At 42.6% G+C, this 71,815-nt stretch overlaps 3 protein-coding genes across 4 annotated transcripts in view; 2 read left to right on the forward strand and 1 right to left on the reverse strand.

Moving 5' to 3' along the window:
• The first annotated feature begins 17,884 nt into the window (after nucleotides 1–17,884).
• On the forward strand, nucleotides 17,885–28,621 carry HEMGN (hemogen). The gene is made up of 4 exons (XM_010847054.1): nucleotides 17,885–18,006; nucleotides 19,821–19,919; nucleotides 25,096–26,157; nucleotides 28,515–28,621. The coding sequence occupies exons 1-4, from the start codon at nucleotides 17,928–17,930 to the stop codon at nucleotides 28,619–28,621; spliced, it is 1,347 nt and encodes a 448-aa protein (XP_010845356.1). The 5' UTR covers nucleotides 17,885–17,927.
• Nucleotides 28,622–31,868: 3,247 nt separating this feature from the next.
• LOC104993695 (chromosome unknown open reading frame, human C9orf156) lies at nucleotides 31,869–42,770 on the forward strand. 2 transcript variants are annotated; one of them, XM_010847056.1, is made up of 5 exons: nucleotides 31,869–31,993; nucleotides 33,999–34,173; nucleotides 35,004–35,161; nucleotides 38,132–38,770; nucleotides 42,167–42,770. In XM_010847056.1, the coding sequence occupies exons 1-5, from the start codon at nucleotides 31,918–31,920 to the stop codon at nucleotides 42,289–42,291; spliced, it is 1,173 nt and encodes a 390-aa protein (XP_010845358.1). In that variant the 5' UTR covers nucleotides 31,869–31,917; the 3' UTR covers nucleotides 42,292–42,770. The 2 variants fall into 2 exon arrangements, with proteins under 2 accessions (XP_010845358.1, XP_010845357.1); XM_010847055.1 differs by having other exon boundaries at nucleotides 42,032–42,749.
• Nucleotides 42,771–68,176: 25,406 nt separating this feature from the next.
• The window catches only part of LOC104993731, a 7,714-nt gene continuing 4,075 nt past the window's right edge, over nucleotides 68,177–71,815 (reverse strand). The window contains 4 exon segments of the mRNA XM_010847109.1: nucleotides 68,177–68,259; nucleotides 68,262–68,527; nucleotides 71,025–71,118; nucleotides 71,225–71,351. Of these exon segments, the coding sequence (XP_010845411.1) occupies nucleotides 68,177–68,259; nucleotides 68,262–68,527; nucleotides 71,025–71,118; nucleotides 71,225–71,351 (570 nt within the window).

Here is a 71,815-nt window from a genome sequence, read left to right on the forward strand (position 1 = left end):
CACACACACACACACACACACACAGATTTTATATAAGTTGAGTCATATAATTTGAAGTCTTTCAATACGGTGAAAAAGCCAACTAACATCTTAATATTATTATGAAAATAATTTTGACCTTATGGACCCCCTGAAAGAGTATCACGATTCCCCAGAGGTCTGCAGAGCAGACTCTCAAAACCGCTGGTCTAGGTCATTCAGGGTGTGGGGTGTCAGCCAGCTCCCCATGACAGTTTCTGTCCCAGCACAAAGTGATGATCATGTTCCCATATCCAACCTGAGGCCTCCCCACCTCAGCTTCACGATGAAAACTTGGCTACTTCCTACAAAGCTGAGATTAGTAATAGCAGTAGATTTATGTTCGAACTGCTTGAAGGAACCAAACCATCAAATGAGGACACATTTTTATGAGTAATAAATCTAAATGTGATTAAAAACAAACTGTACCACAAACTGATTTCCAATAAACTTCTGATCACTTCTTGCAGCTGTCATTACATTTTATAATCACAGTAATTACCTGTTACCTGCGATGAGAGCTGTCATGTACTTTTGAATATCAAGCAGCAGCCATGTTGTAAATTGCTAGCCCCTTTCTCCTCTAATGATCAAAGCTTATTTTATTCTTCAAGTATTCTTCTCAGAGTAATTAGCACGCTTATTATACAGCATATTCAAATGTTAATGTGCACACCAAACTGATGCTATTGTGAGACCCATTTTGCTCAGGAGCTAAAATTATGTTGCCAATTTGCTTGGTGCTAGAGACTCCATGCTTGAAACCTGTTTCCCACATACAAGGAACGAAGGTTATTTACTGAGAATGCTGAGCTAGAATGAGAGGAGTGACACTTAATATAGAACCTGAAAGCTAAATGGGTTAGCACATACACGGCCTACACATTTTGAATTAGTTATCCATCACTGCGGAGACAATCAATATCTGAGCAGACTGGCTCTGGGGCCTGTTTAACATCATTTCTCCAGGGTCTCTAACAAACTTCGCCTCTGCAGAGGATAAACCACCCGAATCACAGTTTTGTCAATTGGAAACATTTTCCTCATTCTGAGCTAGAATCTGCTCGAGTTTTCACTTGTCTGTTTTTGCTCTGCCCTCTGGAGCCATGTAAAACATGTCTGCTTTCTGTCCTGTGACTATCCTGTAGAGATTTAGGACAGTGACATTGTCCCCACGGTCTGCTCTTGTAAGGCTCAATTGTCCCAGGTCCTTATGGGACAGGTTACCAGTCCCTTTACCACTGTGGTGATTCAACTTGTCAGTGTCCCCTCTTGAAATAAAAACAGTGAGGCGTTCAGAACCTGAAGCAACGATCCCGGTGTGGTCTGGTCAGGGTGGAAATCAGTAGGTCTCTGTTGGATGTGAATGCTCTTGTTGGATGTGATTCCATTAGTGCTTTCCCAGAGTATATTGTCTCTCTCATTATCCATCACTGATTCCTGATTAGCTAAAACTACCAAATCTTTTAAGCCATATATTGGTACTTAGGCAATTATCCATTTAGACCCCAAAACAGGACCTGAGATTTATCACCATTACATTACATCTTGTTAAATTTGGCCCAGTGCTTTGGTCTATCAAGAACCTTTTTTGTGTCCTGAATCAATCCTTTCCATCAACAGGTGTAGTAATCAACCTATTGATATTGCTATCTGTTTATAAATCAAAGCTTGAAATGCCTGACAGGAGAGGTCTCAGGATGGAGCTCTTCACCTATTTTCAGAGACCTGAAATCAAAGTATTTATTCAACCAGTTATGTCTCTCTCCTTCCCCATCCAAATATGCACACCTCAATTCAACTCTAACTCAAGCTGGCAGGGAGGGAAAACACCAAAGGATATTCCAGGTTACTAGCTGGCCGATTAAAGCGACCTAGAAAAGAAACAGAAAAAGATGGGAGGGAGTGGATAGGCCTGGTGAAGGGCCCAGCATGGGAAAACAGGTTCTCTGAAGCTATTTTCTCTGGGCCAACACACCAACACAGGCTGAGGGGGTATTAAGGTATGAGTCACATGGAAGATAGTCCAGGGCTCTGCTCTGATGAGAGACAGAGGAAATCAATAACCAGGAAACAGGACCAATGTTGGAAGTTAGGAGTTAGTCAATTAGTACATCAAACTGGAGGGGCTAGGCAGAAGAGAACAGAGATGGGCATAAGGAGTGAAGCAAAGAAAGACCACGTGAAACAGAATCTCAGCTTGCTAAGTGGGCTCCAGAGCTGTGCCGTCCAACTTGATAGCCACTAGCTACAGGTAGCTATTTAAATTAACATTCATAAAAATTAAATTCAAAATATCAGTTCTTTAGTCACATTAGCCATATTTAGAGTGTTCAAAAGCCACATGTGACTCATGGCTACCATATTGGATCATACAGAAGAATATTCCCAACATTGTAGAAATTCCTATTGGACAGTTCTGGTCTAGAACATTCTAGATGTACTTCTTAAAAAGGGCTAGGGACTTCCCTGGTAGTTCAGAGGTTAAGACTCTGTGCTTCTAATGCAGATGGTGCTGGTTCAATCCCTGACTGGAGAACAAAGATCCCACATGCTTCATGATGTGGCCAATAAATAAATAAATAAGGGCCAGGACAGGTAGGATATCATTGTAATGTACTTATACTCTCTTTGTTTTCCCCTTTATGACCCAGCGCAAACATCACTTCTTCTGGGAATTCACCACATGTATGATCTGTGAGTGTATGCTATAGACTGCCAAGCATTCTGAGTTACACAGTTAGTGGTCATGCATGGGTCTAGGCAGTACTTAGTATGGCAATCCTGGCACAGTTATTTGTCAATCCTTAACCAAAATGTGTGGCTTCCCTGGTAGCTCAGCTGGCAAAGAATCCACCTGACATGCAGGAGACCTTGGTTTGATTCCTGGGTTGGGAAGATTCCCTGGAGAAGGGATAGGCTACCCACTCCAGTATTCATGGGCTTCTCTGGTGGCTCAGATGGTAAAGAATCCGCCTGCAATGCGGGAGACCTGGATTCAATCCCTGGGTTGGGAAGATCCCCTGGAGGAGAGCATGGCAACCCACTCCAGTGTTCTTGCTTGGAAAATCCCCATGGACAAAGGAGCCTGGTGGGCTACAGTCCATGGGGTTGCAAAGAGTTGCACATGACTGAAGTGACTAAGCACAGCACAGCACAAACGAAATGTGGCCTTTCTCTATCAGGGGAGGGCATCCTCCTGGATGAAACAATTAGCTTTGGGGCTAAGACTCATGGGACAGGAAGGGAAGGATGAGGAACTCTGGCCTAGCCAGCCAGGACTGCTGACTCCACCACTGTAGCTTTAAAAATAATTTGTGATGAAAGCTTTTGACCTCCTGTCCATAAACATTACATAGGCCATCTCAGCCAGGCAGTCAAGAAATGGAAATCAGGGAGTGTAATTTGCTTGATCCAAGATATGTTGTTATCTTACCTGTGGGCCCTCACAAAATTTTCAGTCTGCCTTCTTTCTCTTTTAATTTCCTGTGCTGTTGCTCTTGGAATTTCTCATAAGATCTATCAATTCTACCTTCTAAATCTGTCTAGAATCTGTCCTTTCCTCTAACACCCTCAGTAAATTTACCTTCTCTGTCTTTTCTCACCCAGCCCCCATAATGCTCTAAGAACTTAAGCTGACCATGACATTCTACTTCCTGGAACCCCACAGTGTCATAAAGGCTCCTCCTTGGGCCCCCAGCTAGCCCTTGGGATTCAGGTCCTTTCAATCTCTGATGTGTAGCTCACATGTCGGCTCCTCTGTTACTGCACCCAGAACCAAGTTGCCCTCTCACATCCCTCTGCCTTTGTATCCTCGCAGCTCTTCCTGTCTGAAATGCTCCCCTACCCCCACCACCTTTAATCCCCCTGGAGAATGTCTACACCCTTATTTAGATTTTAATCTTACAGCCTCTGAGAAGCCCACCCTGCCCTCAGACAGACTCAAGGGATCCATCAGTTGTTCCCAAACACTGTGGGGGCATTGGTCATAACATAGCCTGTACATAGCACTCCTGAGTTGGTTTCTCCCACTAAACTGTGAGGTCTCAAGGGCGGGCAGCATGTCTGACTCATCTTTTACCCCTGGCGGCAAGCACAGGACCTGACTCATAACAAACACTTACTAAATGCCTGTTAGAAAGAACACCCATCTGTGCCATTATGAGGTTCTGCTAGGAGGGTCCTCTGTGTGGTTGCTGCCTCGCTCCTCAGGGTTCACCCACACTCACAGAGGCTGAGGGCCAAGAGGCACTGGTCAGAGGATGGGTGGAAAAGCAGGAGGCCTGCAGTTGCTCCCACTGAAAGCCTCCCTGTACGCATGCAACTTGTTCCCTCGCAGACTCTGTGACTTGCACAAATCCAATCATTGTCTTTCACGAAAAAGACACAGGGCCCCTTGGAGAATGTTTGTGAAGGGACACATCTGTGGGTAAACTCTATGGGGAAGAATTATGGGCAAGGGGGAGAAACATCTTAATAGAATGGAGAGGGATGACACATTGCTACTCTTGCTTAGCAAGGGGAGGTCACTGGCAGGGGAATGAAGGTGTTGGTAGCAAGGCTTCTTATGTTTTAGAAAATACAGCCTATCCAGTGGTTACCAAGACTTTGCACTTCTATCATCTTCTTGAGCCCGTTATCCACCCTGAGGGGCAGGCAAGACAACTGGGTTGTTGTTTATAGATAAGGAAACTAATATCCAGAGAGGTGAAGTGACTTGCCCAAGGGCATGTTTTGAGCAAAGACCAGCAAAAATGAAGCGACTTTCCCAGGGTTGGTTGTGAAGTAATAATCAGAACTATAATTCATGGGGTTATTTGTAAAAGTCTCTGTGGAGTTTTCTTTGAGAAAACTTTTGAAATGAGAAACATTTTCTAGTAAATTGAGTCTGTACAGGGTTTTCAGGCATCTCTTGGGAAATTTGGCTAGATGACATGAAAGATTTCTTCCAGCTCTGAAATTCTATGAACTGTTTTTCACTCTGTCCCAGGTTCACATAACTCCATATAGTACAATTAGAAGTTTGCAAGTAATTTCCAAAACAAATAGCTCTCCTGCCCATTTAAGCATCCCTGTCTGACTTACCAAAAAGTCTCAAGCCCATTTCTTACTTAGTGTATCACCTAGTCATCAATCTATTCTTTCCACTCTAACTCCCTGCTCTGTGGCAACTCTATTACTTGACCAGTTGTTCACTTCCTCTGTCAGAGATAACTAGAATATAGAGCTAAAGGTATAATTTCTATGAAAGACTAGAAAGCAGAACTGTCACCATGTGTTTTTGAGATCTTAATTTCCACTAAAGGGGAATTGAATTGACTGGATTAGTGAAGGTTCATGGTACTCATTGGCTTCCCTAGTGGCTCAGATGGTAAAGCATCTGCCTGCAATGCAGGAAACCCGGGTTCGACCCCTGGGTTGGGAAGATCCCCTGAAGAAGGAAATGGCACCCCACTCCAGTACCCTTGTCTGGAAAATCCCATGGACAGAGGAGCCTGGTAGGCTACAGTCCATGGGGTCGCCAAGAGTCGGACATGACTGGGCGACTTCACTTTCTTTCACTTTCTGTGGTACTCATTCCTCCTCAGAGAGGTGTCTGAATCCTTGTGCGTGCCATATTTGGTAGTGGGATACAGGATTGGAGTTTTACATAGATCAGGGTAGGAGTAGGCTTTTTCTAGAAAGGAAAGTCTGTCTTGGTTGGATGAACCAAGTTATTTAAATTCTGCCTGATAATTCTGTCCAGTCTCCTTGCTTGAGAACAAAGTATTGTACACCCATCTGAACTGGATAAAAACAGAAGTTAATAGCAGCTCTGTGGAAATAGATACCCTGCTTATCTTCTAATCCAAGAGTCCAGGCTCTATCTGCTGCACCACATACTCTTCAGGGTGATAATTACTCCCATTAGTTAGTGTTTCCTGAGAAGTGAAGTATGGTATCCAATTTCAATAATGAAGGCTATAGCAATAATAACATGTAACAGCCTATTTTATTTTCATCAAGAAGACCAAGTCCATCAGATAGAAGAACTATGGGTAATTCTGGGTATATTGCTGGATATCTCTGAAGATGGTTATCCTGTAGGGGTTTGTTTTAATTTCTCTTTTGACTACCAAGAACATTCTGACACTTAAAAATAAGATGTTCTTGTTGCTGATGGGGAGGGGAGAGCTCATCACAAAGCACTGGGCCAGGACTTCCCTGGTGGCACAATGGATAAGAATCTGCCTGCCAACGTAGGGGAGATGGGTTCCATTCGGAAAGATTCCACATGCCTTGGAGCAACTAAGCCCACGCGCCACAACTACTGAGCTCTCGTGCCGCAACCACTGAAGCCCGGGCACCTAGAGTCCATGCTTCGTAGCAAGAGAAGCCACCTCAGTGAAAGGCCCTTGCACCACAGCAAAGACTAGCCCCCTCTCACCACAACTAGAGAAAGCCTGCTCACAGTAACAAAGACCCAGTGCAACCATATATAAAAAATAAATATGAAAACTTAAAATTAGTAATAGTAAAAAAGCCACAACTGCTTGCTTTTTTCTTCCAGTGGAATATCAGACTTTGCTACACGACTCCCACACTGGTGTCTATCACAGCTGAGAAAGGCTGGCTTTCCTAAAATGAGATGAGAGTATTAACAATAGAGGGTGACAATACAGAACACAAAGAAGCACAAAGGAAGTCTTCATCCTCACATTGAACTTGCCCAGGATACATGCTGATAAAATCAGATCTGATCACATCTTGAGCTCCATCTGTTAAGAGTGTTCACAGCCGCTTAGGAGAATACCAACGAGGAAAGACCTGGAAATATGTTTTCTGCCTGCCCAAGTAATTCCCTCTCTTCCCTCTCCAACCTGGCTAAAAATACAACCAAAGTGTCACTAAAACACACACACACGCACGCACACACACACACACACACACAATACAAAAAAGCCTAACATTTGTTGAACAGATTGTGGCAGAATATCAGTTAGCTTAGTGTTCGGTATGCAAACATCCTTGATGCTAATTCATTCAGAGGAGGACTTGTAGGGAGGAGGAACAGAGAGTGTCAAGAGAATAAGGGAGCAAGGTCGGCTGCCTCCAAGGGGAAATGCCAGAGCCTGGTTGACAGGTGAGAATGGTGCAATTGCCTTTTATGTCCATCTAGTGGCAGCAGTTCTAGCTAGAGTCCCCTCTACCTCAACTGGTTCAGGTGATGACTGTTTACTTGAATGTATACCTTGTGCTGGGCCCTCAGCGGGCACTGGGTCTGAACCATTTGGAAGGTTGCGATTCATCAGCCAAGTTCAAGGACTCGTCTAGGTTACTCTAACTCTAAACATCAAGCCCAGGGGATGTAATCTACTGGAAGCAGGGAGGTGAAGTTTCCCAATAAAGAAGACTAAGTGGGGCTTCCCCGGTGGTCTAGTGGTTAGGAATCTGCCTGCTAATGCAGGGGACATGGGTTTGATCCCACATGTCTCAGGCGGGACAACTAAGGCCACGTACCATAGCTACTGAGACTGCATGCTGCAACTGCTGAAGTGGAGCACCTAGAGCTCGTACTCCATAAGAGAAGCCCATGCACTGCAACTCGAGAACAGCCCCCGCTCGCCTCAAGGGAGACCCAGCACAGCCAAGTTAATTTTTTTTAATTATGAAAAAATATTTTTTAAAAGATGAAACCATCATGTTAGGTACTAGTACATATTCTATGCCAGAGTAGCTAAAATTCCAAGGGATGAAGAAAGCAAAAATGGGAGAGGTTAATGTTCAACTAGAGACCCTGTGGGAAGTAGCTGATATGAATAATACTGGGTCAGTGGCAGGACAGGGAATGATTTTGAGTCTTTTGTTCTGTCCCTTTTGAATTATAAATGAGGTACTGTAAAGGGCAGTTTGGTTTTAGGATAATTTGGACATGATCTAGAAATTCTGTGAAATAAAAAGAATTCAGTGATTAATTGCATAGGTTAGCATTTCTCAAGAGGTGGTATGCATTCATTCCGCTTGGGGTAGTACAGAAAATTTCAGATGAAATATCTTTTACTTTAATAGTTTGGTGTGTATTTAAATATGCCTTAGAAGAATTTGTTATATACCACAAACCTGTGACTTCACAGGTGATATTGTTGGTTTTCCATTGACATTGGTGATATAAAATTTTCATTTTAAACACTTTCAGTAAAAATAAGTTTATTTTAAGAAATCATTAAATAAATAATAATACAGAAGATGTTATGACAAGAATATGGCAAAAATCATGAAGAGAGAATGTAACAATTGGAAAGTTTGGGAAATACTTCATCAAACCAGGGGACAAGGTAGATTGACTTGTAGACAGAAGGGTTCGGAATAGCAGTCAGGTAAAGGGAAAATGGTAGAATTCTCAGAGGATCTGGATTCCGGTTCCAGCTGCCACTAGGCCTGTGTAACATTGACTCCCTCTATAAAATAACTCTCATGCCTCACTTAGCTTTATTATTTAGTGGTTCTATTTCACTTACTGTTATTGAGATTATGAACAATCATAATGACAGCCAGAACAGGAAAGTCTGCTATGTGCCAGATGCTTTCCAACAGTCATCATTCTTTTTATAAAATTATTTATTTGTTTGTTTTTGGCCACACTGCTTGGCATGTGAGATCATAATTCCGCAAGCAGGAATTGAATCTGCACCCCTGTATTGGAAGGTGGAGTCTTAACCACTGAATGGCTGGGGAAGTCCTCAAGAGTCATCATTCTTAATTCTCATAATAATCATGGAAGGTAAGTGTAGTAATACCCATTTCATATATAAGGGAATCGATGCTGGAAGATCTTGGCCACACAGAATCTGATTTGAATGAACTTAGATCTGACTCTGGAGCCTGTGTTTGTTCCTCTGAGCCTGACTGTGTCATAGTAGCAAATTCCTATTCACTCTCAAAGCTAGGCTCGAGATCACATATTCCGGGAAGACTCCTTTGACCTCATCTCTTCATTTTGGTTGGATGTCCCACCTCTGTGTCCTCTTAATTTTCTATGGAGGTTTCTATTTGCATTTGTATTCTCAGCACTGTACATACTTTGGGGGCACAGATTACATAGGCAACAAATTGCAGAAAGAGGGAGAGAATGAGGGAGAGGGAAAAGGGAAAGAAAGAGAGAAGGGACTGAAAAAGAAAATATGTTTCTGCCTTATTCTATTAAATATCAAAGGAGTAGAATTGAGAGGCAGGACAGTAAGGTGGTTAAGCAAATGGCCTCCTAGATCCAAACCACCCAATTTTGCCACTTACTAGATGTGTGACTTAGGGCACAGGTTCAATACCTGTGCTTCGGTTTCTTCATCTACAGAACAGAGTTATCAATAGTACCTGCCTTAAAAGCTGTTGTAAAGACTAAACGAATTATCATATGTAAAGATACCTAGAAGACTGCCTGGAATAAGACAAGCAGGTACTCAATAAGTATTGGCTATTATTATTTCCATAATAAAAGGGGAAAGGGTTCATACTATTTATTGTAAAGTGAAGAAAACATGTAGTACTATTACACACATAGAACCTCATCATTTTCCCAATTCTACTTGTTGACCGATGTAGAGTCATTCCAAAGCAGGTACAATTAAAGAGAAATACGGCTAGAGGATGCACTATTCAGTATCTTTATCTTTCCACTTCTATGACAGCAAAATTAAAGACTCTATCTCTACTCTTGGAACATACTGAAATACTGATATTGAAATTATCACACTGAATTATATTCTAAATTTAGTTACTTGCTGTCTACCACCCTCAACTAGACTAAGTTCCTTGGAGGAAAGGACTCCTGTTTGTCTCTTCTCCAGTTCTTAGTAAAGGGGATGGCATGAAGTAAGTGTTCAATAAATGTTTACTGAATGAATATTATAGAAAAGATATGTGTATGTGAACAGTAAGATGAAAAACATTACATGATATTTATCATAAGGAGGCTCAGATCGAGTGACACTTCAGCTCAGAAAGGAGAAATCACCCCTATATAGGAAAGGTAGTAGAAAAGAATGAATGGTTAAATCAGTGAACTTTGGAGTCAGACTGCTTTGGTCTTGAGGCCTAACTACAGCATTTATGAGCTTATGTGACCTTGGCATGTAATCTAAATTCTTTAAACCATAATTTCCTCATCAGAGAAATGGGGATAATACTCCTTAGAAGAATTAAGTGATCTCAAGCGTTTGTAACATGTTGTAACATGTCACTGCCTATTATGGTTTGTAGAGTAACCAGCATACCATCATCATGATCATCATCAAAGGCTTTGTGATAGAGGCACTCACTATATGGATGGGCAGACACAGGGGAGGAGCACTGAACAGCCAGGAGGTGTGAGTAGAGGTACTGTGGGCGTTAGACAGAGTCAAGGCCAAAATGGGGGGGCAAGTGCCACTATTTGACTGGGTCATTGGGTATTGTCAGGAAGTCATGGGGGAGAGGATTGGGAAATTGACTTTAAATACAAGGCTGACAAGTTTAGTCTTTATTTTACATGAAATACTGAGACTTTTCAGGCTTCTAAGCAGGGTAGTGACCAGTTCAGAGCCAAAGTTTCTTTTTTTTTTTTAATTTTATTTATTTTTGACTGTGCTGGGTCTTCATAGCTCTTGGGCTTTTCTGTAGTTGTTGGTGATCAGGGGCTACTCTTCATCGTCACACACAGGCTTCTCATTGCACTGGCTTCTCTTGTTGCAGAGCATGGGTTTTGGGTGCTCAGCCTTCAGTAGTTGCAGCACATGGGCTCAGTAGTTGCAGTTCTGGGACTCTGCAGCACAGGCTCAATAGTTATGGCACACGGGTTTCATTGCTTCCTGGCATGTGGGATCTTCCTGGATCAGGGATCAAACCCATGTCTCCTGCATTGGCAGGTGGATTCTTCACTACTGAGCCACCCAGGAAGCCCTCAGAGCCAGCTTTATTTTATGGGGAATGTTTTGGCTGTGTGTGCAGGACAATCTGGGGAAGGTGAGGGGAGATAGAAGGAAATTAACTACTTAAGAAGCTTCTCCAATACTTTCAAGGAAAAGTTGAGATCCCCCACTGGGATGATGGCTTGGGGAAAAGCAATGGTATTTTACCATTGGTAAAAAGCAACGGGTATGTGGGACACTGGGAAGAATGAACTCACAGAACTGTGTCCAGCTGGATGTGAAAAGCCAAGTGAAGGGGCAGAGGCAAAGAGAGTTCTGAACTGGATCGCCAGTTAGAACTGGACAGCCAGGAACATGGTGCTGCTCTTTGCTCTTCTACAGCAGAATAGTTAAGAATGGCAGAAATAAAGCACAGGAGAGCCTGGCTTTAGGGGAAAAATATATTTGCTTTTTGATATGCTAATTTTAAGGTGCAGTGAGATATTCAGGTGAAGAATGATATTCAAGAGACACTTGAAAATGTGATCTTAGAACTCAGACCGATAATTATTTAGAAGATATCTGCATAGGGAGAATAGCTAAAGGTATACAGTTGGCTTGACTGCCTAAGTGTGAGAGAGAAGAGACTCAAGGAGTCATCCTTGAGTAGTACTTCTCACAGCCAGAAGAGTGAAAAAGAAGTGTGTGGAGGAAGATGACGGGGAGGAGGGAGGGATGAAGAACATTACCACCAAAACCAAGAAGAGAGTGACAGAAGTGTTCAGAGGAATTGTGAGTTACAGTGAGGTCATAGAGAGAATTGAGAAGGGATCCCCAGAGTTGGCCATTAGGAAGTCATTGCTGACTTATGAGCGAACAATGTGTGGAAGAGAAAACTAGATTGGAGATGCAAAGGAAAGAAGAAGTGATGTGGGGAAAAGGAAGCGGTAGACGTGAGTGTATACTGTTCTGAAAGTTCAGGAATGTAAGGACAGTGATGTGATGGGGGATCAAGGTGGGAGCAGTATTGTTCTTCCTCAGTTAAATGACCACCCATCAGTGTTTATCCAGAGATGCTTACCGTCTATACATTAAGACGTAGAAAGCAATATTGGTGGAGGAGGCCGGAGGAGGGAATTCAAAACAAACTAGATTGAAAGTCAGGTTACAGCCATTCTAAAGTCTGAGACCATGTTATCTGTATGTGTACGGCAGCATCTGTTTCAGCAGAGACAGGGGACTTATTTATCACATATCAACAGGCTATGAGACAAGAGGAAACTGAGAAACTCTCCCTCTCCACTCAGGAAAACAAAGCTTGATCAACTCTTAGAAAAGAATTTAAAAGCTTTGAAAAGGTATTTTAGCAAGGAAAGAACACTAAGGGAAAAAAAGGCATATGATAGCTTCCCTTTCTTTACTTTTTCCACCCAAAAGCACTTCAGGAAAATGCCCAGGTGCATCATAAGAACTCTCTAATAATACTATTAATGCTGCCTGCGTTTATGGCATGTCTGTCTGTGCAGTGCTTTTCATTTTATAGAAAGCTCTCACGATTTCTTTTATCCTCCCAGAATCCCTGGGAGGTATTACTTTTTCTCTGCTTTATAAGGGAAGAAACTGAGGACCAGAAAGAATCGAGCAATTTCCCCTCAAGTTACACAGTCAGGAAATGGTAGAGCCCCAAATCCCTTGCTCTTTTTTCCTTCATGCTCTCAAATCCCGTTCACGTGGTCTTCACAGTATAACCCTCCACGTATGGGATGACAAGCCAATGTGTAGTGAAGTGACCATCCTCATTTCTATCAATGTGACCTAAAGCTACATGAGTTTGGGGGCACTTTTTTTATCAAGTCATGTTTCTCACTGAATAGTAGCCAATGCTCCCATTTCACCCCTGTCATAAAGAGTCCCAGGGCAGAAGTTCTTAGCAGCATGTTTCCCTCTTCCCACATCGGCCCAGTTCAACCAGACCTCTGATGTGCGTGAACAGGGCTTCAATACTTAAGCCTGCTGCGCGTGGGTCAGGAGACAGGAAGGCAGTTCTTTCCCTCAATATCTAGTGTCTGAGTAGGAAGAAGGCCAGACTTGGAGGCTGCAGGCTCAGGTTTCACATGGAGACTGCCCCTCAACACTCTGAGCACCAGTGCCATGCTCTGGAAAACGAGGCTACTAACAGCTCTTTTATAAGTTTGCTGCAAAGATTCAGGCAAGCGCATGTGGAAGTAGGACCCTGTGATGCATTCGAGATTCTGCTGTAGCTGTCTTGACATTTTTAACACTTTTTGAAGGAGGAGGTCTGCATCTTCATTTTGGACTGGGCCCTGTAAATTATGTCACTGGTCCTGCCTGTGTGTCATTGGCCAAGTCACTTAACTTTTCTGGGCTCCAGTCCATAATTAATTAAATTCTTAGGACACTTCTCAATCTTTCTTCTACCTTCCTATTAGCACAATTTGATATGGTTGATCACCCCCTCCTTGAAACAGTTTTTCCATTTGACTTCCAGAACCCTGCACTGCCCTGGTTATTCTCACCCACACTGGCTGCTCCTTTGCTGTTTTCTCCTTAGTCTATCAGCATGTCCCAGACTAAACTCCTGATCATCTCCTGCAAGTCTGTTCCTCCCAGTCTTCCTCATCTGTTAATGGTAACTCCATCCTTCCGGTCAATCAGACCAAAACCTTGTCTTTGCCTCTTTATTGCTCATTCCCTATCCAATTTGTAAGCTACTCCAGAGTCTGACCTCTTCTTCACCATTCCCACTACAGTCCAAGCCTTAGTCGTCTAGATTATGTGTGATCCTTATAATTGGTCTCCCTGCTTCCACCTCCTCACCCTGTCCCCGTGGTCTGTTCTTCACACAGTAGACAGAATAATCCTTTAAAAATATGTCAGGGACTTGCCTGGTTAAAACTCCACACCTCCACAGCAGGGGGCCTGGGTTTCGTCCCTGGTCAGAGAACTAAGATCCCACATGCCGCGTGGCACAGCCAAAAAAAAAAAATCAGATGGCGTCAGTCCTCTGTTCAGAACCATCCCATGATCATCCATCTCTCAGAGTAGAAATCCCTACAAGGGCAATAAGCTCCCTCTCAGAACCTACCTCCTGCCACTCCCTCACCTCGGGCCATTCACCAGTGCCTCTCTGTCGACGTCCTCCAAGAGGGCTGCCTAGCTGGCCCCTCAGTCTCCTCCAGTTCTGCTCAACTGTCACCTTGTTTAAAACAGCAACTACCAGCAGCTTTTCCCCCTCATTCCTTATCCTATCCTCATCCTACCCTCATTCCTATTCCCTGCTTACTTTTCTCCAAAGCTCTCACCACCATCTGATATTAATACATCTTTTTTGTTTATACGCATATTGTTGATTTCTTCCCATTAGCATGCAGGCTCTGTAAGGGCAGAGACATCTTTTAACTGCTATGTCTTCAGCACATGGGTCAGGGCCAGTGAATGACAGTAGAAAGAACTCTGGAACAAATGATGGTGTTACTATAATTAAGTCACAGCAGCGTCAACCCCCCTGAGTGTGTAAAGTACTTGCACAGGCTGCACGCCCGTGAGGCTGGCACTGCATACAGGAGTGAGGGTGTTTATGGGGACTGCTCTGGGCCAAGTCTCCTACTAGATAATACCTTGGGGATAGAAAGGTGAATCGGGAGTGGTCTCCATCCTCAGAGAATTTGTGGCCTAGAGAGAGGTATCTTGTAGATATATAAATAACCCTAGAAAGAGGCAGCATTTGTTAAAAATATTCAGTCTTTAATGCCTAACATTCTGTGATACATTCTGCTAACTACTCTAGACTTCACTGCAGAGGGAAAGGACAATGAACTATGGCTTGTGAACTTACTATATGGCTATTTCTGTTCCAGACAAGTTCACGCTGTGGCCTGCTTATCACACCAGAGACACCTTGCCTGACTTCCAATCTGTTTGCTCCAAACTCCCTCTACCAGCTCCCTCCACCCAATACTGCTGCCTAATTTTACTGTTAACTTGAGACCCCACCTTCACATAGTCCCTCCACATTCTGCTTCGAGATATCAGAACATGAAGCAGGGGTGGAATCAGCCTGGGGAGGCTGCAGCAGGGTGTAGAGAGTCTAAATGTTATTTCCCTCCAATAAAGATGTGCATATCTCCATGGGCCCACAGTACACAGGACCCAGAGACAAACATCTGTTCACCTCTGCAGCCTGACAGCTTGCTTAGTACATGGCACAGAGGAGACATTCAGTAAGGTTTGCTGAATCACTGAACTGGGTCTTAGAAGCTTTAGGGATAACTGTATTTAAGAAGTAATTTTGCATCTTCTGTAAGGTGCCCCAGAAGTATTCTAAAAGCTTATCTTGTTTCATTATCATAAGAAATAACCTAGTCAGTCAGATTTAAAACATCTCAAATAAGGCCACTAGTATTTAAAATGCCTGTTTAAATTATAAAACACTCTTATAATTTTCAAAGTTATTTAAACCTGTATTTGAGTTTTTAAAACCCTGTATCAGAAAATTTAAAAATTACCATGAGATAAATTACAAATCACACTTTGCATTTCCTTTAGGACTTCTTGAAATAGGGACTCCCTGAAGCTGTCTGAGTTTTTAGATAGAGATTTACTTATGAGAAAGTCTGCAGAACCGAGAAACAAAGCTAGAGCTTAGAATCTGGTCATTAAATTCCACATTAAGTTTTGGTGGTAAGTCCTGGAGTGCTTGTTATAGAATTCTCAGTGTGTTTAAGAAGCTTGCTTCTCTCATATGTTCATATCACACATACATTTTCCTATCCAGGTAAGATCAAGCATGACAAGATGACCCACCTTATAATCAGTAAGATGTGCTGATAGCAATAAGTAAGAAAATTTAGGACAGGTGAATCCTTCCCTTCCTTGGTTCTCAATTTCTCTGTATATAAAATAGGAGGAGGGACTAGATGGTTTAGGAAGGGATGCTAAAGCCTTATGAGTCTATGGATGTGGAGGGCATCTATTCATATGATAAAGGTTTTCTTTTCATAAAGAATTTCCTTCAGATTTTCTCTGAGTTTCTTTAAAACATTTAAACTGTAACTTGACTTACCAAAATCTTGCCACTATATTTTTATTACTAATAATAGCAGCTAACACTTATTAAAGGGCTTCCCTAATTGCTCAGCAGGTAAAGAATACACTGGCAGTTCAGGAGATACAGGAGACGGGGGTTTGATCCCTGGGTCGGGAAGATCCCCCTGGAGGAGGAAATGACAACCCACTCCAGTATTCTTGCCTGAAAAGTAAACATTTATTAAGCAGGCTAGATATTCTAGGCACCATGTATTCAATATGCCAGGCACCTATAAAATGCTTTATGTACATTGTTTTTTTGTTTTTGTTTTAAATTTAATGAACACTTCCAGTTTTTGTTTTTATTTTTATTATTTTAAAATTTTATTATTTATTATTTTTGGTTGCCCTGGATCTTCACTGCTGCGTGCAGGCTTTCAATAGTTGCGGTGAGCAGGAGCTCCTCTTTGTTGGGGTGCACGAGCGTCTCATTACTGTGGCTTCTCTTATTGCAGCACAAGCTCTAGGTGTATGGGCTTCCGTAGTTGCAGCATGAGGGCTCCCGTAGTTGAGGCTGGTGGGCTCTAGGGCGCAGACTTAGTTTGTCGTGCGCATGCTTAGTTGCTCCTTGGTATGCAGAATCCTCCCAGATCAGGGATGGACCCCATGGCCCCTGCACTGGGAGGGGATTCTTATCTGCTGGACCACCAGGGAAGGTCCAGTACATTGTTTGATTCAATCATCTCAATAACCTCATGAGATGCATACCAATATTTTCCCATATTGTAGGGAGTGTAGTGGCTCCAAAACTAAGTTGCCTACTGCTACTGCTGCTACTGCTAAGTCACTTCAGTCGTGTCCGACTCTGTGCAACACCATGGACTGCAGCCTACCAGGCTCCTCCACCCATGCGATTTTCCAGGCAAGAGTACTGGAGTGGGGTGCCATTGCCTTCTAAGTTGCCTAAGGTAACTGAATCAGGGAATGTGGCAACACTGGAATTCAAACACTCTTCAACTCAACATCTGACTCCAGACACATTGTTAACCCTTCATCTCACAGACTAGTTGCCCATATCAGGAGGTAGTCAGTGTTCCTTTCCTAGGTGAACAATCCTGGTGCTCTGTGCCCCTATGCCTTCACAAATGGGGTGACCAATTGAAGACAGGTGATTCCTTTGGTTTCAACTTTGGTTTCAATTTCTGTGACATAATGTGCTGATACTTTCATTAAGAAATGCTTTTTGACCTTCCCTGGATTAATACAGAGCATTTCACTAGTTGTCTTGAGTCACTTATGAATGATCTGGTGAGCAGAAGAGGGTTCAAATTTGTATTGAATTCCTGATTCATATCTTTTTGTCTATTATCTAAGTCTAACAGCAAGACTTCCCATTATTTTGCATACAGTTAAGGTGAAAAATGCCACATGCAGGAAAACATTACAAGATTAACTTCACATCTTTATAATTTTCACATTCATTATATTCACGTTCACAAGAACTATGTGAGGTGGGCAAGTCAGGAATTATTTACCTGCTTTGAAAATGAAGAAAGAGAGTCACAAAAAGGGGAAGTGATTTGTCCAAGGATATTGAGCTGGTTAAGTGCTAACTTCATGTCCTTCCTATGCTATGCCACCTCTGTGTGTGAAAAGGAACATCAGACTCGAGCACTTCTGAGCATGCAGAGACAAATGGCTGCCATACCAGAGGCTGGGATATACTAGCCTGTGGCTGAGGGGCTGCCTGCGTAACTAGCCACTGTGCTGACGGACAAGGACATAGCATCAGCCATGACCCTGCTCACACCTGTGCAGGGTGATAAAGAAAGTAGAAGTAGCCAACAGCTGTGGTCCAACTAGATAAAACTTTAAGGCGGGAAGTCAAGTGACAAGTGAACTTGTCTATGTGTGTGTTTTTTTAACTGTTAGTTACTTTTGACATTTTTTAAAAGGCTTCTTGTGGAAGTCAGACCAAAAGCAGGAAGATACTGCAGCAAGATGGATTTGGGAAAAGACCAGTCTCTCTCAAAGCTCCATCAGACACCTGATCATCATCAAGAAGAGACCCATGTTCCAGGTAATGAAAGAAACCTTAAGAGACAGTGGCTGTTGGGAAGGATTGGGCTATGATTATTCTCCTCTTTGTATGGGTCTGGCAAAAAAGGGGCATCATTGGGTGGGTACATTCATGTATTAGAAAGGAAGAATAGGGGCTATATAACTTTCTGAGCTGACTTCTAGCACTAAGATTCTAGTAAGCAGGAGAAACACAAGGAAATAATAAATAATTATATATATATATGATCATGAAAATACCCAATGATGGATGGTGTGGTAAAACAAGTACAGCCATATATGTAGCACAAATATAGTGTAACTTTTGGAAAGGTATCTGGCAATAAGTAGCAAGAACTATAAGAGTGTTTATTCTGCTGACTGACTAATCTTAGTCTTTGGATATATCCTAAAGCAGCATTTTGGCTGCTTTTGCAGAACCCTAGGCCTTGAGACAGTGATTTAAACATTTTGTATACCACGGATCCCTTTGGCTTTCTGATGAAACTCTAGACACCTTCTTAGACTAAATTTTTTAAATACATAAAGTTAATTACATATGATTACAAAGGAAGCAATTATATTAAGAAAAGTATCAAAATAAAAAACTGATATAATAATATATGTGCTTATTTACAGGTGCATTAAATAATAAGATCCAGTGATGGATCTCATTACCACTGTATCAAATCAAATATTTCATCTCAAATAAATGATATTCTAAGGTATCTGTAATAACTGTAATGTGATATGGAAAAAAAATCCATAATTTCTTTTTGTGACAAAGTCATATTCTGCTAAAACCACTGTGGTTTGTTATCTACATTCATAATTGAAGGAAATGGGCATTTAGATTGGTAAAAATAAAGGTATAATTTTCCCCCATCCAAGTTCACCATTAAGGACTGATGTTCTAAAATCAAAAGGTGTCATGGTCCATGAGGTATGTTCACTTTGGGAGGTCCCAGTGCAAATTTGAAATCATTCCACTGGCTCTGAGAAGTTCTACATCAAAGACCCATTAACTTTTCACAGTCTTGGATGGCAGCAGTACTGTTGTTGGTAGTAACTTTAATATTCCAAAGAACTTGGAGAAACATCATCCAAAGGAAAAAAATACAAAAGAAAAAAAATCTGTGTGTGAATTGCTTATTATAGTTGATCTACAGTGGCAAAAACAACAACAACAACAAAACAAACTGGCAACAACCTAAATGTTCAGTATAAGTGGAATGAGTGGATAAATGAGAATGCATCAACTTGATTAAATATCATGTAGTCACTAAAGTTACAATTATGAGGACTAGATGATGGAATTTATTTCTGATGGTAAATAAATGGTAAAACTGTGGTATGCAATCATTGCAACTTTAATATAGGGGCTAGATGAATACATGGAAAATCCCATGGACAGAGGGGCCTGGCAGGCTACAGTCCATGGGGTCGCAAGAGTTGGACATGACTTAGCGACTAAACCACACCAGATGAATGAATACGAGGAATGAAATGAAAACAGGTTATAATGTTAAGGATGGCAGAACATGGCTGGTTTTTTTCTTTACTTTTATGTTTGTACAATATGCACACTATTTTGAAGGAATTAATAGCACATTTATGTACAAATATTGATCTTTTCATTTAAAAAATGCTGACTGAATGTTTGCTCCAGGCATGCTTCAGGAGGCACAAGGATAAATAAGAGATAGTCCTTGTCCTCAAAAGGGTAGGAGAAAAACTTGGACACTCAAGGGGATTCTATCATTTTGCTATAGGACTCCTTGCTGTTAACGCCATAATTTATCACTCTCTCTCATAACTTTCATTTTGATCCTACAGAAGTCATTGGAACTTGGAGTCTGCGAAACAGAGAGCAACTCAGAAAAAGAAAAGCTGAAGCACAAGAAAAGCAAACTTCACAATGGCAATATCGGTATAGTATCACTGCAAGGGAGAAGGGACTGATATTTACTTAGCATATGTTACTTGTTAAGAGGTGCTGAGAGCTTTTATACACTCTAGTTTATCTTTCCATCAATCCCACAAATCAGGAGCTGTTATCCATATTCATCTCCCGCCCCCCTCCGCAAAAAAAAAGAAAGAAACCAAGTCTCTGAAGGTTAAATCTCTTGCCTAAAGTCACACAGCTAGTAAAGTGATGGGAACAGAATCTTATTGCTGCTCTCTTTTACCAGGTGATCAAATTATGTATATTGTAGAGAGGCCTGCTGTTCAACCACTTTAGTAATATAACCATTGTTGTTGGGAGTAGGAGACACCATTGAGAAGACCCCCAAGCTTGTTCTCTAAGCTTTCTATTAGTAAAATTCTTCTTTAATGAGTGTAGTTAACTCCCCATGGAGTAAACCAAAGTAATGTCTATAAATGAGTGATGGAAGAGTCTGAGAGTTCCTGTGTCCAAAGTCAGCTGTATGGAATCTCAGGGAGGGAAGACATGAGCATGACTATACAGTAGGCAGTATCTAACGGCCCCGTGTAGAATATAACTGTGAAAGCAGAGGCATTGCTTGCTTGGAGGTAGAAAAGGGGAACCCAAAGAGCCACAGTACAACATCCATCTAAGCCAGGGTTTCTCAACGCTGATGTCACTAAAGCTGTGCGTAGGAGGATCACTGGCCTCTAGAAACCCATAGAACTTTCTTTTTATTTTATTTTATTTTTAAACTTTACAATATTGTATTAGTTTTGCCCAACATCGAAATGAATCCACCACAGGTATACCCATGCTCCCCATCCTGAACCCTCCTCCCTCCTCCCTCCCCATACCCTCCCTCTGGGCCGTCCCAGTGCACCAGCCCCAAGCATCCAGCATCATGCATCAAACCTGGACTGGCGACTCGTCTCATACATGATATTACACATGTTTCAATGCCATTCTCCCAAATCTCCCCACCCTCTCCCTCTCCCACAGAGTCCACAAGACTGATCTATATACATCAGTGTCTCTTTTGCTGTCTCGTACACAGGGTTATTGTTAGCATCTTTCTAAATTCCATATATATGCGTTAGTATACTGTATTGGTAGAAACCCATAGAACTTTCTCTCCCCAGTTATGACAACCAAAAATGCCGGCAGACATTGTCAAATGCCTCATGGAGCGGGGGAAGAGGAGGTAAAATTGCTCCCAGTTGAGTGCCACTGATCTAAGTTCTCTTCTTCTTTAAAAAAAAAAATTTTTTTGTTGTTGTTGTGCTGGGTCTTCATTGCGGCATGTGGGCTTTCTGTAGTTGCAGGGGCCTCTCTTCATTGTGCTGCACGGGCTTCACATTGAGGTGATATCTTTTGTTACAGAGCACGGGCTCTAAGTGCACGGGCTTCAGTAGTTTCAACATATGGGCTCAGTAGTTGTGGCTCATGACCTCTGAAGCAAGGGCTGAATAGTTGTGGTGCATAGGCTTAGTTGCTCATCTGTATATGGAATCTTTTCAGACCAAGGATTGAGCCCATGTCCCCTGTATTGGCAGTTGGATTTTTATCCAGTATCACCAGGGAAGTCCCTTTACAGAATTTTGATTAAGATTTAGCTATGCATTGCTTCTTTTTTGGAAAAATGTGTCCTTTGGTGGCAAAAATAACATAGGTATACATTTTTCTAAGCATCATCTTTTAAAAAAGCATACAATGCAGGTGTTTTAAGTTCCTATTCTCACTGTGGACGGAATATTGTCTGTTCTGCCACAAGGTGTGTTTCTATAACACCAGTTAGCTCACATATAATTGGTAAATAGGAGAGTGGTGTCAGTTTAACGTGGAAGTTGTGTTAATATGTAATTTTTCCTAGTCAAAAGAAGCCAAAATAGTGGGAACAGAATTAAAAACTTCAGCAGGAAAGGAAAAAGCCTTCAACTTGGCTGCTGTGTAGATAGGAATCTTTTCAGCCTGCATCCGGGCTCCTTCCACAGAGAAGGACATCACTAGCTCTGCAGAGATCTCCTCATAGCAGGTTGCACTTCCTCCTGTGCTCAACTCTGCGGCAGCCCTGCTGGCTCAGAGCATCATCCTCATTTGAATGATCTCAGCACTGAAAGCCTGCATTCACACTGGTGCTTTTGTGCATTTTTTACCATCCCCAAGACAGCCTCCCCACAGAAAAAGCTGCCTGTCTGGACTATCCCAGTTATCTCCCCTGTACCAACTATTGTTTATCCTAGTGTTATAAAGTTGCATAGGATTTGACTCATTTGCCCCAACTAAATTTTTTTCTTCCCATAAGCACTGTCACTTTTAGTGCATGATTTTGCAGAAAGTGAGGTTTTTCAGGAATGCATATATGTTGCAGCAGAAACTTCTGTACTCAGGTCCTCTGACAGGTGACTCTGTTGAAGAATACCCAGTTGGCTCCCTGAATTCCATACTCACCAAGCAACCTTCTGGTCATTATTGGCTTCCCAAGTACCTGCTGGAGAAGGCGATGGCACCCCACTCCAGTACTCTTGCCTGGAAAATCCCATGCATGGAGGAGCCTGGTGGGCTGCAGTCCATGGGGTCATGAAGAGTCGGACACAACTGAGCGACTTCACTTTCACTTTTCACTTTCATGCACTGGAGAAGGAAATGGCAACCAACTCCAGTATTCTTGGCTGGAGAATCCCAGGGACGGGGGAGCCTGGTGGGCTGCCATCTATGGGGTTGCACAGAGTTGGACACGACTGAAGTGACGCAGCAGCAGCAGCAAGTACCTGCTACAGAGAAAGAGTGCATTGTCACTTTGCTTTTCTCACAGTTTATTTAAAAATTGGTCTTTAGGTTTATATATCAATCCCTTTGAGCTGGTTGCTGAGCCCTGACTCGAGAAATGGATGAGGCTGGTTTCACTATGCTCTTAGAATTGGGTTTCTGTACTCATTGGGTTGGGGGAGGGGTCCAAAGCTGAAGAAATCACTGGAGTAGGTGGAACCTTGGTGAGCCTCTTGGTAGTGGGCTGGCCTTGCTGTTGTGACTCATTTCTAGACTGCTGAGGGCTGTTCTCACTACAGTGAAACCTCAGTTCCAGACAGAAAGGACAGAGTGTAATGGTTAAGAGCCCGGTGGCTGAAGTCAGATGACTTGATATGAAGACTAGCTCCCTCATGTCCCAGCCATTTCACCTTGGGCAAGTTACTCAGAAAACTGTGCTTCAGTTTTCTCATCTGCAAAATGGAGATTATAATAGTATCTGCCTTGTAAGTTTATGTGAAGATTACATGAGATAACAGAATAAGTAAATTACTTAAAACAGTGCCTGACATGAGGAAGCACTATATATATATATATATATAGTACATTCTATATTAATATGAGTACAGATTTCTATTTGGACAGTTCATCCATGTAAGTTATTACATGCTCTTACAACAACTACATGAGGCTGGGCAGACACTATTTACTACATTTCACCTGTGAAGAAACTGAGGCATAGAGAGTTTGACTTGCCCATGATCACATAGCTGATAATTAAGAGTACAGATTAAATTTTAGACCACACAGATATATTTGTATCTTTTGAGGAACTACCAGAAAGAACATGAAACATTGTATTACTCAGACTCCCTCATATAGAGATCTACATAACAAATTATTTAGGATTTAATTTCTAGGATAATAAGTGTTTCCTGAAGAATTCACGTACATCAGTTTTTAAAAACGTCTCAAATTAAAAAAAATTTATACATCATCTTTTAAAAATTTGCTAATAAGGACTTGAAAATTTATCTTGTTACCTTGGTTACTTGGACTTAAACTTCAAAATGCTGAGCTATCATTTTTACCTTCGTATCATCATATTATTTCTACCTTCTATATTATTTTTAATATTTCTTTTAAACTATACTATTAAAATATAAACCTTTAAAATATTGACTTCAAACTGGTTTTGATGAGACAGTCTTAAAAAAATTAATTATGGGAATTTTTCAGACACAACAAAAGAAGAATAGGGTATACATTTTTTGAGTGTGCATGAACTATGAGAACTGCAGAGGTGTAAAAAACACTGGTTTCATTCATCTTGAAAGAATGTCCAGTTTGCTAAAAGAATTTGGGTTTCTCCATTAAGCATAATCCTCATAATAAATCCTATAGGAGTGGTAAGCATGGAGAGCATTTCAGTCCTGTGGCCTGTTAGAGAAGGCTCTATGGGGCAGATAGCATGGAACAGAGAGTTTCAGTAAGTTTAGAAAGTGATGAAATGCTTATTTATAGTACCCCCCACCCCCACACCGCCGCCCCCCCCCGCCCCCGCCACAGTCCATCTGTATTAGCCTTCTGTATTTGGTTATATTTGCAATACCTAACAATTTGTCATTGGCTGCAGTTCTCATGCATATCTTTCCATCTTTTAGATCTTAAACTATCAGTTCAAAGTAGGTGTAATATGACCACTCACACCTTTTCACCAAGCTGCTTTACCTCAAGAACATGTTTTTGTAGCTTTGGACCCGGCTTATAGTACATCTCATTCGACTCACACTGCAGCCTCTTAGCCTATTTTACTTAAGCTGCTGCTGCTGCTAAGTCACTTCAGTCGTGTCCGACTCTGTGTGACCCCATAGACGGCAGCCCACTAGGCTCCCCCGTCCCTGGGATTCTCCAGGCAAGAAGACACTGTATTAAATGAGCAAGCCAGGCTCATCACCTGCAGGCTTCACAGATGTGAAGCAGGTCTGCGTTGCAGATTTAGCAACACAATCATACCAGTTTCCCCCACTGGCATAGAGAAACGAATTCACACAGGCTAAACCCAAAGAGACTATTACGTAAAACAGAATGTCAATCTGTTCATTTATAACATCAGTGATACATTTTCTATAACCAAAGTTTAAGTATACGCTCTCAAACACACACACACACACATACCCCGCTCACTAAGAAGGTGCTTGTTGAACGAGTCATCAAAGACAAAAAAGTCCTAAGGGTCATTTCCTCTCCGGACAATTGAGAACATTTAGCACTGCTTCTTCATTGTACACACAAGGAGATTGAGGCCTGGAGAGATTAAGTGGCTTGTTCAAAGTCATGCCACAAGGCAGTGGGAGTCCTGGGTCAGTTACTGCCAAACATTTATTTGAATTCTGGAGGCCTATTTTTGATAGTAATTCTGATTTCCCCATAGAGAGAAAAAACACAAGCGGCAAAGAACAGGGAAAAGAAGCGAAAGAGGCAGAAAGAGACAACAAAATACAGAAATGAAGGTAGAGCTTCCATCACAATTAGAAAAGGAAATGATGGAGAAAGCGCCAGCACCTGGAGAGAAAGAAATCGAGCCACCTGGGAGTGTGACTGAAGTTCTCCTTCCGGCAGTGTCCCCACAAAGAGTTGCGCCTGCAAAACATCTTTCTGAAGTAGGTCAAGAAAGTGTTACCCTTCAGGAAAATTCTTCTGAGTACCAAGCAACAGCAGTACAAAACCAACCTTCTGAAATATGCCAAGATATGGCTGAATCTGAAGACCTCTCTCCTAAAATGTGCCAAGAAATAGCTATATTTCAAGACCAGCCTTTCAAAATGTTCCGTAATATGGCTCAGCCTGAAGACGTCTCTCCTAAAATATGCCAAGAAGACATTGCAGCCAAAGTCCTTTCTTCGAAAACATCTGAAGATACAACTGACCTGGAGGAATGCTCTCTTGAAGCACACCCCAAACCAGATATGCCCAAAGCCTCCACTCTTGAAACATACCAGAAAAGACCTGAGCCTGAGGAACCCGATTCTGAAACAGGTCAAGGAATAGTTGAGACTGAAAGCTTTGTTTCTAACACACAGCAAGAAATGGCTGTGCCTAAAGAGCTTGCTACAGAAATACACCAGGAAACAGTTGAACCTGAACACTTTTCCAATAAAATATATAAAGAAATTGCCATGTCTAAAGACCCCTCTCATAAAACAACCCAAGAAACATCTGTTCCTGATAAATATCCCCCAGAAATGTACCAAGAAACACCTGGGTCTGAAGAATATTCACTTGAAATATACCAAGAAACACCAGGACCTGAAGCCTATGCACCTGAAATTTACCAAGAAACACCTGGGCCTGAAGACCTCTCTACTAAGACACATAAAGACAAAGATGTTCCTAAAGAATGCTTTCCCAAACTATACCAGGAAATAGGTGGACCCCAAGACCAGGATTCTAAAGCACACCAGGAAGATGCTAAGGATGTTTATACTTTTCCTCAAGGTATGGGTTTCTTACTGGGGTCAAATTAGTGACACTGCCATTTCTTAACTGCTCCCTGTTCATAATCAGAGCACCAAATAGGCGTCTCTCCCTTGGACCATTGATTTATAGCCTTCTGTGACAATCCTGGGTTATCCCAGTTATCTCAACAGGTATCTTTGATGTCTTTGTCCAGTTTTAAGTGAAAAATGTTTATCATTCACTTGATATTTGGTATATTTCCATGTAATTTAAAGAAAATAATTGAAACCATAAGTGTATATAGTGGGTACCTGTATATACTATGCATTTTGGGAAGCTTTAGTAGGTGAAGAAAAATGAACCCTATGTAGAGTCAATTATGTGCAAAATATTTTGGACAATTACATTTATATTAACACAAAATCTTGGTGAATAAAGGTTTTTTTTCCCTAGAAAAATAACATTTCATGGCAAACTGAAGGCAAGTAAATTCATGGTTCAAGGTACTGAGAAAGATACAAAGACATAAAATAGGATCCTGATACTAGGGAACTCCTTGTTATAGGAGTTAACAGGCTTACCTATTTCAATATTTGTCCCTGAAAAGCATAGTATTTTAAAAACAATGTGACCTTTATTCAATTTTACTTGTCTCAGGGACATAACTGAGAGCCTTGGCTCTCCTTGTTCAGTCCTATTCTCAGTGTAGAAAATGGGCTGAGCCTAGCAGCCTATCCCCAGGGAACTGTTTTCTAAAGAAATTCCTTTGGTAGCTTATTTTCTCTTTCTCCTAAAATATGAGTGCAACAAAAACCTGGGCTTAAGTTGGGTTCCAAGCAATATAGGTTTTGAGGAAATACCTTTTTAAAATTACAGTAAAAGCAGACATATGAAACACTACCTGTATTGACAGGAGTCCCCTGCTGGAGACGCGCCTCTAATCAACACAGCACCAGATTCTCAGGGTTTTGTTCTAAACCCAGTGAGGTTAAGACAGGCAATTAATTAATTATTTTATGCTTTTTGGCAATTAATGCTTATCTTGTTTTCTCTTTTCTTGCCAAACAAGTAGAAATGTCTTCCTTTTTGCTGATTATAAAATTGCTATGATGATAGTTATAAATGTTCATTATAATAAATTAAAGCAATATCTAAGTGACTATAAAGTGCCCTATGATACCACTTCCTATCTCTGATCCCCAATGTTAAGTTTTTGTTTTAACAAATGAAATGGTACAGTACATTCTATTTTATAACCTGTTTTTTTTACATGCCATATACATTGTGGCCATCCTAATGACATCTTTGTAACAGTTGTCCAGTATTATGTTATATATACAGCAATTTATTCAACCAGTCCTTATAATGATGAACACCTAGTTTACTGACAAGTTTTACTGTTATAACAATGTTCAATAAATATCATGGGAAGTAACGGTTGTTTAACTAAAATTTATATACCACTTTCTATCTGCCAAACTCTCTATTAAACATTTTTTGTGAATTACTTTATTCAATGTTAGAAACCCGAGTGGATGAATAATATGTCCCTATTTTATAGATAAGGAAACTAAGGCACTGGAAGCTTAAGTTGATCTGATTACTTCCTTGGATAAATTCCTAGAAACTGAATTGCTGGGCCAAAGGGTACGAGGATTTAAAGTCTGGATACATTCAGTCAGACTAGCCCAAATGTAGCAATTCACAGAATCCAAGACTTTGTGTAAGTGCCTAGTCCCCACGCCCTTGCCAACACTGCACATGATTATGTTTTAAAAATCTGCGCCTGTCTGCTAGATTTTTAAAGACCAACCAACCTAATTGTTTTAATTTCCACTTTTTTTGATGACCTATGCTACCAGGCTTGCTTTTAAGATTATTATGAATTTAAGTTTTTCCTTTTGAGAACCACCTGTTTGACTATTTGCTCCATTTTATATTTAGGATATCTATCTTTTTGATTAAAAATCTCTTTAAATAATAGTTATTAAATCTTTGCCTACATATAAGTTGAGTCATAAACATTTTTATTCTTGTTGTTTGTGGTTTAACTTTGTTTATAGAGGTTTGGACATCTATATGACCAAAATTTTAATGTTAGTTTTTAGTTACTCAAATTAGTCATGATTTTAGATTTTAATGATTCAAACCTGTCAATCTTTTTCTTTATGGCTTTTAGTCTGTGGTCTGCTTAGAAAGGCTTTTAAAATCTTAAGATTAAAGAAATATTCTATTGTTTCTATAACATTTATTGTATCTTAATATTGAAATCTTTAATTCATCTGAGATTTGTTTCTGTGCAGAGTGAGGTAGTTTTTTTTTTCTCCAAATGGATAGCCAATTGTCCCAATACTGTTCATTGAATCTATTTTCATATTTTTTTTTTTGTTTTACAGAAATGAAGGAAAATCCCAAAGCAGAAGAACCAGAGATAATAGAAATTCCAAATGTGCCTCAAGAAAGTAACCCAGAAAATGACATCTACAGTTATGTTTTATTTTAATAATGTTCAACCATCATAGTCATCCAACAAAATACACATCTTAGTACATCATATGTGTGATTTTCTCAAAATATGGTAGAAATCTCTACAATATTCATTAATAATTTAACAGTATCTCCCCGCTTATATAGTCTATAGATATATAGATTATATCTGAAAGCGAGAATTAATGTTTTTTCTCAGGCTCTACCACATAGACAATATTCTGCTAGTGTGTATGTGTGTGCACGTGTGTGTGTGCACATATGTGTATGTATGTGTAATCTGGGGAGAGGACAGTGGTGGGAACAGACTTAATAGCTTTACTCCCCTTAAGAATTAATCAAAGAAATGTTTGCTCTTGGGGGAAATTATCAAGCCCTCATTTTTTCCATTTTTAAGGCTGAACAATGAAAATTTGGGGAAGTATATAGTTTTCTTGTAAACTTTGATCAGTTATTAATGTAACAATATCAAAATTTTATGTAGGCTTAAGTTAGCTTTTAGTAATTTAATAATTTTAACAATTCTTATCATTCTAGGACTTCTTTAAAGATATTTTGGAGTGACGTATGCACTTGCATATTTGAATTTTGATTTTCTATTTTTACTTTTAAAATATTGTAATTGTGCAAAATGTACATTAAACATTAGTACATGTTTAACTGTGTGGACATCATGGTAAGCACTGCGACAGTCAGAAGACCTATAACACATAGTCCTTACCTACTAGGAGTTTAATCTAGTCTCTTGGAGGAATAAAACAGAAAACAAATAATTACAAAGAAGAGAGTAATGCTAATGCTCTTTGGATAGAAGATACAACCAAGGGAATACTCACTTTTTTGCCGGAGTGACCTGAAAAAATTACACGAGTGGACCCTTGAAAGTTGGAGAAGATTTGTATTATAGGTGAGGATAGCAGCGTTATTGTATGTGACACAGAGAAGAGTGAATTCAAGATATGTTCAAGAACTGCATGCAATGTACTACAGTTAATGCAAGGTCCATGTGGAATAGCAGAATTAAAGTTTGGCAAGAATCTATCTAGTCCTACCTTGGGCTAACCTCCTCTCATTGTGGGTACAACGGTTGTTCTTTAAAATCCATGAATTTTATGATATTAAATCTAATATGATATGTGATAAGATCCAAAGGTTTAATTGATTTTCAGAAGGATCCTTCACTCAAATGAAAGATTAAGAATCATTGTACTGGATCACCCCTGGTGGTTCAGTGGTTAAGAATCCACCTTCCAGTGTAGGGGATGCAGTTTGATCCCTGGTCAGGGAATTAAGATCCCATATGCCACGGGGCACCTAAGTCTGAACACCACAACAAAGATCCTCTGGGCTGCAACTGAAAAAAAAAAAAAAGGAATTATTATACTGAGGAGTGTTTCTCAAAGTGTAGGCAGATACCTACTTTGAATCATTTAGGGTTTGGTTTTTTTAAGGCAGATCCCTAGATCCTACCTCTAGAGAAAAGGCTGTATCATAAACTACAAATAATCACATATAATGGTTATTTATATAACCATATGTCCTCTAGACAAGATAATAAAAATTGCAAATCATATAATTAAAGCGCTACATATTTAAGTTCCTGCTTTCCATAAAGAGAACTTTTTCCTTTAAATCAAGTAACAATCTACTTCATCAACGTCTCCAAGTCTGCTGTGCATTTCAGAACATGTCACACTTGGTATCGTATTTTTGGCGTCACTATCATTGTATATGATATCTAAGGCCAAGAAGGCAAATACCTCTGTTGGGCCACAAAGCGACTATCACTTTTAGCAACACCCCCATCTAGTGGAAAATTGCAGCCATTACGGCTCGAGTTTTACATCGTGCAAAAAGCTCAACAGTTCTCAACTTACTTTTGTTTCATAGCTGCCCAGAACTGTTCCCTCCTGAAAACAATAAAGGCATTCTTTTCCAATTTCACCTGGAAAAAACCTATCAGAGGACATGTAGGGGTATGAATTTTATCAGTTTTTAAAGTTTTTGTTTTAAAACCCACAATCCTCTCTTTAAATCTTTGACTCCTTCTGATGGTTATTTTCTGAGAGTGGTCTATTAGTTCATGACAAATGAACATGTTTAGGAACAGCTTTTCATGGTTGTTAAACTTTTAAATCTGTGGAGTTTTATGACCTTGAATAATTTGTTTTGCAGGCAATATGTCTCTCTCCCTCCCCCCGCCCAAGAAAAAACAGGATAAAAAACTCAGAAGTAGAATTAAGTATACAGAGATATATAAATATAATTTATATATATAAATTTATAAATATACAGGTGAGAGATGAGGTTATAAGTAAGTAGGTAAGAGGCCTTGGTGGCTTAGATAGTTAAGAACCTGCCTGCAATTCAGGAGACCTGGGTTCAGTACCTGGGTGGGGAAGATGCCCTAGAGAAGGGAATGGCTACCCACTCCAGCATTCTTGCCTGGAGAATTCCATGGACAGAAGAGCCTATCGGGCCACAGTCCATGAGGTCACAAAAAGTCGGACACAACTGAGCGACTAACACACACACGTTGAGGCCAGGCTAGCGCTGCAGGGTTAACTGGTCATTGCAGTGGCTGAAAACTGATTCTTGTAGGCCCTCAACTTTTTAGAGCTTCCCCCGAACAACCACTACAATCCCAATGTATATGGCCGTTGACTTCGTTTCATTCTCGCTTCAGTTCTCGTGAGGTACGGAACACAAGGAATAGTCCCCACTTCTTATCCCTACCTAGTCTGGTGTAGAGCTACACATCCATTAGATTTGAAACGAGGTTTATTTGGGTTTCTTTTCTGACGAAACATCCTTTTATTATGGAAAAATTGGGAGCATACAGAGAAGTATAAACGACCATCTATGCATTCCCACTACTCAAGAAGTATTAACATTTTCTAACATCCCGTCATCTCTCTGTGTGATAACTGTATATACATATTCTTTTTTAAAAATTAGCGCCATGCGTTGGATGAGTAGGTTGCTTATCATTTCGAGTACCTTTATGCATAAATCTTTATCGACTTGTTCTCAACGGGAAGGGCGGTAACTTGGACCCTAAAACTGAAGCGGGTCCGCGCGAGACAGCACAAGACACAGATTCAGAAGCGGGATAAGGCCTTCAACCTCTAATCGCCACCTAGCGGTAGCCTCTGACATCCCCCGCCCGGCGCCTCACTCCCCTAGCGCCCCCGCCCCGCGCATGCTCGATCTTGGCGCCATCCGCCGGCACAGCTACTACGCAGGCGCCAGGTAGGGAAACCGGAAGCGGAAGGTTTGAACGCGTTGGGTGGACGCCTATGACCCGTAGCCATGCGCGACTTGAAAGAGTCCAGGCCTTGCGCTACAGCGACCCCGTGCGGGTGTGTGAAGCCGGCCTTGGAGACAGGTAACTTCTAAGAGGCTGGCGGTTCTGCACGCGTTAAGACCTCCAAGAGCCGGGAACCGCTTTCACTGCAGCGGGGGGACGGGACATGCGAGACCTTGAATGGACAAGGGTCGTTTTTCCTGTTTATTGTGAAGTTACGGATCATGTGCTCAGGCCACCACGTGATGTGTCTGAGGCGAGCGGGATGATGTCATCTCTCTTGCTCTTTGGTGGCTAGGTTGGCAAGGTCTTGGCAGAACAGCCACGTGCACCAATAACTACTGTGACCCCATGCACTCCCTTTATTGCTTAAAACTAGTTCGTTTCATGTATTGTGTTGTTTTCAATTGAAAGCATCTTATATGCAACCCGTTTCCTCATCTTTTATTATTCTTTGCTTTCTATCTCACACTCCAGTCAATCAAACTGTTTTGTTCCCTTCTTATGCTAGAAAATTTGTCACTTAACTTTGTGCACCTTATTCCCTCTATTTGAAATACTCCACAGTCCTGACCAAGGTCACATACATAGTTATGGTAGCATGGAATTTGAATTATAGTAAGCCTTCTAAAAATGAATTTTTCCTTTCACCCATGTTCTTTCCAGTTTATTATCTAAAAGGATATAACAATGCATATGTAATGATGAGGATATTTATATGTACTTATGAATGTTTTAAGAATCTTGTTTTATAGTTAAATAACATGTGGCGTGCTGTGGTCCATGGGATTGCAAGGAGTCAGACATGACTGAGTGACTGAACTAAACTAAACTGGACTGAACATCTGGTAGAGGCTTCCCTGGTGGCTCAGTGGTAAAGAATAATACACCTGCCAAGGCAGGAAGCGCAGATTGGATCCCTGGGTCAGGAAGATTCCCTGGAGTAGGAAATGGCAACTCACTCCAGTATGCCTGCCTGGAAAATTCCATGGACAGAGAAGCCTGGCCAGCTATAGTCCAGGGCGTCATAAAGTTGGACACGACTGAGCATACACGCATGCACAAAACATCTGGTAGATTTTAAAACTATGAAGTCAATTTGTTAAAGAAAACATGTTTTCCTACGTCTTTTCTTGACCTTTTTTTTTTGTTTTTGCTTGCTTGGAAAAGAAAAATAATGATGGTGGGTTTTAATACATTGTGTTAACACTATTATGTAGAAAATTGTGCCTTCTCTTTTAAAAATTTTTATATTTTATTTAAAAAATTTTTTATTGAAATAAAGTAGATATATAATGTATTAGTTTCAGGTGTACAGCAAACTGATTCAGTTATATGTATGTGTGTATTCTTTTTATTCATTCTCTTCCATTATAGGTTATTATAAGATATTGAGTATAGTTCTCCATGCTGTACAGTAGGTCATTTTTGGCTGTTTTATGTAGAATAGTGTGTATATGTTAAGCCCAAACTCCTTATTTATCCTCCTCTTCCCCTTTTGGTAACCGCAAATCTGTTTTCTGTGTCTGTGAGTCCATTTGTTTTGTAAATAAGTTCATTTCTATAATTTTTTTAGATTCCACCTATAAGCAGTATCATGTATTTGGCTTTCTCACTTAGCATGAAGTCTGGTTTACTTAGCATGATAATCTCTAGGTCTGGCTGTGCTGTGCTGTGCTTAGTCGCTCAGTCATGTCCAACTCTTTGACACCCCATGGACTGTAGCTGGCCAAGCCCTCTGTCCATGGGGATTCTCCAGACAAGAATACTGGAGTGGGTTACCATGGGCTCCTCTGGGGGATCTTCCCAACCCAGGGATTGAACCCAGATCTCCCTCATTGCAAGTAGATTCTTCACCTTCTTAGCCACCGGTGAAGCCCAAGAATACTAGAATGGGTAGCCTATCCCTTCTCTGGGAATCTTCCCAACCCAGGAATCAAACCAGGGTCTCCTGCATTGTGGGGGAATTCTTTACCGGCTGAGCTACCAGAGACGCCCCTACGTCTGTCTGTGTTACTGCAAATGGCATTATTTCATTCTACTTGACCTTTTGATTAATGATTTCTTACCTAATTTTCTTCTGTAGGGAATCTTTTAACTGAGCCAATTGGTTACTTGGAATCCTGTTTCTCAGCCAAGAATGGTACTCCAAGGCAGCCATCCATTTGTAGCCATTCACGGGCTTGTTTGAGGATTAGAAAAAGCATCTTTAATAATCCTGAACATTCCTTGATGGGCTTAGAACAGTTTTCTCATGTTTGGTAAGTTGTTTTATAGTTAGAATTGGTACTCTGAACCAGAACTTGTCTCTGAGTACTCCAGTTGGAAGTACCCTTGGAGACTGCCATCCAGACCTCCCTTATCTATTGCATGGGATTCTTGGACTATAGGCATGAATGTGAATGTTGGCATAACTTGGACACCCTCAGGGAAGTGTGGGATCCACTGAGGGGGCACACTGCATTTGCAATTGTTCTAATTGTGATGGATGACTGAAATCCATCAGTAGACCTAAGTTCTGCCCATGGGTCATTATTCTGTCTTCTAGACCAGGGTTCAGCAAGCTATGGCCCATGGAGCAAACCCATCTCATCTTCTGTTTTTGTAAGTAAGTTTATGGGAACACAGCCACGAGCATTCATTTATGTGTTGGCTGTGGCTGCTTTTGTGCTACAGTAGCAGAGTTGAATGTTTATAGCAGAGACTGGTTGACCTGCAAACCTTAAAATATTTTCCAGCTGCTCCTTTAAAGAAAAAGTTTATGGACTTTGCTCTAGACCTGTGAAGTATTAAGTCTACTCTTCCTAAAAGACAAAAGAGACCTTAGAAATCTTGATGCTTTTAAGTAAAGTGTTAGCTATATTAAGGCCTATGTTATACTAGCGTTACTTGCTGTCACTTAAATTTTGTCTCTGTTCATTCTTCCTCACCCCAACATTTTTTCCCCCACTGATCATATTTTAATACCATTAAAGGCATTCTTTCTGTTTTAGTTTGTGAGGGTTATAGTTTTTTCCTCTTCCATATCATTATGATAGATTACTTTCTTTGTCTTCTTTTCTTACTCAGTAATTTGGTTTATTTTCCATAGGATTTTGTTTGTTTTTCACAAAAATGGTCATTTGAGCTATAAGGCAAAAGTACAGCCTCCTAGGCTGAATGGTGCAAAGACTGGCGTTTTCTCTACAAGGAGCCCACATCGTCCCAATGCAATAGGACTGACCCTGGCCAAACTGGAAAGGGTAGAAGGTAATTTCTACTTTTACCTTTTTTTCCTTAACCAAAAGAAGTCTTATAAAATCAACATTGTACTCAGCACTGGCTGTTATTCACAGAAATACAAATGGTGTTAGCCCCTGAGACCCACCAGATATTGAAGAGAATGAAATGATTAAAGGAATGTGAGCATTGAAACACTTTGCAATAAGCTCTCATAGGATGCTCAGAGTTAGTTTATGTCACTGCACTTATCAGAAGTTATTATTTCAAAATAACTCTTAAGATTTCACAGTCATTAAATTAGCAACCAAATTTTTTCTAACTCAATATTCTGTAAATACAAAATGATCTAAAAACAACTGGAAACGCTCAAAATTTAACACAGCAACTGGTTGCACGTGCATGTATGGTCAGCACATGGGGTGGTCGGTCATTTCTTCCTTGGAGCCCCGAAGAATGAACAAGCATCCTAGCTGCAGTGCTGCTGTCCACTGAGACATGAGGCAGAGGGCTGGGATGAAGACCCCATAGACTGAACATCTGTCAGATTGTGGGAGAACCTGTGTGGAATACTAGATTAGTTTTAACTGCATGCTTGTATATAATGTTGCTACTGAGCTATTCATTTTTGAAAGCTTCTGGTTCTCAAATCCCTCCAACCTGATCAGCACATTTGTGAAAGAGGCAGAAGATGGAGTGGCAGCTATATGGGAAATCGGGACGTTCCAGGCATCAGCTTGCTTGTTTGTAAAGTGGCCAAAGGAGAAGGATTCACTGTGGGATATTTTTTTGAGGATCTTACGAAGGCTCTAACGGTACATTACAGACTAAAAAGATGAGAGCCATTACTTCATTTGTTCTTTCTGAGAGCTTGAACTCCCTCACTGGATTATATTCAACAGGGCCTTGGTTAGGTTTTCCAGAAAAATTCTAGAGCCAATCCAACTTGAGTTTTCTCAGTTTGTGGTGGCTAACCAACTTGGGTAATAGTACTGGAACATTTTATGATTGTTTGTACAACCCACACATATTTTCTGAGCACTGAATATGTGTCAAGCATTATTCTAGGTGCTGGGGATATAGTGGCAAAAAAATTTAGATGAAAATCCCTGCCCTCCAGAAGAGCTTAGCATTCTAATGGGGAAGATCAAATCAAAGAGGTCAAGACAAACACAGCAACACTACAGACACTCTTGTAAGCAAGCATTATAAGGATAACCAGTGTTTTTGTGGTGCTTTGCAGTTTATAAAGCGTGTTCATGTATGTTATCTCATCGTGGCTCATGGACTTGATAGAGTAGCAGTCTGACTATTGTGGATGAGGACACTGAGGTCTTGGATGTTTGATAATTTACCCAACAGCATCCAGACAAGAGTTTGTCTGACTTCAAATCCCTTGAATTCTCACTTGTAACCCCGTGTCTTTTGCAGACGTCATTAGGCACAATCTATCACTTAGAAAGTCCAAAATCTTCTTTCCAAAGTTCCAGGTTCATTCACAATAAGCATGTTTTAGAAATCAGAGTCCTTTGTTAGTCATGTTTTTCTTAAATGAAGATAGGATCAAGTGTGATCATATGTGGTTTTTTGATTCTCACTGGACCAGTTTTCCAAGGGTCAAGTTAGTAGACTCTGCAGCAGAGTCTACTAACTGGACAACAGCTGTGTAAGTGGGATAGCAGGAGACCTTTCCTTAGTATTTGGCAATCTGACTTATATTCTGCTTAATTATATGACGGAATATTATATTTCTCTTGCTGTGTAACAAATTACCACACCCCATCAGTTTAAACAGCACACATTTATTACATGTTTAAGACATTATGATGTTTCTATGGGTTAGGGAGTTGGGACACAGCTTAGCTGGGTCGTTGCTTAGAGCTTCACCAAGTTTCAGTGAAGGTGTCATGTGGAATGAGTTCTTTTCTGGAGGTTTGACTGTGGAAGAATCCACTTCCAAGCCCACTCTGGTCTTGGCAGAATTCACTTCCTTACAGTTGTGATCCTGAGGGTCCTGACCTCTTGCTGGTTTTTGGCTGGTGGCTGCCTCCAGCTCCTAGAGGCAGCCCATAGCACCTAAGGACCACCCACAGTGCCTTGTTATATGGACTCTCCCAGCGTGGCTGCTTGCTTCATCAAACCCACAAGAAGAGTCAAGTGAATCTGCAGCAAATGCAGGAGTCTTAGATAACATAGTCACTGGAGTGATATCAAATCATACTCAAGAGGAGGGGATCATACACCACTAGGTGATGAGCATCACAGGGCCACCTTAGATGCTGTTTGCCACAGTAGAAACCATCGTCAGTCCCACAGAGGTAATGCTGAAGACTCTGAGGTACCTGGGCTTCCCTGGTAGCTCAAATGATAAAGTATCTGCCTGTAATGCGGGAGACCTGGGTTCAATCCCTGCATCAGGAAGATTCCCTGGAGAAGGAAATGGCAACCCACTCTAGTATTCTTGCCTGGAAAATTCCATGGGCAGAGGAATCTGGTGGGTTACAGTCCATGGGCTCTCAAAGAGTCAGATACGACTGAGCAACTATCTTTCTGATGTACTTGGAACAAAGTTAGAAACCTCCAGTGATGCAAAGGTGAGCTGGCCCCACCTAGTGCTCGAAGGCCTACTCACTGTCTAGGGGGAGAGACTCTAAGCAGGCCATTGCCAGACCACGTGACAAGGGCTCCAGGAGAAGTTTGGGCACAGGTTCCTCTGCAGAACCCAGAGGAAAGAACACTTCTGTCTGAAAGAGCCAGAAAGGCTCTGTAAAGCAGGTGTTACATGAGAGCCTTGAAGAGCAAGCAGCAGTCTGACAGGTTAAAAAGAGAATGAGTTTTTAGGTAGAAAGAGAAGTGTGTATTGGCACCAAGTGTAAGAGAGCCTGGTGCGTGAAGGAACTGTGACTAAGCCTGGTGAGGTTTAGGCAGATAGTGTTGAGTCTCTAATCGTTTGTGCTGTTCTTCATTGTTAATATCTCTAAGATGTTTTTCACATTACAGGTGGAGCTGTCTACCTTTCTGGAATTGACATGATTCATGGCACACCTGTACTAGACATAAAGCCCTACATAGCTGATTATGACTCACCGCAAACTTTGATTGAGTCTTCAGGGGACTTCACCTTACGGAATAACCAACATAAACCGAAAACCGTGTCCCAGTCTGAAGGCAAGACTGATAGCTGTGACTGGCAACAGCTCTCAGAGTACAAGGAATCACAGCCCTGCCGCAGCACTATGGAGAAACCCAAATGTCCTGAAGATAGAACTTCAGGGGAAAACAATGCGGGATCTGATGACGCAGCAAACACCCAGCAAAGCTCACCTGAGCCGAGGGAGAGAGCAGCAGAGTTGGGTGAAGAATCCAGTCCCAGGGTGGCACAAGAGCAAAGTGGCCCACGTATCCAGAAGAGCCCTTCAGAGGAACAAGAAGACAGCAGGCTGAAGAGAGGGGAAGAAGCAGTGGCCCCAGAAGGACACGGCCCAGAGATGTCCCCCAAGGCTCCTTCCAGGGTGGCCGGTGCAGCCCACTGCAGCGTGGTCCCTGCCTGGGTGAGAGAGGCCCCTGTGGCCACCTTGGAAGTCCGGTTTACTCCTCACGCAGAGATGGACCTTGAGCACCTCAGCTCAGGTGAACCAGGTACTTTCCACTTCTTGTTTGTGAATAAGAGATGAGCCTTTGCTAGGAGATTTGGCAAACTTGGTGTTTCTCCCATCCAAATACTAACCAGGCCCGACCCTGCTTAGCTTCCAAGATGACATTAGACATGTTCAGGGTGGTATGGCCATAGACCAAATTGCTATTTCTGAGGGCAGGTATATAGAGTATTGGTCATTATGACTTGTAAAGAAACGTAGGAGTATAAAATCAAACTTGGACAATGTCATCATCTGATGGCTTTCAGTCAGCAACTGTTCAGCACAGAGTCCCAGCCACTCAGTCACGTGTTTACTGAGGACAGCTGCTGCTCAGGAATAGGGCCTCTTGTCAACTCGTAGCAGTAGTTCTTGGAGTTCTCAAATGGCATTCAGACGCTAAGTTGTGCTTGTTCTATACTTAGGTAGATTTTCTTTCATCTGTTTCACTCGCTGACTAGAGAAATGTCTCATCTTATTTTAACTGTCAGGTGGTCAATAGCTCAGCCTTTGGCACGAGCCCAGTAGTAAGAAGGAAAGAGTGTCTTACCACAGGAATTGTCCCTGTAAAGTCCCAGCACTGCAGAAGAGCCGCCACAGGTCTTTTACTTGGCACCTGTTTAATACATAATGTTAACAAACATTGTTATCTGGTTTTTCAAGCCCACAAGCAGATTCCAAGCAGCTGTCTAGAATGAAGGAAGGGCCCATTAAGAAGTGGGTTCAGTAGTTCCAGTAAGAAGTGGCCAGTTTATCGTTGCCAAGGAGATGTCAGATTTCACCTGCCACTGGGCGGTTGTGCTTCTCATTCTATCCTAAGGCCTTATGTTTAAACAGGACATTTAATTTTTAAATTGATCTCTTTATTTTAAAAGTTTTATGAACGTTGTTTAATCACTGCATCTAGTTCGTGGGGGGGCTTCCCTAATGGCTCATTGGTAAAGGAATCCACCTGTAATGCAGGAGCACCTGTTCGATCCCTGGGTCAGGAAGATCCCTGAGAAGAAAACAGCAACCCACTGCAGTATTCTTGCCTGGGAAATCCCCTGGACAGAGAAGCCTGGCGGGCCACAGTCCATGGGGTTGCAAAAGAGTGGGACGTGACTTGGTGACTAAACAGCGGCAGCACAGTTCATGGGAAGAGGAAATCAGTTTTGGGTGTTTTTTTTTTTCCTTTGGAGGGGTCACGCCCCACATGGCTTGTAGTGTCTTAGTTCCCTGACCAAGGATTAAGTCCACACCCTCAGCAGTGAAAGCTTGGAGTCCTAACTAGTAGACCACCAGGGAATTCCCAAGGAAAGTCAAAAAAAAGGATTTTGTGGTAGAACAAAGAAGTGCTGCCTAAAAGGTACCATATATTTGCCCCTTGTCTGGTGGTTATCATGAAATGCTTCCTACTTTGGAAAGTTTTGTGTTTTTCAAACTGTAGTTCATTGAGAGGCTACATTATGTCTTACTGATTTAAAAAGTGGTTAAAAAGAGAAATAATGAACTGTAACTATAAAATGGGGGCTGACTGATTTATAGCAGCAGAATTTTGAGCCAGGACAGAAATAAGAAATGACTTCAGAAAGTTTAGAGTGTAGAAAGGATAAAAAGATGTTGGAATGGAGAGGTGGGATTGGCACTGGAATAGAGTGCTGTGGGAACAGGAAGGAGAGTGTATTCTGACTTGGGGAGCAGAAAATCTGGGGAGGCTTCTAGCTCCTTGGGGAGGAAATCTGAGAAGGCTTCTTGGAGGAAAGGGTAAGTATTTGGGCTGAGCTTGGAAACATAAGTAGGCAGGGAAGTGAGGGAAGGGCACCTGCGCCAAATGAACAGCCAAACGAAGACCTGGAGCTTCTACGGGAAACAGTTACTGAAGAGTGTGGTGTCTTGGGAACTCTTCTTTTTAGAGTGGCATTAGAATCGTTTTATGTACCAAACACGAAAGGAATCTTAGCACTGCATAATTAGTCCTCAGTTTTTGACCAGAGATTGTATTTCATGACTTTACTTACCAACTTTTTAATTGGACATAGTCCAGAGTGATATTTGGCTGTTTTCTAAAATCTGAATTTGTTTTCAGAAGGATAAAGACAGCACCTCCACCCCCCACTACCACTCCAGATGATATTTTGAACAGGGACAACATTCTGTAAAGCACCTGCCTTCCTGGAAGAGCCTGGTCTTTGTTTGGATGTATGTTATGTGGCAGCTATTAAAAATTAGGTCACAGTTAATCTTTTATTTAAGTTTTGTATGTAATATATTTAAAAAAATTATAACACACCCATAGTGTTATAAACATAGGAAATTTTTCCCCTTCCTGTGTTTACTGACATACAAACCTGGGGAATGGGGTAGCCTCTTCCCAGTGATGGTGTTGACCTTAGTCTACCTGCTTCACTGTTCTCACAAGGGCTCTCCCATTTCTCCTACAGAAAGTAGCGTTACTTTTACTTGTGGGTGTGTGACACCCGCCCCTGCCTGAGGCACCCTCCCCTGCCTTTAGGTAGTGCTCTGGCTACGTGTGGCTTCTGAGAATGCTGGGACTGTCATGCCTTTCAGTGACCATGCCGGCATTGTGAGAGGAAAATGACAAGGAATTGAATTCACGTCTACGTTGAGCTTCCCTAGTGGCTCAGTTGGTAAAGAATCTGCCTGTAGTGCAGGAGACCCAGGTTCGATGTCTGGGTTGGGAAGATCCCCTGCAGAAGGAAATGGCAACCCACTCCAGTATTCTTGGCTGGAGAATTTCACGGACAGAGGAGCCAGGCAGGCTACAGTCCATGGGGTCACAAAGAGTTGGATAGGACTGTGTGACTGACTTTCACTTTCTACACTGAGCATAGAAAGTGACATTTTGGGTGCACAAAAGTGAAAGCTCAGCTATCCTGCTTAGGAGACTAAGGAAAATTATCGCCATGATTTTTTTTGCTCAGCAGATTTCAAATCTGGGTTGAGTGTGCATAAATTTAATATAATGACAGTACCACTTGAATATACCACTTGAATATGTACCACTTTAATATAATGACAGTACCACATTCTTTATGAGGCTCCAACCAGCCTCCACATTGAAACTCACTGTACTGAAATTTGACTTGCATGATTTTGATAATTAAGTCATGGGGTCCTTTTTTGGGGTGGGGGTGGGGGCGGTGTGCCTTGTGGGATCTTACTTCCCCAGCAGGAATTGAACCTGGGCCCATGGCAGTTAATGCATGGAGTCCTCACCACTGGACCACCAGAGAATTCCCAAGCTGTGTTCTTCTTATTGCAGGTGTTGGTCAGGCTTCATTTAAATATTTTCAGTCAGCGGAGGAAGCAAGGCATGCCATCGAGGCTGTGCTGTCAGCTGATCCTCGGTCTGTATATCGACGGAAGCTCTGCCAAGATCGTCTTTTTTACTTTACAGTAGACACGGCACACGTTACATGCTGGTTTGGTGATGGTTTTGCGGAAGTCCTAAGGATCAAGCCGGCTTCTGAGCCTGTTCAGATGAGCAAGCCTGCGGAGTCCCCGGTGTCTTTGGGGTCGTGAGGATCCTCCATGGAGCCTGTAAGGCAGCCTGATTGACTTGGGTGTGGCTGTTGGGTTATCAGTACAAGCTAATGATGTGCCTTCTTTGCAAAAGGAAGCAACGTGGCACTTTGTGATCTCACACATTTGGTGATTTGGCTTGTTCATAATATTTATTTGAAAAACATGTATTTTAATAAACTAAGAGATATAGAATTTGGAGAAATCACTATATCATGATTGCTTTTGATCAGTTAATACTGCAGAATCCAAAGGTGATGCTATGTCAGGGTTTTCTGAAAGAAGTCAGTTGTCCTTGGTACTTGGTAAAACTGGGCAGAAGTTAGGGGATGTGTTCAGCCATTCATGTTGGGGTTTTTTTTTGTCTGAAAAAGCCTGATCTCTCTATTTTGTTCTAAATCAAACTGAGTTATGATATCTTGAGAAACTAACAAATCAAAATAAAGTTGTTATAAAGATCTTTAGAGACTTTGCTCCCCGCACCCACGTATGTGTATATATTTAATCCTGATTCCAAAATGGTGACTTTAGGATTTCTTTGGATGCCTTTGTATCAGAAAAGAAAGTCATTCTGAGAAGTCCAAGAAAAATAACTTAATTACTGATTTATTTCTTATTTATTTCTTATTTATTCTATGACCATTGACTGAGAACTACCGTGAGTGGGGTTTCAGTGGTAGACTGAGATTAAACTGGATGCCGTTCTTGTTGCCTGTCATAGTTGTGGAGGAAGAAGACACAAGCTCATTGTTGGATTACAGTCAGATAAAGAGAGTAATTAAGTCTGTGCACGATTCCTGTGTGAACACCACACGGGAAGCAGCTTCAAGAACATATTGCCCATAGATGATTTTAGGGATGTGATCCCAGATAGCTTAAGATTTATGATCAGCATAACCAAATTAGACACCTGTCAGCATGACACAGGCTTTCCTAATTGTAACCATAAATCTTAATAGCTGATTGATCATGGTTTTGAAATGAGCCCTGCTGCCTGTAGATACTTGCAGAGTCATTTGTGGCTCATGACACTGCATTCAGGAAACAAACTGGGTTGTCTTTGAGATTACCTAGAACCTCTTGGGGAAGTATTTTTAATTTGATTTGTAAAAGCTTTTTATTTCGAGACAATTATAGGTTCATGTGTGTGCTAAGTCGCTTCAATGTGTCCGATGCTTTGTGACCCTGTGGACTGTAGCCTGCCAGGCTCCTCTGTCCATGGGGATTCTCCAGGCAAGAACACTAGAGTGGGTTGCTATGCTTTCCTTCGGGGGATCTTCCCCACCCAGGGATCAAACCCCCATCTCCAGGTGGATTCTTTACTGCTAACCCTATAAATTCATAGGAAATTGCAAAAATAGTGCCGAAGGCCTGTGACCCCTTCACCTAGCTTCTTCTCATGGTAACATCTTACATAACTATGGTATAATGTTAAAACTAGGAAACTGACATTGGTAACAATCCATCCTTTATTTTGATTTTGAATTCTTATCTCTTAAAATCACTTTGAGACTGAGTGACTTCCCTGGTGGCTCAGATGGTAAAAGTGTCTGCCTACAATATGGGAGACCTGGGTTCCATCCCTGGGTTGGGAAGATCCCCTGGAGAAGGAAATGGCAACCCACTCCAGTACTCTTGCCTGAAAAATCCCATGGATGGAGGAGCCTGGTAGGCTACAGTCCACGGGGTCACAGAGTCAGACACAACTGAGTGACTTCACTTTCACTTTCAGGTCTTGAAACACAAAATGTTGATACTTAATATGGAGAAAATAACTCTGAGGACCATACCAGTCAACTTTCTAGCAAGAGGACTCTTTCGTTGTTTGCGGTTTTAACATACATTCTCAGGGTTTTAGAACTAAAACCCTAAATATAATCCAGCTTAGTTTTCTGCCAGCTCATCAGTCTCTTCAGTATTTCCAATGTTTGGCCTTTTTTCCCTGCATAAGCCCCTCAGTGACGACCCTTCACCCCTGCCCTGTGTAGCTCATTATTAAAGGGTTCTTCCTTTACATGAGAGCAGATCTGTTCTCTGATAACTACACTCTCTGGCAGGGCCATAGAGGGTGAGGCTGATCACCCTGTCATGTTTTTTTTTTTTTAGCTGTTTCTCATACAAGTTCTATAGCCTCTACCAACCCTCAATCCTTGACTCCCCTGTGTGAGTTTTTGTCTCTAGGCAAGAAAATGTCCGGTTGTGAGGAAGTTCATATCTCTAGGTTATGAACTTCCATCCCTCAGCAAGAGAAGTCATTGGAAGTAAACCTTCCAATCTTTTCCATCTCGGGAACTTTTTCTAAAGAAAGGGACACAAATGACATCCACCTTCCAGGTTAGCCTTGGCTTTCTGGTGCCTGTAGGGGGAGCCCTGAGAGCTGATAATTTTCACTAGTTTGGAGAGTAACTCCAGGAGCTCAAGCTGTTCAGGTAATTTTGGCTTTCCGCCCATCTGCTCCAGCTCTCCAAAACAGTAACTAGCACAGGGAATGCTGATATTTATCAATCACATATATATAGAGAGAGGAGAAGGATTAGTGCCACTTATTACATTTTAAAATTGTAGTTGGCTTAAGGTGTGGGATGGATTATTCCAGTGTGTGGAGGCTGGAATTAGCAAAACCCATAAGCCTTTGACTGTGTGGATCACAATAAACTGTGGAAAATTCTGAAAGAGATGGGAATACCAGATCACCTGACCTGCCTCTTGAGAAACCTATATGCAGGTCAGGAAGCAACAGTTAGAACTGGACATGGAACAACAGACTGGTTCCAAATAGGAAATGTCAAGGCTGTATATTGTCACCCTGCTTATTTAACTTATATGCAGAGTACATTATGAGAAATGCTGGGCTGGAAGAAGCACAAGCTGGAATCAAGATTGCCGGGAGAAATATCAATAACCTCAGATATGCAGATGACACCACCCTTACAGCAGAAAATGAAAAGGAACTAAAAAGCCTCTTGATGAAAGTGAAAGAGGAGAGTGAAAAAGTTGGCTTAAAGCTCAATGTTCAGAAAACTAAGATCATGGCATCTGATCCCATCACTTCATGGGAAATAGATGGGGAAACAGTGGAAACAGTGTCAGACTTTATTTTTGGGGGCTCCAGAATCACTGCAGATGGTGATTGCAGCCATGACATTAAAAGACACTTACTCCTTGGAAGGAAAGTTATGACCAACCTAGATAGCATATTCAAAAGCAGAGATATTACTCTGCCAACAAAAGGCCATCTAGTCCTTTGTTGTCTATGGTTTTTCCAGTGGTCATGTATGGATGTGAGAGTTGGACTGTAAAGAAAGCTGAGTGCTGAAGAATTGATGCTTTTGAACTGTGGTGTTGGAGAAAACTCTTGAGAGTCCCTTGGACTGCAAGGAGATCCAACCAGTCCATCCTAAAGATCAGTCCTGGCCATTCATTGGAAGGACTGATGCTGAAGCTGAAACTCCAATACTTTGGCCACCTGATGTGAAGAGTTGACTCATCAGAAAAGACTGATGCTGGGAGGGATTGGGGGCAGGAGGAGAAGGGGACGACAGAGGATGAGACGGTTGGATGGCATTACCGACTCGATGGACATGAATTTGGGTAGACTCCAGGAGTTGGTGATGGACAGGAAGGCCTGGGGTGCTGCGATTCATGGGGTCACACAGTCGTACACGACTGAGCGACTGAACTGAACTGAACTGATGAACCGTTTGTTTATCAAGCTCTTGTTGGTAGTTTTCTTTTTATGATACGGTCCCAAAGGATTAAGGCACCATTATAATGAAATCTGTATCAGTTACTACACTTTTAGTGGGTCCTTGGCACTGGGCTGCTTGCTTTCTCTACATTGACCAGGGGTTAAATGATGTGCTCAGGCTCACACAGCTGGTTGGCCAAGCACTGAGGATGTCATCCCTGTCATCCGACCTGGCCCTGGAGTTGGTTCCCTTCCCACTGTGGCTCTCATACCTTCCCCTGTGCAGGGGCAGATGCTCAGCTGACCCAGATGCTTTATTTGAGGTTTCATATGCTTCATTGGAGAAGGAAATAGCAGCCTACTCCAGTATTCTTGCCTGGAGAATTCCATGGAGAGAAGAGCCTAGCGCGCTACAGTCCATGGGGTCGCAAAGAGTTGGACAGGACTGAGCAACTAACACACACAGATGCTTCATAAGCACAGCATGCTTCACCTAGAGTGATGTTCATGGGAATCTAACCACTAAATGAAGAGGAAGGAGAATAGGGGCAGGGATGCCCATTCCCACTAGATCTGCCTGGCACCTCCGCAGCGTGGGAAATGTGGGGAGCTCTGTGACTGGCCTCAGAAACTTTACACCCTGCTTTCTGCTCAGCCCTGTGCTACCTCTGTGACCTTGGGCGAGTCACTGAGCCCATCTCCACCTCCCTGACCTTATGGAGTTGTTGTTACAAGGATAATGCTTGGGAAAGTATTATCTAAACTCTTCTGTGGTCTGTAAACTTATGTCATTTTAATTTTATCTTTTAAGAAACAGACTCACAGATTTATTTATTTTTGCTGTGCTGGGGCTTTGTTGCTTTGCGTGGGCTTTTCTCTAGTTGTGGTGAACAGGGACTACTCTAAGAGTCCTCTCATTGCAGTGGCTTCTCTTGTTGCGGAGCACAGGCTCTAGGGTTCGAGGGCTCAGTAGCTGTGGCCCACGGGTCCAGTTGCTCTGAGGCATGTGGGATCCTTCCAGACCTGGAATCAAACCTGTGTCCCCTGCATTGGCAGGTGGACTCCCCAACCACTGGACCACCAGGGAAGTCCAACTTAGGTTATTTTTAAATTGTACCTGTCATCATCAACACGCTTTCTCTGACAGTCTGCTCTGGCTTACGTGACTGGATAAGCAGACTCAGGAGAATCAAGGGGTGCTTCAAGTCCAATGTATGGAAGGCCTTATTTTATTATTATTATTATCATTACAGAATTTTCTTTTAAAGAACTTCTTTTAGCCAGTTATAGGATGTTTTGCTAAGGGAACTGACAAAGTGCCCCCATCTTAAGGACCCAGGTGACTTTATGCCACCTGCCCACCTGGCTCTCCCTCCTGAAATTGTATATGTACCAGGAGCTTCCTTCACTGCCTGCACACCACCCCCAGCTCAGGCCCTTCCTCACTCATGATCCTTCTCAGCACCCTTTCTCTCCCACCTTCTTTCCTAATGCCAGCCCAAGTATTTCAGGGTAGTCTGCACTTCTTTTGTATGAAAGTAGAATTGTAATCATAAAGTGCAGTTATTAAGGTAAGTTCTACCTCTCTGACAGAAAAGAGATGAGTCATAAGGATTAAAGCTCAATGAAATACAGTAAGGATTTTTGGCCATTGTTAAAAATAAGGTTCCTCATCTAAGGAGTTCTCAAATGACTCTCCAGCATCCTTGTTACTCTGCTGTCTGCCCCTTCTCTTGCCTTTGTGAGTTACCAGAAGGGCAACGCACAGAGAACTCAAGATTCAGGTCAGTGCATGTGAATGTAAGTGACAAGCACAAGAGAAGCCTTTCTCAGCACCCACAGGAGTTGGGGGAAGAGACGGAAACTCAGTGGTACACTCTCTCTCTACTGATGGAGGGGGCTGCTTGGCCTATGAACTTATGCCACACAAACCAGTCAAGTTTGGGCCCACATATATTTACATTGAGGAGAAGGCAATGGCACCCCACTCCAGTACTCTTGCCTGGAAAATCCCATGGACAGAGGAGCCTGGTAGGCTGCAGTCCATGGGGTCGCTGAGGGTCGGGCACAACTGAGCGACTTCACTTTCACTTTTTACTTTCATGCACTGGAGAAGGAAATGGCAACCCATTCCAGTGTTCTTGCCTGGAGAATCCCAGGGACGGGGGAGCCTGGTGGGCTGCCATCTATGGGGTCGCACAGAGTCGGACACGACTAAAGTGACTCAGCAGCAGCAGCATATTTACATTGTGTTGACAAAAACAGTAGGATTGGATATAACACAGTTCCCCACCTCTTCTACCTTGTAGATAACTGGAAAATTCTATTCAGATTCTTCACTAATTCTTCATGCAATTCAAGATATATAGAACTTTTTAATTCAATGTTAACAAATTTTATTTTTTAAAAAATTACCCACATGCTAAACACTGAAGAAGTGTCATAATTCTTCACAGTGGTGTAGATGTTATGGTTTGCAAAGCCATTTAAAATATATTGACTCATTTGGTATCTTAGCATTTTGGGTGGATTTTGCTTCTGGGTGCTAAGCTGGGAGCCTAACTGGTATTTCAAACAGGGCACAGCAGACTATACTCTGAAGGCCCAATTTAGCCCACAGCCTGTTTTTGTGCAGCTTAAGAGACAAGATTGGTCTTTACTTTTTAAAAAGATTGTGAACAAAAACAAACAGCCCCCCAAACAGAACCAGTGACAGAGATCATGGCCTGCAAAGCTGAAAATACTTGCCATCTGGCCCTTTACAGAAGTTTACGGACCCCGACTTAGAACATTATTTCTCTGAGAGGGTGTTTTGAGTTCTAGAAAAGTTATTTATGAAGTAGGTTTTTGAGTTATCACGTGCTTCTAAATCATGAACTGTACATTTTGGAAAGATTTTGTCATATAGCCACATGAGAAAATTTACCAATACAACATAAATAGTAAACTGTTACAGTGTTCTATTCATACATGTAAAACAGGATTATAACAAATCCATGTTTACACATATGTAGAAACTTCTAGAAGGATAAATACAGGTATGCTAACAATGGTTGCTTGGTGGGGAGGCATGTTCTTTGGCGGCTAAGGGAACTTTTCACTTTCTTCTCTGCAGTATACTGTAGATTTTTTTCTAATCATGAGAATGTTATTTTTATTTATTTTTAAGTTTTTTATTTATTTATTTTTTGGCTGCGCTGGGTCGTTGTTGCTGCACATGGGCTTTCTCTAGTTGCAGCGAGCATAGGCTGCTGTCTGTTTGTGGTGCATGGGCTTCTCACTGTGGTGGCTTCTCGTTGCAGAAAATGGGCTCTGGGGTGAGTGGGCTTCAGTAGTTGCAGCACTTGGTCTTAGCAGTTGTGGCACACGGGTTTGTTGCTTCATGGCATGTGCAGTCTTCCTGGACCAGGGATCAAGCCTCTGTCCCCTGCATTGGTGGGTGGACTCAACCACTGGACCACTTAGGGAAGTCTTGCATGTGTTGTTTTTATATGTGGAGCATGCTGCTGCTGCTGCTAAGTCGCTTCAGTCGTGTCCGATTCTTTGTGACCCCATAGACGGCAGCCCACCAGGCTCCCCCGTCCCTGGGATTCTCCAGGCAAGAACACTGGAGTGGGTTGCCATTTCCTTCTCCAATGCATAAAAGTGAAAAGTGAAAGTGAAGTCGCTCAGTCGTGTCCGACTCTTAGCGATCCCATGGACTGCAGCCTACCAGGCTCCTCCATCCATGGGATTTTCCAGGCAAGAGTACTGGAGTGGGGTGCCATTGCCTTCTCCGATATGTGGAGCATAAGGAGAATAAAATGTCCTAACTTAAATAAGTTCAATTATATAAATATTAAACTATGTATCTTTGTCCTCTCCCCCCCAAAAAGATCTGGTAAATATAGTTAGAGACATTTTTTTCTCCTAGAGCATCATGTGTGGATCAGAGAACCAGAAACCACTCAGGTCACACATCAGCTGTGGAGCTGAGGCATTTGGGGCAGATAAACTGGCTGGGGCTGGGCAGCTTGTTCCCGAGTATGCACTGATCTTTTCTCTTCTCCCAGAGACAAGGTTTTGGATAAGGCATTGTGCCTCCAGGCGGAAGACAGGCGCCTATATGGATGGTATTTCTGGCAGAGGGCTGAGCTGCTGAGAGCACCTTAGACCCATACTTGCCAAACCTGTGCAGTTTATCCAATCTGGAAGAAGGAATGGGTCTCTGCTTGCAGGATGCATTAGTGGGCGTTAGCTACACCCACTAGCTCTCTGTCTACTTGCATTTAGCACAGGCCATGTGACGGATGGGGGTTGCTCTCCCTGGGTCCCCAGGGCCAGCCCTTACCCACTGTCGGAATGGGAACTCTGAGCTCAGTCAGCAGGAAAGGAGAGGCTAAGAACTGGGAATTAGCTGTTCCCTTAGGTCAAGGGGAGATGGAAGTGGGGCAGACTAGGAGGAAGGGCAGGCTGGCACAGTGGCAGGTGGCAGAGTCTGTTGGTGGTGGTGGAGTAGGGCTGTTGACAGATTGGAGGCTCAGGCTCTACCTGGGTTGGGAAGGAATCGAGGTCTGAGAGAACTGACAGAGCCAAGGCAGGACGGAGTCCCAGAGGGATTAGGTGGGTTATCTAGGGACTTCAGGGACAGGAAGTCAGGGACCCCCTCATATCGGAGCTGGAAATTTTTATTCCTTAGTTCTTTGCCCAGCATCCTATATTTGCCAAGATAAAAGATCACATTCAAAGTTACCTTACATATAGGAGGACAACACGAGTAAGAAGTGCTTGGAAACAGGCAAGGGGGAAAACAAGCAACATAAAGTGGACTGATTAGTGAAGCCATGCACAGACTATGTGCTGGGTCCTATGGTGGGAGGAGCTTGGTCATCAGAGCTTGCCCTCTCTTCCTCTTGGCGTCCTACCACACAGACAAGCCTGGGTTAGCCTACTAGATGGTTAGGGATACATGGCTGAGTCTCAGCAGACACCAAACTGGTCACCAGACATATAAGTGAAGCTATCCTACATCATCCAACTCTTGAGTTGGCCTAGATGGCCCAGCCAACACACAGAATCATGAAGGGGAAACTTGTTCATTTTTTTATGTCCCTGTTTTTGGGATGATTTGCTATAAAACAAAAGCTAGCTTATGCATTTAATTACCACACCCTTGAGAGGAGCAGTGGAAGACGGGAATTTATTTAGCAGGAGGGTTAACATGACAAAATGCTTAAATGAAAAAGGGGTTTTTAAGGCAGGATAGATTTTTGTGATGAAAGTCATGAAAAAGTAATAGTAGCTAACATGCTAGGTACTGGAGTTAAGAGTATCAGTATGGATTATCTCATTATAAGGAAAAATACTGTTATGTCTGTTGTACAGATGAGAAGCTGAGGCTCAAGGGCATTAAATTACAAGGTTTCATGGTTAGAAAGCGGGAAAATTTAGGACAGAAATCCTGAGTCTATCAGACTGCACAAACAACATTTTAAACACTAATAACTCCAAGCTTTCCAGCCCAGAAACATTTTTACTGTTGTTTAGTCACTAAGTTGTATCCGACTCTTTGTGACCCCATGGACTGTAGCCACACACTCCCACCCACCCCCCCCACAGCCGCCCAAGGCTCCTCTGTCTGTGGGATTTCCCAGGCAAGAATGCTGGAGTGGGTTGCCATTTCCTTCTTCAGGAGATCTTCCCAACTCAGGGATCAAACTTGTGTCTCCTGAATTGACAGGCAGTTTCTTTACCACTGTGCCACCTGGGAAGCCCTTCCAGCCTAGAGGAATCTATAAATGGTGGTTCCATAAACTCCAGTGGGAGAGCCATAAAGTGAAGCTAAAACCAAGTCCACCACCTGTCTCCCTCAGATCACATCTCTGATTTCTGGATAAACATTTAGTGAACTCATGCAGTTGTTTCTGCTCCCTGCTAAAATCCCAGTAAATTGCAGCAAAAAGGGAAAACTAAACCCAAAGCAGAAATCAAGGAAACAGGAGATTAAAAGTAGAAACCAGTAAAACCAAAAGCTGGTTATTTTGGGTCAATTTGATAAACTTCTTTCTAGACTGATCAGAAAAAAAGAAAACATCAATTAACAGTATTAGGAATTAGAGGTGACACATCTATAGATCATGCTGATATTTAAAGGGAATGTTATGAACAACTTTGTGCCAATTTTAAAAACATAGATGAAATGAATAAAAACTATGAATATACAAATTACAAACACTGATTAAAGAAATAAATAACTTGAAGCGCCTTTATATCTATTAAAGGAATCAAAATTGTAGTTAAAAACCTTTCCTCACAGAAAACCTCAGGTGCAGATGACTTCCCTGGTGAATTCTATCAAATATTTAAGGAAGAAAAAAATTCTAAATAAGCTCTTAAAATCCTGAAAATGAGGGAATACTTTCCAACTCATTCTATGACCCCAACATTACCATGATGCCAAAACCAGACAAAAATATTACAAGAAAGAAAACTATAGACCACTATGTCTCATTTGCAAAAATTCTAAACAAAATTTTAGGAAATTTAATACAACAACATATTAGAGAATAATATATCATGACCAAGTAGGGCTTACCCCAGGAATGTCTAGTTGGTTTTAACATTAAATAAATCAACATAATTCACCACATTTACAATCTGTAAAAGAAAAACTCTATGCTCGTTTTGATAGATGCTGAAAAAACATTTGACCAAATAGCCAATCTGGTAACAACTGTCAGAAAACCAGGAATAGAATGGAACTCCTCAGTCTGATAAAGGGCATCTACAAAAAAGTCTACAGCCAACATCATACTTAGTGTGAAAGACTGATTGCTTTCCAGACTAAGATCAAGAAGACAAGGATGTCTATACATACCACTTCTATCCAGTATTGTACTGCAGGTACTAGCTAATGCAGTTAAGGCAAGAAAAAGAAAAAGCACACAGAAAGGGGGAAATACAATTTTCCTTATTTACAGGTGATACATCTATGTAGAAAGTCCTAAATAGTCAACAGAAAAAGCCACAGGACTAATAAGTGAGTTTAACAAAAGTTATAAGGAATATGAGGTCAAAAAACCAAAACATTTTAAATTAAAAAATTAAAAATTTTTTTTTTTGCTGCACCACATGGCTTGCAAGGATCTTAGTTCCCCAAGCAGGGATTGAACGCAGGCCCATGGCAGTGAAAGTCCTAACCACTGGACCACCAGGAATTTCAAACAAAAATCAATTTTATCTCTCTATATTAGCAGTGAACAATTGGAAACTCAAAATAGCATTTATGTAAAAATATGAAATAGAGATAAAATTTATCAAGATATGTGTAATATTTGTACACAGAAAATTACAGAACTTTACCAAGGGAAATTGAAGAAGGCCTAAATACATTGAGAGATCTACAGTGTTTGTGAATTAGAGAACATGGTATCATTAAAATAAAATATCAGCTCTCCTCAAATTGATTTATGGATGGAAGGAAATGGAGCAGGCAGACTCTCTGAGCCAAGGAGAACTTCAATGGGAAAATCCTGAGACTCGCTCGCATCTCTATCTCCAGTATCAGCCTCAGTCCATCAGCAAGCTACTCTTTAAGGCTTGGCTGTTCCCAATCTTGGGCAACCAGCACTCTTCAGGGGGAGGACAGTTCCCTGGTCACTGGACCCCACTGACCACTCAGACGTCCATTCAGTTTCTGTGCGCCTCCCAGCTCACTGGCCCTCAGGACATCCTTCAATTGTGGCTCAGGAGCTGCAGTCTTCTTGAACTTCTTCCCTGGACATTTTGGCCTTCAAAGGAATTCCTAAATTAATCTCCAGCATCCTTTTCCTAAAGTACGAAGACCATGCTCCCCTCCAGACCTCTTCCTCTCTTTTCTCTGCCTCTGGGTCTCTGCTCCTCCGTGACTGGAATCTGTTGGGACATGACTTCACTCTCATTTCTGGGTCATGTCCTGCCATTATTTGACTTGGAGTGACTCCAGACTGCTTCTCCCATCCCCCGTACATTCCCACTCTGCCACAATTTGTCCATGATGATGGGTGTGAGAAGCTAAAAAGTTTGTTTGCTCTTCTCCTCAGACTTAAGGTCCTGTGTGGACCATGGCCAACATCTCAGGACCATCTGAGCTTCCTTGTTCACAGCTGAGCAACCGGGAGAGGACTGTCCAAGATGGGGGCTGAACTTTTGTGATCAGCTTGTCTCCTGACCTGCCAAGGGTTTCTCCCTCAGCTTAGCCATCCCTCATCCCATGGGTGGCTGAGAGAGAAAGGTGGGCTGAGGAAGAGGCCATGATTGAGTCTCTATTAACTAAATGGTTTATGGATTCAAGGAGCTTGAGAGGTAAGCCCTAACTTTGCTGTACCCCAAACCATATAATCTGGGCTTCTGGTGCTTGTCTAACATCTGGATCAGGCAGGAAAACTTCCAAGAGGGTAATTCCCTGATGGTACAGTGGATAAGAATCCACCGGCCTATACAGGGGACATGGGTTTGATCCCTGGTCCAGAAACATTCCATGTGCTGCAGAGCAACTAAGCCTGTACTGCACAACTAATGAGCCAAGCTTTAGAGTCTTCAAGCTGCAACTCCTGAAGCCCATCTGCCTAGAGCCTGTGCTCTGCAACAAGAGAAGCCACCACAATGAGAAGCCCATGCACTGCAGCAAAGAGCAGCCCCTGCTCACCACAGCTAAAGCCCCCACACAACAATGAAGACCCAGCACAAACAACAATAAAGAAATCATTTTTTTTTTAAGTTTCCAAGAGGTATTCAGATGGTGCTCCTGACTCCCAGGAGGAGGCAGTGTACGGGTGGCCACACGCCATGAACTACACTCACCTATAGGGCTCCTGCCAGAGTCATCTACTCAACTTCTTGTCCAGGTGAATCTTCAGGGTGTTTTCCAGTTGCCTCTGATCTAATTTCTCCCTTGAATCCCCAGGTGACATACCAAGTCACTTCCTGTCTCCTCAGAGTCAGACCCCGTACTCCTCACAGGGTGGCTTTCTAAAAACCTAGGTTGTTTGAGAGCTCTTTCTCAGGCAACATGCCAGGGTTCTTGTGGGTCACTTTGCCTGCACTTTCACATGGAAATTCCCTGGTTCCCTCAGTGTCCTGTGGCCAAGATTCTCCCTTGCTGCTTTGGCCCCCCACAGAGGGCTCTGAAGGTTCATAATTCCCTGCCAGTTTGCCCCAAGGCTGTCTCTGTACCAGGCGGGCCCAGTGTTGGATGAAACTCTTTGAAAGGTGGTGCTCAAGCTACCAGCAGATCTTAATGCTAGTAGGAGATTCTCCAGCCAGTATGGAGCCTGGTACTTGGGGACAAAGAGGCCACATTACACTGAGGAATATTGGGAGTGATAGGATGAAAGTTTTCCTGAGATCTTTGGACCAAGAGTTCCAGCTGCTTATGCTGTAAGTGCTGCTCTGGGAGTTAGGCCTGAGAGACTGTACTTCATCCCGGGGTTCAGAGAAGGACACTACGCAGGCCCTGTCTGGGGTGACAGAGTAGGAGAGAGGTTGAATGTAGGCCTGAGTTAGGGGTGGGATTCAAGATCAGAGTGGACTGGGGCTACAGTGGGGATTCTTTAGCCTGAATATGGACTGGGAATGTACTGAATAAGACAAAAGGAGACCCTAGTGGGGACCAGCCACCCAAGGCCAGGACAGTAGCCCCAGGGACTCACTGTGCTGAGAGGGGAGACCCTGAAAGAGCTGGCTCCATTTCTGCTGCAAACAGTCCCTTTGAACTTCGGGACTTGGGAACTGCCCTGGCCTGCCGCCCCTGTGGTTTGTCTATGATGCTCTACAGGGCTTGGGAGTCTGTGGGTGTCCTGTGTGTCCACAAGAGACTCTGAAGTAGTCCTGGAAGATTTCCTTGGTAGTCTGCCTCAGTTGCTTGGTAAGTTGCTTCCTCCTTTTCTCTGTCCTCCATAATTTGGAAATGAGCTCTTTTTGTGACTTGTGTCTCCAGGAGCCCCTGGAGGTCAGGGCTGAGGAAGATAGGCTACCAGCTCAGCACACCTGCTGGCTGAGTTCCCCAGCGACAAGGAACCTCTGAGGGAGGGGAGGGCTCTGAACTGTGGAAGGCAAAGGAATGTGGAGGCCACTGCAACTTCCCAACCTCCCAGACATTGGAAGGTGACTGCTACAATCACCCTATCATGATGCTCCCAGCAGGGATCTTCCACAAACTGTCCTCATCAAGAAGCCTGCCCAGATGGCTGCACAAACAGGATGTATAAACTACGGCTGGGAGCGGGACGGGGATGTGAGGGCTCAGCAGGCTGGGCAGGAGCCACCTTCTCCATATCACTGACTCGAAGATGCTACTTTTATTCCTTGAGGGTTCCTCTCACATTCCCTTCCCTGTAGAATTACCCTCCCATGTCAACCATGGTTGCACGGGGGCCCTGCAATCACAGAATCCATGCTAGGAAGAGGGGGACAAGATAAGAGATTCGTCAATACCTGCTTTCCCAAAGAGCAAGCAGGTCCCATGTCATGCGCACTCCTTTCTGGAAAATTCTCCTAGGAAATCAGAAGACTTGGTCACATGTAGGGAAGGAAGGAGCAAAGAATCTTATAGGAGACTGAGCAAAACCAAATGAACCAGTCTTCTAGATAATTGGGGAAGCTTTTGATGCATCTTTGAATCTAGCACAGCTCTGTGCTCAGTGGCTTATGTATCGCAGATACTCGGTGTTTTTGTTAAAGGGAAAATTTTGTGTAAATGAACAAAGGAACAAAGAATAGATGAATAAATGATTGGCGGAGGGGGGGGGGGAAACTGCCCTCTGAGGGAGGCTCTTGGGAGACTAGACTTCAAGAGCCCCACGCATTAGCATGCAAGGTCAAACAGTGACAATAGACAGGCTCAAGTATGGGATAGCTGTGAGGGATGAAGGCCAAGTGTATCTCGGAGGAATCTGAGCCTTAGAAAAGTTAAAACAATCTGTTTCAAATCAGGACCCCGAAGGTCTGCCTCCGGATATCCATTACACTGTGTCTCACACTGCCACCTGCTGGGCAAGACCCACCGGCCAGCTCCACCGTTCTTCCACGCCTAGGACGGACCTAGCAGGGAACCAGCAAAGTGCGGTAGGTTGTAACTCCTTCCTGTGACTCTCTCCGATGAGGGCTTTGCTTTCTAAGAGGGTGAGCTCTAGCAGACTGTGGATGTCTACCTGGGTCTCAGGAAAAGGAGAGATTAAGGTTAACCCTGGAGTACTGTGGACTGAGTAGTCAGAACCTTACCTACCACATGCTCCCTCTTTGTTCCTCTTCCTCCCGCCACACTGATGCTGAAAAACAAGAAGAGAATGAGGGGCTTGGACTCAATTCTTATTCTCCCCTCTTTAGACAAATTATTATTCACAGATAAATCTTTCTACATTGCATTAACAGAGCTCTATGTTTCTATTTCATTCATTTATAAAATGGATATATATATATATATATTTTGAAATCTCAAAAGTTGACTGTGTGGGGTTCCCAGTTGATTTTCTTCCATTGGTAGACCTCTCCTGAACAAAGGGACAAACTCTCAGACAGGATTTACTCCAGAAGGTGAGGTTCTGTGCCATGACAGCACTGTGGCTCCAGCGTCTGATTAGAGGCTCAGCATTGCTGTTTAGATCAGCTCTAACACAAAGGAAAGGCTTGGCCAAGACACCTGGATGCAGGGTTGGGGTGGGATATGACTGATGAACCAGTGTTGAGGACTGTTCTTCAGTTTTTCTGAACTCTCTTAATAATCCAATCCATGGCCCCTGAATTGCATGGTTGGGTTTTTTCCCAGAGCCAGTTACAACACCAAACAGATGGTCTGGGGTATTGGACAAAGGCCCCACTAGTCTCTATTCTAGCCTCTCTCTCCCACAAAGATGATAGTGTCTTCTTTCATGAGAGTTCTCATCTCAGTTGTTTCTTTGGGCCAACATAGTTAATTTAGAAAACTGGGAAGAGGGACAGGAAAGAAAAACCCTCGATTTCTGCTGGGGGCTCATTCTCAGTTTCTCTAGGGTGGTGGTTGGGGAGTAGGGGATAGCCTCTCAGCCTAGTAGTCCCTCAAGCTTTTCTAAATTCTTCCACTCTTCTCTGGGTCTTTTTTACTCTCCACTCCATATTTTCATGATATCATTTATCTTATGCTATTTCCTATTTCTTCCACCTAGAACTAGATATTAACCGGATCCTTCTTTACCCCTGGGAAATCTCAACTTGAACTTCATCACTTCCATAGACTTTGAAGCTCTTTCAGTTCTGGAATTTTTTGCTCATTTCCAGGGATTTACACTGAAGTCTTTAACTCCAGCCTCTCCACGTAATCTGTTTTTGCCTTGCATCAACACAGACGCACAACTCATGCTTTGCTCCCTTCATTATTCTCAGAAAAATCCACTTACACATAAAAGAATTAGCAATGCAGCCCTTTTTAAAAGACGGTGTGGGAGTGACCAGAGGGAGACAGGCCCATAAACATACACCATAGTAAACAACTTAAAAAAAAAAAGAAACATTAGTTCCACAGAACGTTAATGGTTGTTACTCAATAAAAAGTTTCCATGGTTGGGTAAGTTTTGGAAAAAAAAAAAAAAAATCCTCTCTGATGAATTCCCTTTCTTTCAAAATCCCTTTGCGTTAGTGTGCTTCCAAGGGCTCTCGGCTCTCCCTCCCTCACCCCTGCAGTGTCCACCTTGCTGGCCCCTCCCTCCTCTCTCCCAGGTGCCTCCCCTTTTCCCAGCATTATAATGCTTCTCCCTTACTACACAGAGCAGTTCCCCTCTCCTAAAGCCCTGCCCAAACCTGCACATGCAAACCCATCCTGATTTGAAGACTAGGTGAGGCCTTCTCTTTAAGGATTTCAACTTTTAAAGGCAGTAGTTGGAGTTACACATGAAAATATACTTCAGTAATTTTGAGTCAGGCTTCCCTTGTGGCTCAGCTGGTAAAGAATTCGCCTGTAATGCGGGAGACCTGGGTATGATTCCTGGGTTGGGAAGATCCCCTGAAGAAGAGAAAGGCTGCCCACTCCAGTATTCTGGCCTAGAGAATTCTATGGACTATGTAGTCCATGGGGTTGCAAAGAGTTGGACACAACTGAGCACTTCCACTTTCTTTCCATTTTGAATCATGCCTAAGGTTATTTCTTCCATGAAGGATTTCTTTATTTTTATCATCTATTTTTTATATTTTTACCACCTTCTCTATTGAAATAATCTCAACATTTTTTTCTTTTGAGATCATGCATTTCACATTGTCAAATTTTCTTTTTTAACAGATTTATGAGGCACAATTGTTTAAAATGTACAATTTGATGAGTTTTGACATAGGCATATACCAGTGAAACCACCACCACAATCAAGAAGATGAGATAATTAGTAAAACTAATTAGTAAAACAAGTTCCTATCAAGAAGTCCAACTGATAAACTGTAATATATATTCCCATACTGGTAGCTTCATATGAGATTGAGCAGGCATGACCCTGCAGAGCCCAGAGGTGTTGGGCTGGGAAGCACAAAGATGCATATAGTAGGACACTGGGACTAATGGTGGAGCCACCGCTGCCTCCCAGGCCATCTGTCCTTCCTGCTGGGGTGCACACACTATAGAGGTCTCTGATTTAATAAATGCACTGCATCCTGAAGAATGGCACTCTGTTCTTTCAGTGTGTTGCCTGGTATATCAGTTGTGCCTTTAGAAGGGCATTTCAGTATTCTGTGAGGCTGGCTGCCTCCAACTTCATTAGGTGATTATCAAGCTATTCATCCCATGACCACTGGCCATCCCCATACCACTTTTACACGTATGACCCAGCACAGGTCATATGCTATGCTGGGTGGAATTCCATGCCTGTGGATTAGGCAATTCTTATGCCCATAGGTGGAGAAGGCAATGGCACCCCACTCCTTTACTCTTGCCTGGAAAATCCCATGGACAGAGGAGCCTGGTAGGCAGCAGTCTGTGGGGTCGTGAAGAGTCGGACACAACTGAGCGACTTCACTTTCACGCATTGGAGAAGGAAATGGCAACCCACTCCAGTGTTCTTGCCTGGAGAATCCCAGGGACGGGGCAGCCTGGTGGGCTGCCGTCTATGGGGTCGCACAGAGTTGGACACGACTGAAGTGACTTAGCAGCAGCAGCATGCCCATAGGGGCTCAAAGTAATAGGATGAAGATAATGGGAAGCGTATTGAGAAAACAGCGGGTGTCGTGTATAATAATAGGCAAGATGAGCATCTATATAAAGCGAAGGGAAGGAAAAAGGATTCTGTAGAACCAGAAAGTTAACCCTGTTCTGTCAACTTGGATAGAAGCTAGCCACTTTCAAAGTCTGCCAGTTTTGGAAAATTGCTAAGAATCTTGTCTGTGGTCTGAAGGACTGGATGGTTGATAGTCGGGAGAAAGTAAGGCGTCTTTTCAGCTGGCAGACGTGTATCAAGGATAACACATTGGAGGTTCATGCTGTCAGTTTAAAGTGGCTGATGAGACCCTCTCTTTCAAGGCTCAAGGGCAGTTTTCCTTTGATGTCTTTTCCAGAAACCAAATCTCCATATTTCAGATCATGCAGAGGTTGCTTGGAGAAGGCAATGGCACCCCACTCCATTACTCTTGCCTGGAAAATCCCATGGATGGAGAAGCCTGGTAGGCTGCAGTCCGTGGGGTCGCTAAGAGTCGGGCACGACTGAGCAACTTCACTTTCACTTTTCACTTTCATGCATTGGAGAAGGAAATGGCAACCCACTCCAGTGTTCTTGCCTGGAGAATCCCAGGGACAGAGGAGCCTAGTGAGCTGCCCTCTATGGGGTCGCACAGAGTTGGACACGACTGAAGCGACTTAGCAGCAGCTGAAGAGGTTGCTTAGGTGGGTAGTTTGAAAATTTCTAAAAGCAAGACCAAAAAAAATTTTTTTTTGTTTTTTCCAGCCACCGTCTCGTCTCTTACACCCATTTCTTGTACGGCTCTCCCCAAGACGGGGAATGGGGGAAGTCATTTCTTAATCCTATCTGACTTCCTTCTTCTCCAGAGACCCACGCAGAGCGGGTGCAGGTAAATATTTAGAAAAAAAAAAGTTGAACCGCATGGCATGGTGCCCGCTGTGCTCGCAGTGGGCTCGCTCTCTGCCAGCCGCCGCTCGTTCTCTCCGCGTGTCCAGCCCGGTGGATCTGTGCCGTGGCATGCACCGCCTCAGTCCTGAGAGCCTGGCCACCATCCAGGACAGGACTCACTGCTTGATGAAGCCAGAGGAATGCCTGCAGCGGATGAGCACATACCCAGCCCAGGTGCGAGCGGTAGTGAAATCACTGCAGCTTCCGGTGAGGAGTGGAGCTCCATGACCCCAACGGGAAGGTGGTCAGGGACACGTTAGTAGATTTTCCGGACTACAAAGCCCCTTGCATCTTACTCTATCCAGGGTCCTCACCATTGAAGGGTTGCTGTTTTCTCTTCTTTTGACTTCCAGTGTCATGAGATGGCATTTATAAGGGAAGGTTTTTCTTGTCTCACTTGCTCAACTGTGGAATGGGCTGCCGTGGGAAATTTGAGTTTCCTGCCTGGGGTGCTGGATACCATCTTAGCGGAGCCGTTGTGGTGGTGGGAAGAGAACTCGCTGCCCCGAGATGCTATGAGTCTTTGGTGCCCGTTGTCCCTATGACGCCGCCAGAGGTACGCAATCTGATGCGGATTTCGCAACTCAGCCTTGAGGTTAGTGATGCAAGTTCATTCAGGAGGAAACTGTGGCTGGTGAGTCGGACCCCTGGATGCTGCTGGGGCTCGGAGGGCCTGACTCACGCCTCACAGCCCCTGCCAGCGTTTCAGAGGGAAGCGATGTTGTCTCTTGTTCCTCTTCCTCCGCTCATCCCCTCAAGGTGGGCGGCTGGTCTTCAGCCTCCTCTGCATTCCACACAGCACCTCCTGGGAAACCTCAGCCACACCCCTGGCTTCAATTCCTGTCTCTGTGATGATAAATTCTAACGTTGTGTCTCCAGCCTTGACCTCATCCTTTAGCAAACAGACCAGGTAGCCAGCAGTTTATTGGACATCATCATCTCATCAGCCCTGCATCTCAACACAATGTGTCCCAAACTAAGATGTTTTTCTCCTGCCTTCAACCTAACACCCCTCACCCAACCAGCCACCCCATACAGGAACCTTTCTCTCTCTCTCTCTCTCTCAAGTACACTTCTCCCTTGCCTCCTCATTGGACGTGTTCCACCCTATAGTGCCTTTTTATCAGCCTTTTTAAATTCCAGTTCTGTTGCAACTGATTTCATTATGCCTCCCCAGGGCTGTATTGCTTGGCCTCCTGGCTGGTTCCTGTGTGCCAGCTCCCCCTTTTCTAAGCACTACACTCTGTGTTAGGTGGATGTGTAAATGGACAAAACAACTGTAGAAGACTAGTAGTATCTATTCAAGTAGACATATGTATACCCTGTTCCATGCTTAGTTACTTCAGTCCTGTCCGACTCTTTGTGACCCTATGGACTGTCTACCCTGCCAGGCTCCTCTGTCCATGGGGATTCTCCAGGCAAGAATACTGGAGTGGGTTGCCATGCCCTCCTCCAGGGAATCTTCCCAACCCAGGGATCAAACTGGGACCTCCTGCATTGCAGGCGGATTCTTTTCCAGCTGAGCTACCTGGGAAGCCCATGCATACCCCATGACCCAGCAATTCCACTCCTAGATATGTACCAAACAGATGGACATCCATGAAAGTACCAGAAGTCAGATGCAAGAAGTTTTATAGCCCCAAACTGGAAACCAGGTGATGCTCATTAATATTAGTAATTGTCATATCTTCATACAATGGGATATTAACATAAAGATGAAAAACAAACTACTTTTATATATGGCAACATGGATGAGTCTTGAAAACATTGTGTTCGGTGAAAGAAGCCAAATACAATAAAATACGGAAAACTATTTTATGGTGTTAAGATCAGGATACTGTTTTCTCTTGTGATTGGGTAGTTCCTGAAAGAGTGCTATTGGGTTTTTAGTAATGATTTCTTTCTTTAGCTGGGTGCTGTTTACAGAGGTGTGGTCAGTTGGTGAAAATGTTTGCACTTCTCTGTATGTGTGCTATACTTCAATTAAAAGTTTACCAACACCCACCCACACACCAAAGCAAAATTCCTTCCATGTTCCTCATAACCAGCAGAAACATTTCCAAACCCTAGCAGTACACTCAGTGCCCTCTGTGATACGACCCAGGGCATCTCCCTCCCACCTATGGCACGTGTGCCATCCACACTGAGTCACACCTGTTCTGCTGGCACATCTCTGGGCCCTTGCTTTTCTAGTTCCTCTCTCAATCTGTTTCTGTGCTGAAAATGCCACCTCCTCTATGAAGCCTCCCTTTATTTTTTAGGCCAAACAGATCTCTCCTGGGCTGTGTTCACATGGCATGCTGTTTTCCCCTCTCTCAGGGCCCTTAGCTCTCTCTGCTTACATGTGTTTCCTTGATTGGTGGTAAACTCTGCGGTGGCAGGAACAGTGTCTCATTCACCTTTGTAAAATCTCCTGGAGCCAGTGTTGTGGCTGCTATAGTGCTCGAGCTAATGAATATCTGACAAGTGATTGAATGCATGCTCTGAGTTAAGCCTCAGTCAGTACTGCCAAAAAGCCAAGACACCCAGCTTGCCTGCAGAAAGCTTTTGCTGAGAGCCAAGTCACTTTGGAAGGAAACACATCCTGCAGTCCTTTATTGGCTGTTGACAGCCAACCAAATGTAAATGTGTTGTGCAGCATTGTGGGCGTGTCCAGTTAGACTGAGCAGCCCCACTAACATGAATAAGCCGTGCAAATATGTGTTTAATGACCATGTTGCTCCGTGTCAAGTCTTAATCCCAGATAATTAGCAGATAGATAATTGGTAGAAGAATGGGAGGTGCCGATGGATATCCCATCACTTGGGTGAAGCTAGTGATCCCCTATGGATTAAGACCCACCCTCTGTAAGTGTTGATGGCTCCTATTTGAAATGCTCCTTTCGAAAGGGCCTAGGTCCAAGAAGTGTCAGGAGCTCCAGAATGGGGCGTTGGCATCAGCGCTAATTCCCTGGGCTGCTTCCATGCAAGGTGGGTGGATGGGCCCCACTGCCACCAGCTTAGTGCTGACAGCTCAGAGTCCTGTACTGCCACTGACCTGGTGGGTCGTCTTGAGTAGGTCCCGTCTCCTTTCTTGCCATTTGTCTACTGGCAAAGGGTAGAAGGAATGGGGTGGACATGCTGAGTTGAGAACCCATTGTAGACAAGATTTTCCCTACTCTGCTCCTTCCTGGTTTTGTCAGAGGCGTGGTTAGTTGGCCTGGATGTTGGGGTGCCTTGAAGAGGATGTTCTGGGAGTGAAAGCAGACATCTGAGATGAGTGTTGACAGTATTGTATTATGTGCATGGTGACCCTGGAGTTGCACAGCCAGGCAGCACTGGATTGAATGACTTTCACCTGTCAATTTAACAAACTAGTCATGCTCAAGAGAATGGAACTTAAAAGCAGCTCTGCTGTGGATCTGGGTGTAGAGGAATGAGCACTTGACTACAAGTCAGGAAGCTAGTTTTGAGGCTGTTATCATAGGAAGTTTAGTGTGAACAGAGTCTTTATTTCTCTGGGATAAATGCCCCTGAGTGCAATTGCTGAGTTCTATGGTTGTTACCTATTTAACTTTATAAGAAACTGCTAAATTGTTTTCTAGAGCAGCAATACCATTTTACATACCCATCAGCATTGTATGACTGATCCAGTTTCTCTAACTCCCTACCAGCATTTGGTGTTGTCACTTTGTTTTTTTTTTTTTTTGTAGTCACTGTGATAGGTATGTAGCAATATTACATTGTGGTTTTAATTTGCATTTCCCTGTCGACTAATGATGTTGAACATCTTTTCATGTGCTTATTTGCCATCTGTGTATCCTCTTTGGTGCGATATCTCTTTTGTCCATTTTGTAGTTGGATTGTTTCCTTACTGGTGAGTTTGAGATTTGTCTATATATTCTAGATAGGAATCTTTTGTCAAATATGTGGTTTGAAAATACTTTCTTCTGGTTTGTCTTTTCTTCCTTTTAACAGTCTTTCCTAGACAAATGTTTGTAATGTTAACAGTCCTATTTAGCAATTTTTTTCTTCTGTGCATTTGTGTCATTTCTAAGAACTTTTTGTTTGCCTAATTCTACATCCCAAAGATTTTCCTCCCATTTTTTTCTAAAAGTTATCTACTTTTACATTTTGTGTTTAAGTCCATTATCCACATAAGGTTAATTTTTGCATAAAGTATAAGATTTAGATTGAGGATCAAATTTCTTTCTTTCCTTCTTTCTTTTTTTTTGGCCTTTGGATGTCCTGTTGCTCCAGCACCATTTGTTGAAAAGGGTGTCTTCCTTTGTTGGACTGCTTTTTCACCTTTGTCCCAAATCAGTTGGTTATTTATGTGTGGGTCTATTTTGGGGTTCAATGGCACCCCACTCCAGCACTCTTGCCTGGAAAGTCCCATGGATGGAGGAGCCTGGTGGGCCGCAGTCCATGGGGTCGCTAAGAGTCGGATACGACTGAGCGACTTCACTTTCACTTTTCACTTTCATGCATTGGAGAAGGAAATGGCAGCCCACTCCAGTGTTCTTGCCTGGAGAATCCCAGGGACGGGGGAGCCTGGTGGGCTGCCGTCTATGGGGTCGCACAGAGTCGGACATGACTGAAGTGACTTAGCATAGCATAGCATTCTTTTTCATGGATCTGTGTGTCTGTTCCTCTACCAATACCAATATGGTCTTGAATACTATAGGATATAAGAAGTGTTGAAATTGGTTAAATGATTCCTCTCCCTGAAATGGACTAAATATTCATGTCCCTTCAAATTTCAAATGTTGAAATCCTAATTCCCAATGTGAGAGTATTAGGAGATGGAGCCTTTTGGAGGTCATTAGGTCAGGGTAGCGCCCTCATGAATGAAATTAGTGTCCTTGTTTAAGGACCCCAGAGAGCTCTCTTGTCCTCTTTCCACCATGTGAGAATACGAAGAAAAGTCGGAAGTCTGCACCTGGAAGAGGGTTCTCACTAGAACTTGGCTATGCTGGCACTCTCCCAGGACTGTGAGAAATAATTTTTTTATTGTTTATAAGCCCCCCAAGTCTGGTATTTTGTTATAGCAGTCTAAACTGACTAAAAATATACTCTTTTTTCAAAATTGTTTTAACTATTCTAGTTCCATTTTCTTTACGTATATTTTAGAGTGATCCTGTCTGTATCAGTAAAAACTCTTGCTGAAATTTTGATAGGAATTACTTTAAACCTGTATGTCTGCTTCGGGAAAAATCAACTTCTTCATATGTTGAGTTTTCCAACCGTGCATATGATCTGTCTGTTTGTTTAGACTTTCTTTGTTTTTTTTTCATCAGTATTTTATACTTTTCAACATACAAGCTCTGTACATGTTTTGTTAGATTTACCACCTGTTTTTTTGAGTGATTATAAATGGTATTATATTTTTAATTTTGGTATGCACACTTTCATTGTTAATACATAGAAATATAATTGTTTGATGCTTGTCTTATAGCTTCTAGACTTTTCTGGACTCACTTATTAGTTCTAGGAGTTTTGTTGTTGTTGTTTCTCCCTATGGAATCCCTTGGATTTTCACTGTAGACAGTCATGTCCTCTGAAAATAGAGACAGTTTTATTTCTTCTTTTCCATTCTATGTAACTCTTAATTTCTAGACTTTTTTTTTTTGGTACTGGGTAGAACTTCCAGTACTATGTTGAATAAGAGTGATGAGAATGGACATCTTGCCTTGAGCTTGATCTTTGGGAAAAATATTCAGTCCTAAGTATAATGTTAGCTGTAGATTTTTGGTACACATTCCTTGTCTAGTTGAGGAAGAACCCTTCTGTTCCTATATTTTTGAGAGTTTTTATCATGATAGGTATTAATTCTGTCAAATGCTTTTTATATAGTGATATGATTATGTGATTTTTCTCTTCTTTAGTCTATCAATATGGTGGCTTGTAGTAATTAATTTTTGCCTATTGAACTAGCCTCACATCCTCTGAAGTCAACTGTGTTTGGTTATGCTATATAATTATTTTCGTATATCACTGAATTCTATTCACTAATATTTTATTGAAGACTTTTCTGTCATTTATGAGAAATACTGGTTTATGGTTGTTGTTTCATATGACCTTAATCTGATTTTGTCATCAGGTTAATACTAGCTTTATAGAAAATAAATTGGACGTATTTTTTCCTCTTCTATTTTTTGGAAGAGATTGTGTCATTGGTATTATTTCTTTAAAATTTTGATAGAATTTTCTAGTGAAATCATCTGGGCCTGGACATTTCTTTTGGGGAGTTTTAAAAAATTATGAATTCAATTTCCTTTATACTCAGAAGGCTATTCAACTTATCTATTTCATATTGAGTAAGTTGTGGTATTTTTTGGTTTTTTGACATTGGTCTATTTTATCTAAGTTGTCAAATTTATGTGTTTTTGGTTGTTTGTAGAATTCCCTTATTATACTTTGATATCTGCAGGGTAGTGGTGATAGCTTCCATTTCATTCCTAAAACTAGTGATTGTGTCTTTTTTCCTTAGTCAGTTTTGTCAGAGGTTTTTCCATTTTAATTCATCTTTTCAAAGAACTAGCTCTCTATTTCCTTGATTTTCTCTATTGTTTTTCCATCTTCAGTTTCAATGGTTTTGACTCTTTATTGCTCCCTCCCACCATTCCCTGATTCCTTCCTTCTTTCCTTCCAGCCTAATAGACCTACAACAGTATGTTAGTTCTAGGTATATAAGTGATTCAAGAGTTCTGTATGTTACAAAATAATGACCCTGATAAGTCTAGTGACCATCTGTCACCATACAGTTATAATATTACTGACTGGATTCTTTTTTTCTATTTTCTTGAGGTGGAGCTTAGGTTATTGATTTGAGATTTTCCATTTTTCACAATGTATGCCTTTAGTGCTATAAATTTCTCTCTTAGCATTTTATTTTTGCTATTTCCCACAACTTTGGGTATGCTGTATTTTCATTTTCATTCACTTCCATGTTTAATTTCTCCCCCAACTTCTAGACTTTCTCTTTTACCCATGGACTATTTAGAAACATATTGTGTACAATGTTTTCCATTCACTGATAAACTAAGTCAATTTCTGGATCTTTCTTTGTCTTGTATGCTTCATTTGTTTTATTGGCAAGCAAAGCCCTATAAGGGATGGCTTCCCTACTCTTCAGACTCATGTCCATCTTCATCTTGACTAATCTGGAAGTAATGAAGTTTATAAGTGTCCTTGTCAGATGCAACCCTTGAAGCCAGTCACCAAAATTGTTCTTTTTAAGATATTTCTTGGTAAGATATTTTAGATACCTTTTAGAGAACTGTTTCTCAGAAACAACCATGATTTTGAAGCATTCAGTGCAAACAACATTCCCAAGATTTGCAGGTTTTCCATTCATTTTAACCTTCTCACATAGAAATGGTTCAAAATTTCCAGAATCTTCTCCTGGATGATTAAGATCCAAATTAAACTTCCAGGTTGACTTCTTGGGCTTCCTTGTCTTTCTTCGGCACCATCTTGAAGGTTGGCCATGCAATCAGAGAGCAGCCCTGAGTCTTTTGACTTCTAGCCTAGTGCTCTTCTAACCCAGGAGCCTCATGATGCAAAGTATTATCACTTAGAAGTTCTGGTGCCCAAATGCCTGGCTTCAAACTGCTCCTCCTGTTCTACTTCACGGTCACTACCTTTCAGGGAGTTTGTGGAGACTAAAAGCACTAGATAGTGCCCCCCCACCCCCCCCCACCCCCGCTGCAGCTCACTGAATGTTAGCCATTGTGACTGGTATCAGAGACGGAAGGCATTGTTGTGCCCATTTTATTGTTGAGGAAGTTGAGGCTGAGACTTGCGCAGGTACTGGAGCCAGGATTTGAACCAGTGCATTTGTGACAAAGGTGGGCAACTGCTCAGAAAATAGGAAAGTACCAGTGTTCAGATTTGACCCTTACTAACAGTATATCAGACTCTAGATTCATTCCATGCATTTGTGTGTAGTGGGAGGAAGCCCAAGTTTCCTGAAGATAGATTCAGGAGGAAATCTTCAAACTGAGACCTGAAAGGGCTTACCTGGTGGCTCAGTGGTAAAGAATCCACTTGCCAATGCAGGGGACACAGGTTTGATCCCTCCGGAGTGATCCCACATGATCCGGAGTGATGCCACGGAGCAATTAAGCCCATGCGCCACCCCTGTGCTCTAGAGCCTGGGAGCCACAACTGCTGAAGCCCTAGGCCCTAGAGCCTGTGCTCTGCAACAAGAGAAGCCACTGCAATGAGAAGCGCTTGCCCAGCTAGAGAGTAGCCCCTGTTCACTGAAACTAGACAAAAGCCTCAACAGCAAGGAAGACCCAGCACAGCCAAAATAAATAGATACAATTTACAAAAAAAGAGAGAGAGAGATTTGAAAGCCACTTACTGAGAAGCGAGGTGTCTGCCAGGGCATGTAACTCACCGGCCAACCAACCTTGTAGTAGTGTTTCGGAAAAGTCATTTATGTTCATTATAGTTTGGGGTTTGGGTGGAAAGCCTGTTTCAGTTCTGGGGTTTTGCTTTCCTATCAGGCCGGCTGCAGGCCCAGACTGGCCCCTGTTGGAAGGAAGTCGGCCCTCCTCCCCTCAAGGAGGAAAGGCCCTCCCGTCTGTGGTCGCTGCATTGTACTTGCTGGATTCCAGGCTGTCAGTCTCATGGAGAGCTCCTGGGACGCTTAGCCTGCAGATTGTTTTGTTAGGTTTCTCCTACAATTAATTTGGAAATCACCCAGCTGCCCACAGCCTCTCCCAGGTGTTCTGTAAACCACAGGCCTGCTCCTGCAGCCTTTGCCTTGGTGGGACCATCGCTAGCTGAAGCTGGGTGGGTCAGGGTGGGGTGATAGGAGGGTGAAAAGAGGCCCATAATGGTAGAGCTCATTTAAAGCCACGTCCCCCTCAGCTTTGGCACTCACCGTCCTGCTTTGTAGGATCTGGAGCAAACAGATCCACACACTTTGCAAACTTTATCTTTAAGCCTCACACGCCCCTGGAGGTAAGTCAGGGGCGTGTGGAGGATCCACCCTACTTAACGAGAAAGGATTTCCCCCAAGCTGCAGTCAAACCAACACGCAAGCCTCCCGTTTCCCATATCCAAGGAGCACAAATCCTCACATGCTTGATTCATTTTACTGTGAACTTTGTTACACCTGGATTGAATCCCTTGCAGACAAAGGTCTGTGACCTTGCGCTTGCCCTCTTTTCTTGGACCTTACTTTTCTCATCTGAAAAAATGCACCTGAAAACTGCTACTTCCCAGGGCAGTTGTGAAGATCTAAAGGAGAGCATATGTGGAAGTTCTTAGTACAGCATGAACAAAGCCACTCATGGATAATGTGAGTTATGTTAGTCAGCTGTGCCATGGCTGAGCCACTTGAAGCTGGGGAAGAGCAATGGTGTGCTGAGAGCCCTGGACAAGGATCTAAGATGTTAGCTCCTTGTACAGCTGTGGAAAGTCACCTTCTTTATTTATGTGCTCAGTCGTGTCTGACTCTTTGTGACCCCATGGACTATAGTCCACCAGGCTTCTCTGTCTGTGGAATTTTCCAGGCAAGAATACTTGAGTGGGTGGTCATTTCCTTCTCTGGAGGATCTTCCCCTCCCAGGGTTGAACCCTTATCTCCCGTGTCTCCTGCATTGCAGTGGGATTCTTTACCTGATGAGCCATTGGGAAAACCCAACCTTGTTTTTTCCTTCTATAAATCAAGGGGTAAGATTAGATTACCTTTTAGCTGTATGTTTGTTTTTTTGTTTTTTTTTAATATAAGAATGGCAAAGGAAATCTCAACGGGAAAACGAAGAATCAATTTTTTCCTGCCTCCAAAAGGGTCACCTTCTTTAGTTAGGATGTATTTGGCTGCAAGTAACAGAGAGACCAAAGATAAGAGGTTTAAATGGCAGGATGTTTGTTATCGCACACAGGTATAATGAATTGTTCCAGGGTTGGTTCTTTCAGTAGCTCAGCGATGTCACTAGGTACCCAGGTTATTCCCACCTTTTGGCTCTGCCATCCTCAGCAGGTTGGCTTGTTCTCTTAGGCTGGTACCCTCTGAGTCCAACATGTCTGTCACACTTGCAGGAGTCACACCCTAACAACATTAAGAGGAAGAAAATGGCTATTTATTTCCCCCTGTTGCTTTAAAAACAAGGAAATATTTCCCAGAAGTCTTGAGCAGACTTTTCTGGACATCTCACTGGCCCGAAAAGTATCCTGGGCCTGTTTCTCAATAATCACTGGCAGGAGTGATGGAATCATCACCATGTTTACCTTAGACAAGTCCAGATTGAGCCAGTGGGCACTCCAATGGGTGTAAGACATCCCCTACAACACATGACCAATTGCAACCTGAACAAAATCAGAGTCTTGTGAGCAGAGAGGGGGCAGAATGACAACTATCAGTATCTGGCACACCTTCTTCTTGAATAAGCCAGAAAGAGAGCGTATTGTTTTACTCCTGTCCAGGGTTGCCCACTGTTCAGTTGTCCTCAGTAGGCTGCATCTCAGCTCTACCATAAAGACCCGTTTGTCCAGTTCCCTTGATAGGACACTGTTCTTTCTTTTGAGCACCAGTACAGAGAAAACGTGAACACACCCCAATGTTGAGTAGTTGTATGAAGCTTGGATGAAATCTAGGATAGAAGCAAAGTGTTACATGGGAGGGGGAAATTTTGAAAATGCTCATATTAAGTATAATTTTCTCATAGTGGAAGAAACCCTTGGACTTCCCTGGTGGTACAGTGGATTAGAGTCTGATGCCAGTGCAGGGGACATGGGTTCAATCCCTG

Source organism: Bison bison, unplaced genomic scaffold, assembly GCF_000754665.1.
Source record: "Bison bison bison isolate TAMUID 2011002044 unplaced genomic scaffold, Bison_UMD1.0 scf7180017864243, whole genome shotgun sequence".
Classification (NCBI taxonomy): domain Eukaryota; kingdom Metazoa; phylum Chordata; class Mammalia; order Artiodactyla; family Bovidae; genus Bison; species Bison bison.

Bases quoted from the DNA above. Each gene is read 5' to 3' on its own strand.
- HEMGN (XM_010847054.1), top strand. From the start codon at position 17,928: ATGGATTTGGGAAAAGACCAGTCTCTCTCAAAGCTCCATCAGACACCT. The intron at 19,920-25,095 runs GTATCACTGCAA...TTCCCCATAGAG, and splicing joins ACAATGGCAATATCGGTATA to AGAAAAAACACAAGCGGCAA. The intron at 26,158-28,514 runs GTATGGGTTTCT...TTTGTTTTACAG, and splicing joins TGTTTATACTTTTCCTCAAG to AAATGAAGGAAAATCCCAAA.
- LOC104993695 (XM_010847055.1), top strand. From the start codon at position 31,918: ATGCGCGACTTGAAAGAGTCCAGGCCTTGCGCTACAGCGACCCCGTGC. The intron at 34,174-35,003 runs GTAAGTTGTTTT...TATTTTCCATAG, and splicing joins GAACAGTTTTCTCATGTTTG to GATTTTGTTTGTTTTTCACA. The intron at 38,771-42,031 runs GTACTTTCCACT...TTCTTATTGCAG, and splicing joins CCTCAGCTCAGGTGAACCAG to GTGTTGGTCAGGCTTCATTT.